The 72,089-nt window shown below is 37.0% G+C and overlaps 3 protein-coding genes across 4 annotated transcripts; 2 read left to right on the top strand and 1 right to left on the bottom strand.

The window, feature by feature from the left end:
* Window positions 1–24,489: 24,489 nt before the first annotated feature.
* Window positions 24,490–25,686, bottom strand: LOC137734313 (uncharacterized). Its single transcript, XM_068473602.1, has one exon. It carries the CDS (start codon window positions 25,684–25,686, stop codon window positions 24,490–24,492), a length of 1,197 nt encoding a protein of 398 aa, XP_068329703.1.
* Window positions 25,687–27,852: 2,166 nt separating this feature from the next.
* LOC137734312 (uncharacterized) lies at window positions 27,853–29,142 on the top strand. Its single transcript, XM_068473601.1, has 2 exons — window positions 27,853–28,422; window positions 28,534–29,142. Exons 1-2 carry the CDS (start codon window positions 27,853–27,855, stop codon window positions 29,140–29,142), a joined length of 1,179 nt encoding a protein of 392 aa, XP_068329702.1.
* Window positions 29,143–35,572: 6,430 nt separating this feature from the next.
* On the top strand, window positions 35,573–52,544 carry LOC137735708 (exocyst complex component SEC10a-like). 2 transcript variants are annotated; one of them, XM_068475153.1, is made up of 25 exons: window positions 35,573–35,709; window positions 36,345–36,440; window positions 36,554–36,811; window positions 36,902–36,976; window positions 37,475–37,576; window positions 37,696–37,746; window positions 45,413–45,518; window positions 46,110–46,229; window positions 46,487–46,578; window positions 46,748–46,916; window positions 46,994–47,070; window positions 47,645–47,743; window positions 47,863–47,953; window positions 48,491–48,576; window positions 48,666–48,839; window positions 49,431–49,484; window positions 49,600–49,725; window positions 49,836–49,928; window positions 50,021–50,167; window positions 50,437–50,534; window positions 50,881–50,965; window positions 51,402–51,460; window positions 51,551–51,649; window positions 51,735–51,818; window positions 52,111–52,544. In XM_068475153.1, exons 2-25 carry the CDS (start codon window positions 36,345–36,347, stop codon window positions 52,187–52,189), a joined length of 2,520 nt encoding a protein of 839 aa, XP_068331254.1. In that variant the 5' UTR covers window positions 35,573–35,709; the 3' UTR covers window positions 52,190–52,544. The 2 variants fall into 2 exon arrangements, with proteins under 2 accessions (XP_068331254.1, XP_068331252.1); XM_068475151.1 differs by having other exon boundaries at window positions 35,578–35,703.
* The last annotated feature ends 19,545 nt before the right edge of the window (window positions 52,545–72,089 follow it).

Raw genomic sequence — 72,089 nt, 5'->3', positions numbered from 1 at the left:
AATGACACACCAGTCCAACTCCTAAGAACCGGGGGCAGACTAAGGATTATTTTGGTTGTCTTAACAGTCCAGTTTTCCTCAGCTGCACTCACGACAATGATTTCCATGCTCTCTAATGCGTGAGGGTAAACCAATTCCCCGACACCCAAAAGGGTTTACTCTCCAACGCGAGAGGATAAACTAATTGTTTTCCAGTGCAAGAGGGTAAACCAATTCCCCGACACCCATATAGGTTTGCTCTCCAATGCGAGAAGATAAACTAATTGCTCTCCAGTGCGAGAAGGTAAACCAATTCTCCGACACCCAAAAGGGTCTGCTCTCCAGCGTGAGAGGATAAACTAATTGCTCACCAGTGCGAGAAGGTAAACCAATTCCTTGGCACCTATATAGGTTTGATCTCCAGTGCGAGAAGATAAACTAATTGTTCTCCAGTGCGAAAGGGTAAACCAATTCCTTGACACCCATATGGGTCTACTATCCAGTGTGAGAGGATACTAATTGCTCTTCAGTGCGAAAGGGTAAACTAATTTCTCTCTACTGCGAGAGGGTAAATTAAATCCCCGACACCCATTTGCGTAAGCTCTCCAGTGCGAGAAGGCCATATAGCTTAAAAGATCGAATGCTTGAAGATCAACTAGGCAACAAATGGTTAGGGGGCAGCAGCCACTTTTACACTTAAAAGTTCACTCATCCGACACTTCATCTTCAGTAACTCTGATCTTGGCATCTCCATCCTTGACTGCTCCATCTATGGCAGCTGAGAAATCAAACTCAAGCAGTTTCCTCATTTTTGGCAAGCAGCTTAGACGTGGCAGCCCAAACCGTTGCCCATGCCACGCCATTTCCTCGGCCCATGCCAAGCCAATCCTTGGCTTCAATCAAGCCGAGCAACAAAGGTAATGGTCCCTGCCAAGCGGACTCCTGGCCCCTGCCAGCTGCCCCGTGACAACACTATCTACGAAGAAGACAAGAAAAATGAAATTTTTCTTACATCAGTGCGGCACGCAAAAAGTAATGAAAGACGGTCCTTTGCACGGGTAAGATGTAGAAGATTGCTAGAGAATGAGGAACAAACATCCTCTAAGCTCTCTCTTGTAGGGTAGAATAAATTGCTCTTCAAAGTTGATTTAATAACCCACTTAAGGTGGACTTAAATAGGCTTTGAGAGAAATTTATTTCCCTTTCCTAGAAGGATCTAATTTCCTATTAAAGAGGGAATCTACATCAAAATAGGAAGTAGTCCAAAGTTTCCTAAAGCAAGAAAATCTCTACACCTATTGCCCTTTTCTACGAGCAGGCCAACGGGTGTGGGGTCATTTGTGAAGTAAAAAAAAATCACAAGGCGACATATGGATTTTTGGATAGAAGATGACAAAAATACCCTTAAGGCATACCAGGATTCCTACACGCGAGCAGCGGGCAATCATCCCTCAACTAAGTCAAAAGTGCCCAAAATGGGTAACAAATTCAAAACTATTTCATCCACCCTCATCCTATATTCTCCACTAGGTAATTATTCCATAACCCCCAAAACATTTCTTTTAAATTATGTTAATTAGTCAATTAATGGATTTATTACCTAATTAATCTATTAATGGCTAATTAATTACAAATTACACCAAAAAAATACCACAAATGGCCGGTCCCTATTTCCTAATAGAGCCAACCATATCCCTATAAATAGCTCTTCATTCTCTCAAAAAACTACTTCCAAGTCTCTTGCAAAACTCTACAAAATTCTCCAAACACTCTTCCCTCAAAATTCTAACTTTGGCATCAGAGGTTCTTCAGCCAAAACGCCCCCCCCCATTCATCATGGGTGCGTGAGGCTTTTTGGCCTTGACCAAAGGTGTGATTTGTTTTGTAGGTGCAATTTTGTCCAATAAGGAGAAGGCGGGAATTTGCATCCACACTTATAATAAGGAGTTGGACTCCTTACTATATTTATGGTTAATTTTATGATAGAACCTCAACTTCCTTCTTGGTATTATAATATGTTGACTTACGTTGAAGCTCAACAACCACACATTCTTCACCTTGCCCAATTTGTGTTGCTCACATGTTAGTCTTGGAAATTTGTCATATGTGAGGGGCGCGTGTAAGGATGTGAATAAAACTTTAACATCAAATGCTTATTAGAAGTTGGACTACTAGACTATTTCCTATAATGCCAAATAATTTTCTCATAAAATTTCAATTTCCTTCAATCACGTTGTTACATAACACAAGTATATATAAGAAAAAATTCACTGGCAGAAGATTTACCCATATTCTATAGGGACAATGCCACTATACACTTTGGATAAAATGTTTAATCGATTCGTGTGCCTATTGAGGTTTTTCATAAAATTTTAAATTGAGCGTACATTCTATTAGAGCAAGTCAACGGGAGATGATAGGCCAGCTCACAGAAGCCAAAATGGTCTGGCACCTTAGCCAATTTCCTCTAGCCCAGCCTAATAAGCTGGCACCTAGCCCAAGCCGTTCTATAGGCCAGCCCAGAATGTGTTGAGCCAAGGCCCAACCTATGTGACGTCATGTTGACACCAGCATGACGTCAAGTGGTCGTGCGTCTCCAACAAGAAAAAATGGGCAGGGCCCGCATGCGTAGCTGCACTCACGATTCTAATGGGTGGTCACGTGGCTCGTTCTGGACCGTTGGATTTCCAACGTCTAATTTTCTGAACCATTGGATTTCCAACGGTTAAAAAAGAGTTTTGAATTTGAAAACCAAAGGCTAGTGCGGTGGTGTGATCTGGGCCGTCCGATCCATAGATCAACGGTCCACGTTTTTCGCCAAAAAAAAAAAAGGCATAACGGCTGTTGGATTTGAATATTTTTCAAATCCAACGGTCCAGATTAATTTACTTAATAAAAATTGTTAAAAATACATAAAAATTTAAAAAATATTATTATTTTTTCCTATAAAACTAAATTTAAAATTTATTATTTTATAAAAAATTAATAATATTAAAAATGGGCTGGGTGCCAACGCATTTTGTAGGGGTGAAGATTATTTGTGCTAGCGCATTTTTATACTTTGTGTCAGCGCATTTTTTAGGGGTGGGGAAGCATTTGGCCAATTCATGGGATCTATCACTATTCACTGAGTGGATTAAGTACTGGTTTGGTATTGAGGTACTTTTATAAAAAGTGGGTATAAAAAAAAGCTGAGCTCAACAAGGTGTTTGGTAAACACTTAAACAGCTTGTTTTCACAGTTTTGAGTGAAAAAAGCTGAAAATATGAAGCAGCAATAATGAGCTTATTCTCACAGCATAGTAGAAGCAGTTTTTTTTTTTTCTCAAAGCACAACAATATCAAACCAATCCTAAATGGGCTAAGTGCCAGCACATTTTTTTAGGAGTGGATTTGCTCTTAGTATAGACATGTAAAGTATTAAAACTCATTGCACCATCAATAATAAGGACAATATTGGTTATAAATAAATTTGGTAGATCTATAAGAATACATATGTGTATTAAGTGACACCAACATGTGTAGTAAGTGATACAAGAATATATCTATCGTATGTTCTTGTATATATCATGATGGTAAATTTAAGCGATCGAATTCTAATTAACATAAAAGCAATCAGAAAATGAGTGGGGAACCCAAAATCTTATGTCACGTTATTATGTTTGGCGATCTCAACATATTGTACATATGTAAGTCTCGTAAAGTCTCTATTAAGCGTGGTCCTTACTCCAGAAATACACACACATAATGTACATCTTTAGCTTCATTCAATAATAAAAAATGTACATCTTTAGCTAGCCCCGGCAAGGCAAGGGGGAAAACTTCCCAGCATGCATGCAGCAGCAGGATGTTAACTGCAGCCCACGCCCGCATGGATCGATGGGCAACCATCCCTATCAGCTGCTGCTGCTCATCTATGTTATGAAAATCTCAGTTCTTTTTCTCTTTCCATTTTTCTTATGTACAGTACAATAATTCTTTTTACCATTTTCTTCTGACTACAGCTTCATATGTTGTGTACATTGTGCATGGTGCAGTGTCCTCTCCGAAAATAATGTTGTTTAATTTGATGCTCTCGTTCACATGATGCAGTGTCACGTACCATAACACGCAAAACATACGCATGGAGTAAAAAAAAACAAATAAAATTCAAGTGACAACCGCATGTGAATTTCTGTTATCAGCATGATTATAAATTTGACAATTAGACTTAAACAGACTCATTATTTAAGGATTGGTATCTTCTAGGGTTGATTTTTCCATTTTTTTTTAATTTTTTTACAAAAATGAAACGAATTGTAACATGATCTAAAACACATGAGTGCGAAATGTAATTCTCTAATTGACCCTGAAATTATATACAATAAAAAATTTGTCCATTTTATTACAAAATTTTGGCATAAAGATGCGCCATGCACTTGAAGTGAGATTTTTCAGTATGACCATCATACAGGATGGTATATTACGTATCGTTATATAAATGATATGATATATGTGTTAAAAAATTAATAACTTAAAAAATAAAATTTCTCATGACTTACATAAAAATACGTGATGTACACCCGTCACAACTAAAAATTTCTCACACTCAAAAGCATAGCGTATAGATTAATCCTTTGTTCAAATTTTTCGGTGGGGTGACGGTGCATGATAAATGTATCAGAGTCAGTCAAACTGTACGTACGTTCAGTCCAATTTCCAACAAGCTAAAAATACCGTTCAGACCAGAACAAAAGAGCAGAAAATTCTTATGAAAAATGAGACTCAGATTGAGATTGTGAGCGATATGTGCATGGCTTACGCATGCTATGACATACTTCATCATGCAAAAATTACGTGTATTATTATTTTTCCTTCTGTTTATTTAGTTAGGAGCTTATTTCACACTCGCTTCTTAACCTCTCACATCAGGGGCGAAACAGAGAAAGCTAAACCAAGGGAGCACATCTAGGGGGTGCCCGATCGAAAATTAAAACCACTTCAACAATATGAAGAATAGTAATAAGTCTAATCACAATCAACACAAGAATAGTACACATCAACACCAAGGAACTTTAATGCGGTTTAACCCTCTTCTCCTCCACCAAAATTATTCTCTAGGGTTTAGGAAACAAGTGGATATGGAACAAAAGAAACAACCAAAAACATTTTTGAACTGTCTGGGAGAGATTACCAGCTCATAATTAGGTTAAGGAAAATGTTAGGTGTTAGTTTTATTTAAGAGAACTGTTTGACACTTCAAAATTCTTATTTTTCACTTCTTACAGATATATTTTCTCAGAAAGTTTTATTTAGTTAAAGTTTAAATAAACAATTATCTATCCAAATGGGGAGATGGATTATATTTTATCTCTCTTAATATATTTTTAATTATTAGCAAATAATTAAACAATATGCTTGGTATAATGGACTTGGCTTAGCCTTCTAGCTAGCATCCATCTTAACCCTAACTAGACCACTATAAATAGAGGTCATAGGGAGAGCGTTATAGACACACCCCACAACAACGATAACCGAAATTCCTTGGTGGAATTTCTTCCTCACACACAAATCTCTCCAAAAGACTCAGTTCACCAAGGTGGGGGTTGAGAGACTTAACGGGAAACTCTTAGAAGCAATTCTAAGTAGCCAACTCACCACCCTAGGTCCCAAATACGTGCACGAAAGTTCCAACTCATGCGTGTTCATGGTCCCTTTCTCAAAGACGATTGTAAGAACAAGACAGTTGGTTCGACTCGAGTTTTTTCACTAGGTATGATTACTAAACTTGAGTATTTAATATATGTTGCACCCTTGTATATCTGTAACATTATGGAGATTATATTTTTAGGGGTGTGCTATCCACACACCCCTTTTTACTTCTCCCATACCCTTTATTAATTTTTGTCCTTTGATCTTCTTCAATTCATCCGATCCGACGATCGAAAATTAAAAAGGTGTGAGAAAAGTAAAAAGGGGTGTGTGGATATCACACCCCTATTTTTATATTACATTAGTGTACCATTTGACAAGCATGCCCCATCCCCTGACAATACTTCCCCAGCCTCCAAGGTCTCAGTAAAAATCTGAAACCCCGCATCCTCAGACAGAGCCACAAACTTGATCCAGGAGCCACAAACTTGATCCAGGAAAAGTTGGGAGGCAGACTCCTAAAGGACGGTTTGGCTCCTCTCCACCATCGTCGCATATACCGTTCGGTAAGTCTCAGCCAAATTGTTGGGGTACCTTTCTCTTACAGGTGTGGTAGTAATTAGATTCGAGAATTGGGTAAACTTACGCTCTCTATACTGCTACTTCACGTTTGGGATATCTAGTATGATCTATGATGCGCCTTTTTGGGCATCCTCTTACCAGAAGTAAAGTCATTATACCTGGATGCGTAATATACCTTAGCACCCTCTCTCTTTTCTACAAAGGATTCAAAGGGGACATTTGTGGACTAATTCAACCACCCTATGTACCATTTAGATACTTTATGGTATTGGTTGATGCTTCTACACGTTGGTCACACGTGTGATTATTGTACACAAATTGCATTCTCCACACTGGTGGCTCAGATTAATAAGCTCAGGGTTCACCACCCTAATTATCTGATCAAATCTATTTGATTGGATAAGTTAAAGAATTTACATCGAAAACTTTCGATGGATATTGCATATCGGTTGGGTTTTGAAGTTGAACATCCAATACCATATGTTCATACCCAGAACAACCCAACAAAAGCATTCATTAAACGTTTTCAAATGATTGTGCGATCGATTGGCCTTACGTAGGGCCATGCAATATTGGAAGCAACCATGTTGGTCCACCTGAAGCCCATCACGACCCAACCTTATAAAGTGCATGTTTGTTGGTTACCAAATACGAACCTGACATATCTCATCTGCGTGTCTTTGGTTGTGTGGTCTATGTGCCATTTTGCGCTGCCTTTACGTACAAAAGAACAAAGGGATCCTCAGGGAAGGATGGAAATCTATGTCGGTCATGATTCTCTTTCTAATATTCGTTACTTAAAACCTTTGACAGGCGATTTTTTTACCGCTCATTTTGCGGATTGTCACTTTTATGATGCAGTCTTCTAGCCATTAGGGGGAGATAAGAATGTCAACGTTCCTAAAGACCGACGCAAATTTTCATGCACGTTCCCATTATGTCTCATCTCGATCCTAATCTAGATTGTCAGAGTATAACTAGACACTTCCTCTGATCTAGTAAAAAGTGACGAGATCACATATACCAACTACAAATATGCTTACAAAGATGAATGTACCAAATATACGACAAACCTTCATCCCGAAAGCAGGAACGCACTACTGTGGCCTACCCTCGTACATTGGCAACTAGCCAATCAATCTGTCCTATGCCATAATTGTGGCAAATCACTCGGTTCGAGGATTCACTTCCCCAAAAGTGAAGGAACGTGGCACAAACAAATCCGCCCCTAGATCACTGTCTCAATCCTTTTCATCTCATGAGATTAAATCCAGATTACTCTCAAGACCTAAAGTTCTTAGTCCAATACACTAGTTTGGATGAGATATGGAATTGGAATGAGAATATCATAAATGATGTTTCATTATATGGTAACTGACATAAATGAAAAGCGACGATAACAAACTGCGTTCCATTGATTAATGTTAACGTAGAACTGATTGGTCAACTAGAAGAATCAATTGATGACGAATTAGATGAATGAAATAGTGCAATATGACGCCTTATGGTGCAAGGTTTCTTTTATACGCCATGTGATTGATTGCAACATTACAAACATGGTTGTAGTATCTCTGGGATCCTGATACGAAATCTACATAAAGTTTCCAAAGAACTTACATGTACTAATTCAAATAGTTCTAAACCACAAGAACACCCTCTTGGTTCTCAATAAGCTTTCACTTTGCAGATGCAAAATTATCTAGGCGAATGTGGTATACCCATTTAAGTGAATATTTGATTAGTTAGGGACATATATGCCTCTACGTGTACAAAATCTGAAATTGCTAGAGTTGAAAAAAACTGACTCACACCTAAAGTCGAACTTTAAGATGAATGATCTTGGGAAAACTCAACATTACTTCGACCTGAAGTTTCGAGCTAGTTCTAATGGTATTCTGGTCCACCAGTTGAACTAGACCCAAAAGGTGTTACGTCTGAGTATACCCTAATCGCCTGTACGCTAAATGCAAATGAGATCTTTACAAAGGGTATGAAGCATAAGGTTCCATATTGGAACGTTAGGCAACCATATCTAAGTACCATTGGCGTTTGTTGTACTTAGCATAATGCACTAGAATCAGACATCTTATGTGTTGATAATCTTTTGGCATAAAGAAGCACTACGCCTACACGACACCACCAAATTTGGTGTTAAAGACATTTTTTCCGTTACTATGGATTTGGGCTTATCTATCCTTATCCATCTCAGAATAGATCACCCCCTTGATCTTCGGAATGATGTCTACCTTGTGGGATTCGCTGAATTCGATTACCAATTTGACCGCACAAGGTACGTTCTCGAATGGTTATGTCTTTACCATTAAGGAACACCGCAATATCTTAAAGGTCAACCAAATAGACCTTTATTGCAAAACCTTTGAATCATTCCATATTGTTCCAAGACTCACTGTATCGCATCACGTGAAAGATATGGTCGAGAACTCTTGTTGAGCATATTCAAAATCCCTGCGTTTTTCATCCATCATTGAGTCCCAACAACGATCCATGAAGACAACGTTATATGTATCAACCAGATCATGATACATCCAACAAGTCAACACCAAGCATATTGTATCTACATTAACATGAGCATCAGAAGATTGAAGTCAAATAGTCCTATCCCAAACAATCTTGCCGACCTCTACACGATGTCATTGCCAAAGTCTACCTTCCAGAAGCTTGTTCGAGGAATTGGTATGCGTAACTTTCTCACTTACGATGCTTGTAGTTTCATTTGGAAGTTTTATCAAACTTAAGGGAAGTATCCAGAAGTATACTCACTTAACCTTAATGTACTATTTTTCCCTACGATTAGTAGCATTTTCCCCACTGGGCTTTTGCTACCAGACTAGATTTTGACAAGGCACCCATTCTGGGTTGGTCATACCCTTGCGTACGTTGTACTTGCGTCCCGAAGATGGATAGTTTTGATTTAATGCAATTTCTCACTTTTTTCTCCTTTGACTATGGGCTTTTGTTCCACCTTGGGTTTTGCCATAGCGAGATTTTGTGAGTTTTACCACCCACGCATTCTTCCGTTTGTTTTGAGACTTGCATTCGCTACTTATGTCAACTAGACAAGACGACTTCATCAATTGCTTCTACATTTGCCTGAAAGACCTGATGCACCATCTACTTGAGTATTTGCACACTCAAGGGGGAGTGTTGTGACATATGTTCTTATCAATATTGTGATTGTGTAAATCTTAAATAGAGATAGATTATGAATCCTTTGGGATCTAGAAGATCTTTCCTAATAGAGTTTGTCTTACTTGAAGAGAAAGTTCATCTCCTTATTACTATAAATAAAGACACAAGGACTGGGGAATTAACATACAATTCCTCAAGCCTATTCTCCACTCTCTTTCTCTCTATGCCTCACCCCTCAGTTAAATATAGGTCACAACAAGAGTAATATTGTTCTTCACAAAATTATAGTAAGAAAATAATGCACGCACATAATTATTAACATATTTAAAAAAATAACTACTAATATATTTTGAAACATAAAATAAATACATATAATTAGCATTGGTACATTTAGCACAATTGAAAATGGGTACAATAAATTTTAAAAATAGGGATACAAATACAAATAAAACTTTAAAAAAAAATATGGACAAAAAAATAAATTAATATATGGGTACAAATTAAAACTGAAAAGAAAATTGGTATAAATTAAAAAAGGGTTGCAAATTAAAAGTGCGTACAAACTAAAAATAAAAAGAGATGATAAAAAATTTAGCCATAAATATAAATATACCAAATGTAACATTTTATAATACTAAATGAATATATTTAGAAATAAAAAAAAATTTAATATTAAAATTATTAATGATGTTTATTAAAACCTAAGGACCTTGATCAAAAATTGAAAAGGATAGCAAAAATAGAGATAGGAACCTAATTTTAAATTAAACATTAACAAAAAAAAGAGAAGAGAGAGAGGGGGGGGGGGGGGGGTTGGTGGAGGAATGATGGCCACAATGAACTGTGGCTAGTGTCCTCAAAGCATGTTCAAGTATAGGTGCTTTTGGACAAGCAAAGTGAATCCATGCCCGTACCATCAAGTATGTGTTTAGTCTTATACTACCAATTGGAAGTGCTCTTTTAATCATGTATGCAAAGTGCGGGAATTTGGAAGACAACAGTCTGGTTTGTAGGAGGATGCCAACAAGGGATATAGTATGCAATTATATCAGCATTTTCACAAAGTGGGAGGGGCATCGAGGCTCTGCAAGCATAGAGATTATGAAGTTTATGATAACTATAAGTTATTCAGCAGGTTTATGCATTGACGTTTCATTATTCTTCTGGAATTCTTGTTTTACTCTTTTTCCTAAAAATTAATTTAAGGAAGAAAAACAATCTCCTTTTTAGGTTTGAAAGAATAGAATTAGACTAACAAAAAAATTCATTACAACTACAATTGATTCCTCTTGCGCCTCTTCACTTGTTTTGTCATATCAAAGTAATTTTTCATGAAACTGAAATTTTGTTGCTGTTAATTATTTTCTTATGGTTGCAAGCAGAATGCTAATGAAGTAGAATCCCATTTTTCATAAGCATTCTCAACAAGGAAAAAGAAGATGAAGTTGGTGATACTATTTTAATGTTTGATTTATTTTCCGATAAATTATAAAGATTTTTCTTATTGTTTAAGTATTAGTTATAAGGATAAAGTTGTCAATTTATTAGTAGATTTTTTACTGAATGGATTATGTGAAAGTAAATTAAAAGGAAAACTAATGAAAAATGCTTGAAAACTTTGAGTTTTAATAATAAGGATAAAATAAAAGATAAAGTGAATAGTACCAGGATTGACTTTTTAGTGTAAAAATTTTAGTGTAAAAATATGATTTTTCGTTAAAGTGAACAGCATCGTAGGCTTTTCGTTAAAACTCCCTAAATTAACACCTAAGGAGCTGTTAGTGTAATGTCTCAATGTTAAGGGGTTTTGTGAAAACTTGATATACTTCATAAGCTATTAGTGTAATTAACCCACTAGAAGAAGAAGGCATGTTATCATTTTATCACTTGGCTATCGAATTTAAAATAAAAATAAAAAGGTCAGTTCCATCGCTACCATTAATACCAAAGCCATCAAAATTTCCATAACATTAGATTTTTTTGTAAAGAAAGTTTATTATTATTAAGGTGAGGAGAGGGATCAAAATTATTACATAACTTAGGAGAAGTGAGTTTCAATCTTGGAATGCTTGAGTGAAAACTTAATACTTTATCTATTAGGATATTAGACTACATGCAAACAACAAAACGAATGCTATTGGAGATGAAATCATAGAATATCTTTTGAGAAAAATAAAAAGAATACACTGTGTTGCATTTTAACAATATATATAAAAAATCTCATTGTGATTCATAAGCAAACAAGTGATTACCATATAGTGACGCTTAGTTGGCATGCTTAATATTTTAAGAATGGGCATTCCATTGTTTGGTTATTCAAACAAGGGCGGAGCTAGAATTTTTTTTTAGGTGGGCTAGCTGAAATTAGTATTATAATATCATATGTTTATTTTTTTTGTTTATATAAAATTATATAATAATCAATATAAAAGAACAACAATAAAATATAAATTATTCCCAAAATCATAACCTAGCCGATAAATTCAAGGATCATATAAATAATTAACCTACTAATTAAATCAAGAATAAGTAATAAAGAGATTAAGAGTGTACCAAAGGTGACTTCACTGGAAAATCTTAACAGAAAAGAATTGCGGAAATAGGGATTAATAGTGGATATAAAAAAATTATTTTTCTTTTCTTGAGTAAGAAGCACAGAGACTAAATCGCATAGGGTAAATGGTCCTTTTCTTTTACAAATAGTATAAAGGGGGACGAGAGATAGAACTAATTTATAATTTTTAGCATAAAACTTATTATTTATTACCTATCCTCTACTAAATTGTATATTAAATAATAACCTGTATTGAAATGAAGTAGGCTATTAGCATGAGTTTACAAAAGAATAGTATTATTCACACACCCATTTTTACCTCCAACACACTCTTATTAATTTTTTGTCGTTGATTATCTTCAATTTATTCTATCCGACAACCGAAAATTAAGAATAGTGTGTGAGAAGTAAAAATGAGCGCATGAATAGTACTACCCTTATAGAAAACCTCCCTGGGCTACAGCCACCTTAGCTTTGTGGGTGGCTTCGCCGCTGTCAAACATAGAGCTAAATTTTAAGGGGACTTTCTCCAATGCACATCAAAATGTAGAATTAAGTTATATATATGTACAAAAGCAATTAGATTATTAGTCCGAACGACATCTACCGATTCTTGTTTAAATGTGTAACTTAAATATGTACATTTTTTATGTGCATTGGAGAAATTTCATTGTTTGTTTCGAGTTTAAGGTCATAAATATGGGGTTTCATATTCAAGGTCTTGAGTTGGGGTCTCAAGTCCCAAACTTTTAATCCTAGCCTATAAGGAAATATAATTTATATTTTATTACATTCAATAGTTAACAAGGCTAGTCACTTAGTACTACGATATAGCGAATGTCAAACAGTTTTCTCCGTCCATTAAATTAACTATAGTTCAAAATAAGATTTAGATGGCTGACCAATTAAACGTCGCCAAGGAAACCCTTTGAACTTCTATTGTGTCCTTGTTGTTGGCCCCATCACCAAAAGTAGCAAGATATGGGACCTCCTCTTTATCCAGAACTAAATCGAATACCCTGGATTGCAACACATAACCATGTTAGGAGCAGAAAAGGAAACATGTAACTGAGAGATTGAACAGTTTATCAAATTCCTATGAAAAATTTGCGAAACTTGATCAGCTTCTTTTTCTTGTTATAAAAATGAGCATTATTTAAAAGTATATTGAAAGAAGACAGCTAATAGTGTACCTACCTCATATTTCACTTGAAGTTGCTGTTGCAACTTGTATACTTACCTGCACCTTGGAATCTTGGATTGACAAAGCTGGAACAAGACTTGCATCGTAAAAACCATGTAAACAGAAATCAAGCTATTATAATCGAGTAGTGCTACACTTACCATTTATCTGTACCATCACTTGACTAACTGTCTAGTAGAGGTAGGGTCCGCAAACGCATGCAGGTCCCATCTCTATTACAAAGATGGTACAAATGATGTTATAAATAGATGGTAAGAATAGCATTTATGGTTATAATCTAGCACAAAATGAATCACTGAATTATCCAAAGTTTTGACATTTCTACCACCCCTGCAACCCTTCCCTCAGCAAAGAAAGTAACTTTCACGCCGCCAACTGCTCTTTGATGTACTCACACTCAAGTTTCAAACTTTCTTCTTATTCTAACCCTTCCGACTATGAATTACAGATTCCCTTGCAAAATTACAAATCGTGGAACCAAGCAATCTAAGTTTTTAGACAAATATTGAATGAAAACAAGCACTTACACTCACCACTGTAGATTGATTCAGTGATCTCAGAACTTTGATTCTACCACCTCTTCCATCAGCTCCTACAATAATCAAATTACCAGAACTTTGATTCAGACCCCACTTGCACCATTTACCTAAATACCTGTTTGTTCCATCAAACCCAAGCAAGTCCCCAGAAAATCAAACATCCCCTGTATTTTGAATTGGAATAACAAAAACAAAATTACATTCTCATCACATAAATCTTCAGGAAAATGTACTCATTCATGATATCTTGCACAGTAACTCAAAAAATTGCTTCAAAAGTTTACCTGGTCCGGGAAGCGGTTGTGGGATATGAGGCTCCTTTCTAATGTTAAACATGGGTAATCTTGTTCAACATCATCAAGAATAACAACATCAGCAATGTCAGTAGCAGGAGTCCTGGCAGTATCGTTACAAGTGGGAGTTTCTTTCCTAGTATCAGAAACTGCATCTGACCTCAATCAAGTGCACTTCTAGTTAACAACATCCTCATAGATTTATTCTTTCAATTAGGGATTTGAAAGTCCACGCTTAGCTGTGGAAAGTTTTGGAGCATCTTTATCTATTAAAGAGTAGGCATCTCTTACTTTATCATGAGCAATGGTGCTTGTACCATTTTAGTACAACTTAGATCATTTTCGCTTTCAGTCCTATCCAAGTTACGGATGGAAGCATAAGCATGTTTTCTTTGAACTTCTGGTGAACTGTTGACAGACACTGAATTAGTGTTACATAATCCACCATTCTGCATAATTCCTTCACCCCAAGTTGTCATTGAAGCTTTTAAAGCCCTCAAAACTTCATTATCTTTTACTTTGACAACTGTCTCCAGTTCTTGTACCCTTGTCTGATAATAGACAAAAAAAATCACTAAATTAGGTTTCACTCATCAATTGAGATTCAATTAAGCTCATTCCATCACAAACTTACCTTCAGTTTTTTAATCTTTTAGCCTCCTGCTCCAGTTTTTTGCTCTCACGAGCTTCTCGTGCAAGACCATTGTATTTGTTTATTAAGTCTTTGTAATTCCTATTAGAAGAATGAACATCAAAGAATGCAAATTAAAATATGAGACAGAAAAAAGCATACAAGGATGAAATGAAAGGTGACTGCTGTTTAATTTTACTTCAGATGGAAACACTCAAGGAAATCTCAACATTCTGCTCCATCCATAAGAATTAAGTAAATTACAGGATAATATTTATATGGCTAACCTCTTACTCATCTCCGAGGACTCTCGTATAATATCTATCGTGTCTTTGGTGTTGGCTCCATTACCAAGAGTCGAAAGCTTTGAAACCTCATCTTCATCCAGATCTAGATCCGATACCCTATAATTGCAACCCACGTAACCATTTTAGGCGTTGGCTCAAGTGGCGAAGCATGTGTAGGGTTGAGTAAGTCTTATGTACAAACATTCTGATTAACAAAATTACAATGAGCACTTGGAAACTACAGCAGTTTTCATCTTAAGCTGCAGCTACATGTATGCTTGTTGTTTCAATGCTTCATTTTAAAACACAACTTCTTTATGTGCCACCTCCGTACATTGACAAAGCTGACAGAAAACTTTCCTCATGAGAACCACATCAAGAAACAATCTGCTATAATCTTGCAGAAAATAAATACTGAAAATCCAGAGTTTTAATAGTAGCATCCCGACCTTTGAGCAAAGAAATTAAATATAAACTTCATAATCTTCTATTCCATTTAAAAAAATTGATGTCACAGCCCATATGAATGGTTTCTTTGTCTTTCAATAGTAGAGAATTGCCAAACTAAAATATAAAACTGTGGAAAATATGGAAGAGAATGTTTTTTCTCATTATATTTCTCTACAAGATTACAAGGATATATATACATGATACAAGTGTGTAGGTAGGACAAGGTAGCCGTCCTAGTGTGTAGGTAGGACAAGGTAGGACGGCTGCTGTAGGACGACTTGACGGCTGTAGGACGGCTAGTGTGTAGGTAGGACAAGGTAGGACGGCTGTAGGACGGCTTGACGGTTGTAGGACGGCTAGTATGTAGGTAGGACAAGGTAGGACGGCTTGACGGCTGTAGAACGGCTTATTCTTCCAATACTCCCCCTCAAGCTGGATCAAGGAGGTTAATTGATCCAAGCTTGGAGAGCAGACTTTGAAACTGAGGAGAAGCAAGAGACTTCGTGAAAATATCAGCAAGTTGATCTTGGCTTCGAGTGAATGTGGTTTGAATTACCTTGGACTGGACTTGTTCTCGAACGTAGTGACAGTCAACTTCAATGTGTTTGGTGCGTTCATGGAACACCGGATTGGAGGCAATATGCATAGCTGCTTGATTGTCACAGAAAAGAGACATAGGTGTGTTGATTGAGAACCCCAAGTCCAAGAGAAGGCCCTTGAGCCAAATGAGTTCACATGCAGTGGAAGTCATGGCTCTATACTCAGCTTCGGCACTTGAGCGAGCAATTACATTTTGTTTTTTTGCTCTTCCATGTCACGAGGTTTCCTCCAACCAACGTGCAGTAGCCAGTAGTGGATTTTCTATCAATAGCATTCCCTGCCCAATCAGCATCGGTGTAGGCAATGATTTGAGTATGACCATTGTTTTTCATGACGATTCCCCGACCAATAGAGCCTTTGAGGTATCTGAGAATTCTTTTAACAACATTTAAATGAGCTTCAGTGGGTGCATGCATGAATTGGCTTACAAGACTGACGGCGTAAGTTATATCCGGTCTGGTGATGGTGAGATATATAAGCTTACCCACCAATCGTTGGTAGTAACTGATATCACTGAGAGGTTCTCTTGTCAAGTCCAACTTCAATTTGCTATCAAGAGGAGTACGAGTTGGTTTGCAATCCATCATCTTCACTTCTTGAAGTAAGTCAATCACATATTTCCTTTGACTCAAAAAAAGTCCCTTGGGGGAAGTGGCCAGTTCAATCCCAAGGAAGTATTTTAAAACTCCTAAGTCTTTAATGGCAAATTGTTGACGAAGAGAATGTTTAAGAGTGTGAATCTCATCAATGTTATCACCTGTGATGATGATATCATCAACATAGATTAGTACAACTAATTTGCCAACTGATCCTATTCGAACAAACAGGGAGGAATCAGCATGACTTCTCTTGAACCCAAAATTTTCAAGTACCGAGCTCAGTTTGGCATACCAGGCACGAGGAGATTGTTTCAAGCCATAGATTGACTTATGAAGCTTGCAAGCCATACCTGAATTCTGTGCTTGTGGATGAGCCGAGGGTAGTTGCATGTAGACTTCCTCTTCGAGGTCTCCATGTAAAAAAGCATTTTTTACATCCATTTGGTACAATGGCCATTCATGGTTCACTGCAACAGATAACAAAACCCTTATTGTGCTCATCTTAGCCACGGGAGCAAATGTCTCCTTATAGTCCACTCCAAAAGTTTGAGTAAAACCGCGAGCCACCAATCTTGCCTTGTGTCGTTCAATTGAGCCATCAGAATTAAACTTGATTTTATAGACCCATCGACTGCCTACCACCTTCTTGCCTTTGGGAAGTTGAACTACACTCCAGGTTTTATTTTCATTCAAGGCTTTGAGTTCTTCTTCCATGGCTAGCCTCCACACAACTTGACGATTGGCTTCTTGAAAGTTCCTTGGTTCACTTTCATAGGATAGTTTACTGAGGAAGACTGCATGAGAGTGAGAGACTTTGGAGTAATTTACAAACTTGTGAATAGGGTACCTGGCATGGTAAGTTTCATAGTCTTGCAGCCTTGATGGTGGATGTCGATCTCGAGTCAGATTCCTGCGGGGTTGAGCTGGGATCGCAATAGGTTCAGCTCCACTCTCTTGTGTAGATGTTGTGTTATGGCCATGGGGAACTACTTGTGCTTCTGAGGCTTCAGTGTTGTCTCCAATAAGCAGGTTGTCATTAAGAGTTGCATGAGAATCCCGGTTGTGAGGTAGTGAATGGACACAGTCACTTGGTTCGACTGGATTTGGCAATGGGAAGAGATCTAGGAAATGCTCCCCCTGACGATTTTGATCTGATGATTTGTTGAAATATGGTTGGTTTTCATCAAACCGTACATCTCTTGAGACAAACATCTTCCTGGAGCACGGATTGTAGCATTTGTACCCTTTTTGGGTGGAGGAGTATCCCATGAAAACACACTTGACAGCTTTGGGATCAAGCTTGTCTCGGTGATGGGATTGAATATGAACATAACAGGTACATCTAAAGATTCTCAGATGGGAAAGCTTAATTTTTTTGTTTTGCATAACCTCAGATGGTGATTTTGTATCCAGAACACGACTAGGCAGTCTGTTGATAAGGTAGGTGGCTGCAAGAACTCCTTGAGACCAAAACCTCTTAGGCACATTCATTTGCAACATTAGCGCCCTGGTTTTTTCAAGTAGGTCCCGATTCTTCCTTTCGGCAATTCCATTTTGCTGAGGAGTACCTACACAACTTGTTTGATGTATAATTCCATGGGTGCTCAAATAGTTAGTCATATTTTTGGATGTATATTCAGTGCCATTATTAGACCTTAGTATGTGGATTTGGGACGAAAAATGGTTCATGACAAGATTATGAAAGTCCTTGAAAGCATCCATAACTTCACTTTTGAATTTTAGGAGGTACAACCAAGTGGCTCTTGAGAAATCATCAACAAAGATAACGTAGTACCTATAACCATCAAAAGACTCTAGAGGTGCAGGTCCCCAAACATCGGAGTGCACCATCTCAAACAACTTGCTAGTCCTAGACATGGAAGAATTGAATGGGAGTCTAGTAGATTTTGACAAATGACAAATTTCACATACAAGGGAGGATTTGCATAAACTAGGGAACAACGTAGACAACACAGATTCTGAGGGATGTGCTAGGCGTTGATGCCACAACCGGTGTTCTAGGTTTGAGCTGACTTGGAACCCCTTTGGAACATGGAGGTCCTCTGAAAAATAGTACAGCCCATTTAGGTAGTGACCTTCACCAATCAGCTTCTTGGTGGCTAGATCCTGAAAAATAACATTGTGGGGGGAAAAAATTGCACGACAGTTTAAAGAGTTTGTAATCCTTCCTACGGACAATAATTGAAAAGGAAAAGATGGAACATATAACGTTGTGGACTCAACAGTTTTTTAGATCAGTTTAACTTTCCTTCTACCTAGAACTGGCACACCTCTACCATTTGCTACAGAAACTAGTGATGGTTTAGTGTGGCTTTCAAAATCGTATAGCTTAGAATATTGATTTGTCATGTGATCTGTGGCACCTGAGTCTATAATCCAAAAATCATGAGAGTGACTAACATTTAGAGCAGTTGAAAGAGCACACATGATACCTGGAATGTCTCCTTGAGGTACATGACCAGATTCAGCTAAGAACCCTGCAAACTGTCCAAGAAGAGCAATTTGACTTTCCCCAGTCGACGTTTCACCTGTGCTTCCTTTTTTGGTTTGAAGGTAGGTTGAGAACTCATTCAACAAGTCAGCCGGATTGGCTGTAAAGTTCATCGACCCACCGATGGATGTAGCAGCAGCAACATGGTACTTGTTTGTATATGGTCTAGCGTGTGAGCCCTTATGATCTCTTAAAGGCTTGTTGTCAAACCTTGGCTTCAACTCAGGGTGCAATATCTAGCATCGATCTATTAGATGTCCAACATTATTACAATGTAGACACTTCAGATCTGGCCTTTTTCCCTTGTATACTTTATCTCCAAATGACTTGTGATTTGTCACAAAAGCTCTAGCCTCAGACACACTAGGTTTTACGTCAACATTCATGACTTTTCTGCGTACTTCTTCTCGCTGGATAGTAGTGCAAACACTTGCAAATGATGGAAGTTCGGGATTCATTAGAATATGGCTTCTAAGATCTTCATATTCAGAACCCAAACTTGCAAGCAAATGAAAAATTTTGTCTTCCTCGGACCTTTTTAACAGTACGGCAGCATCGATAGTGTGTGGTCGATACATTTCTAGTTCATTCCACATGTTTTTCATGCAACCGAGATGATGAACAAAGGATTTATCACCTTGTTGAAGACTTGCAAGATTCCTCTTAAGCTGGAACACTCGAGCAACATTGTTTTGATTTCCATACATGTCCTTGACTGCCTTCCAAAGAGCACTAGAGGATTCTGAAAAACTGAAAATTTCAGACAGCTTAGGATCCATGGAGTTGAGGAGCCACGACATGACCAGCTGGTCTTTGCACAGCCATGCTTCATACTCCGGCGATGCGACGTCAGGTGCTTCAATATTTCCATTGACGAATCCAAGTTTGGATCTTCCTCCAAGGGCAAGAGATATTGATCTGGACCATGGAAGATAGTTAAACTCATTTAACAACACAGAACACAAACGTTGGTTTGGGTTGACTTCAGCTTCTGGAAAACTAAGGCGAGGAGCTGTGAAGCTTTCAGCTTCTGAGTAAAAAAGATTATCTTCTGCCATTATCGAAACGAATGTGCAGAATAAGAGAAGGGGCAACAATGAAGTCAGGCCGGTTAAGGTTCCGGCTCTGATACCATGTGGAAAATATGGAAGAGAATGCTTTTTCTCATTTTATTTCTCTACAAGATTACAAGGATATATATACATGATACAAGTGCGTAGGTAGGACAAGGTAGCCGTCCTAGTGTGTAGGTAGGACAAGGTAGGACGGCTGCTGTAGGACGGCTTGACGGCTGTAGGACGGCTAGTGTGTAGGTAGGACAAGGTAAGACGGCTGTAGAACGGCTTATTCTTCCAATAAAAACCTTCTTCCTGGTCTAACTTTTCCGACATTATCGTCTTCCGACAAGGATGAAACAAACTATTCGGTATCACGGTTTCATTGTTTTAAATTCCTCCATTAATCAAATCAAAGAATAGTACCAAGTACCATCATCAAACAAATATACAAGTTCAACTCTCTAATTGATACTATAATCATTGTGCTTCAATCCAATACTCAAAAGTAAAAAACGAAAAACAAAACTAACCCTAAAATGCGTAACCAAGTATTATAACACCAATTAACCAAAGTCCTAATCTAAATTCCTTTCCTTTGTTCTCCCTCAATTTCTTACACACCCAACAAAGCATAAAGATAATCCTATACCTCCTCTTTAAGCTCCTTAAGCTAATAAAACCCTTGTTCTAACCTTGCACTTGTATGCTAGTATTTCTCTTGTATTACTTCAACAACATCTTTTACAAATCATACCCTGCATTTGCACAAGTGTTCAGTATTTATACCGAACTGCAAGCTAAGGCAGTTACAAGATATTTCCCAAATCTTATCTCTAACCACCCAATTATTATTGGAACTAACAATCAACAATTACTAACAGATAGGATACTTAGCACTAACATCCAACAATACTAACAGCATAACAGCATCATAACAGCATCCTATCATTACCCCACCCTAAAAATGAACCTTGTCCTTAAGGTTGGAATGCAGGAAACCTGTTTACAAATTCTGCATAGTTTTCCCATGTCGCTTCCTCCTTAGGATGATGCTTCCATTGCACCAAAACCTCTATCGTGGATGAACTGCCATGACCTGTTAACTTCCTCTGTAATATTGCCAATGGATAATCCTCCAAGAGTCCGTCCTCTGTAGCTACAGGTAATGGGATTGCAGGAATGATAGCAGAACCCAATTGTTTCTTCAAGCAAGAAACATGGAAAACTGGGTGAAGTTTTGATGTGGCAGGTAAGTCAATTTTATAAGCCACTTGACCAATCGTCTGCAGCACCTTAAAGGGACCATAAAACCGTGGCTGAAGCTTATGAAAGGGATGTTTAGCGAGAGATTGGTGTTGATATGGTACCAATCGTAGAAAAACCATATCGCCAACCTCGAAAGATCGTTCACTACGATGTTTATCAGCATGCTGTTTCATCCGTACCTGAGCCGAGACAAGATTAGTCTTGAGCTGAGATAAAATTCGTCCCCGTTCTTGCAAGCTTCTGTCAACCAAATCAACTTTAGTTGTTCCCGATTCATAAGTAGGCACAGCAGGAGGTGGTTGACCATATACAACCTCATAAGGTGTCAGCTTTGATGAAGTATGAAAAGTAGTATTGTAGTGCCATTCTGCCCAAGGAAGCCACTGAAGCCACTTTTTTGGTTGATGACTGCAAAAACATCTCAAGTATGTTTCCAAACCCCGATTGGTAACCTCTGTTTGACCGTCGGTTTGGGGATGGTAACCAGAACTGAGACACAATTTGGAACCTTGCAGTGCAAAAAATTCCTTCCAAAAATAGCTCAAGAAAACAGGGTCTCGGTCACTTACTATTGTGGACGGCATACCATGAAGTTTGAAGATATTATCAACATACATCTGTGCAACTGAATGTGTAGTAGATGGATGAGACAACGGCAGAAAATGAGCATATTTAGAAAGGCGATCGACGACCACAAAAATAATAGTTTTTCCCTTGCAAGGGGGAAGACCCACGATGAAGTCCATTGCTATATCCGTCCACACAGTAGAGGGAATGAGAAGTGGATTAAGTAAGCCAGGGGAAGCAAGAGTCTCAGTCTTGTTTTGCTGACAGACCTGACAAGCTGCCACCCACTGCATCACATCCAATTTCATACCTTGCCAATAGAAGGACCTGGAGATCCGCTTATAAGTCTTAAGGAAGCCAGAATGTCCGACCATTGGAGTGCAATGACGCTCATAGAAAATTTTTGCCCGCCAAGAACTCGATGGACTCAATACAAACCTGCCTTTATACTTCAGAAATCCATTATCAAAATGGTACTTAGTTGCGGAAGTGGAAGCACCATCAGAAGACAAGGATAAGTCTTTAATCTTGGCAAGAATCTAAGGGTCTTGTTCTCCATGCCGCCTTATATCATCCAACCAACCAATGTACGGATACGAAATGGCAGACAACTCAACATCAGAATTCATTCGAGAAAGGGCATCAGCAGCGATATTATCACATCCTCGTTTGTATTGTATCTCGTAATCGAACCCAAGAAGTTTAGAAATCCACTTTTGTTGAAAAGGGGTGTGAGCTCTATTTTGTAAAAAGAACTTCAAACTGTGATGATCAGTTTTAATAATAAAGTGTCTGCCTTGAATGTATGACATTGGAGTGCAATGATGCTCATGGAAAATTTTTGCCTGCCAAGAACTCGATGGACTCAATACAACCCTGCCTTTATACTTCAGAAATCCATTTTCAAAATGGTACTTAGTTGCGGAAGTGGAAGCACCATCAGAAGACAAGGATAAGTCTTTAATCTTGGCAATAATCCAAGGGTCTTGTTCTCCATGCCACGTTATATCATCCAACCAACCCATGTACGGATACGAAATGGCAGCAACTCAACATCAGAATTCATTCGAGAAAGGGCATCAGCAACAATATTATCACATCCTCGTTTGTATTGTATCTTGTAATCGAACCCACGAAGTTTAGAAATCCACTTTTGTTGAAAAGGGGTGTGAGCTCTATTTTGTAAAAAGAACTTCAAACTGTGATGATCAGTTTTAATAATAAAGTGTCTGCCTTGAATGTATGACTGCCACTTCTTGATTGCATGCACAATTGCCAACATTTCTCGTTCATAAGTGGACATTGCTTGAGCTCTGGGACCTAATGCTTTGCTTGTAAAAGCAATTGGAAGCATCAGTTTCTATTGTAAATTCTTTGGAGAAATCTGGTAAAGCAAGAACTTGGGGAGACACCATAATATTCTTGAGAGCTTTGAAAGCCATAGTAGCCTCATCAGTCCACTGGAAGGCATCCTTTATTGTAAGAACTGTCAGGGGTCCACAAATCTGCCTATAGTTCGGAATAAACTTGCGATAATATCCCGTAAGGCCAAGAAGTCCCCGTAAAGCCTTAACAGAGTGAGGAAGAGGCCAATCCTGTATAGATTTCAGTTTAGAGGGGTCTGCAGCCACCCCTTGCCTGGACACCACATGGCCTAAGTATTCAATTTGGGACTTACCAAAATCACACTTGGTTTTCTTTACAAATAACTGATGGTCTTGGAGGACATTGAAGACCAGAGACAAATGGTGAAGATGGGATTCCCAAGAGGCACTGTACACTAAAATATCGTCGAAGAAAACCAAAACAAACTTCCTCAAATAGGGTCTGAAAATCTCATTCATCAAACTTTGGAAAGTAGCTGGGGCATTTGTAAGCCCAAATGGCATTACTAAAAATTCATAATGACCATCATGGGTGCGAAATGCTGTCTTCTCAATGTCACTAGGATGTACTCTGATCTGATGATAACCAGCTCGCAAATCCAACTTCGAAAAAAATTGAGCACCAAATAACTCATCCAACAATTCATCAATTAATGGTATTGGATACTTGTCCTTGATTGTTAACAAATTAAGAGCTCTATAATCCATGCACATCCTCCAGCTATTATCTTTCTTTTTAACTAGCAAAACAGGTGAAGAAAATGGGCTATTGCTAGCTCGAATAAAACCCGAGTCTAATAATTCCTGGACACATTTCTCAATCTCAGATTTTTGTAAAAGACCATACCTATAAGGCCTTGCACTTGGAGCCTTGCTTCCTTCCAAAAGAGGGATTCTATGGTCATGAGAACGGGAAGGAGGCAGTGTGGTTGGTGCTTGGAATACAGAAGCAAACTGAGATAATAAACTATCCAACTCGGTTGTTTGAAGAATAGTGAGATCCCCAACAATAGCAACCTGAGTCTCGGGCTCAATGAAGAAAAGAACTACACCAAAAGGACCTTGAGACAGCAATTTCTCCACTTGACAGGTTGAAATGGGCAGTGGTGAAGGGGGAGGAGAACTACAAAGACAATAGTGCTTCCTACCCAATGTAAATTCCATTTTTAGTTTGTCAAAATCCCAAAGAATAGGACCCAAAGTTCACAACCATTGAGCTCCTAAAACCACATCACAACCACCCAATTGTAGTACATAGAAATCAGAAATATACTCATATTGTTGAATCTGCAACTTAATCTGAGAACAACAACCCCTACTGGAAATGGTTCCCCCATTTGCAATCATTACCTCAAAAGAATTATTAGAGTCAACCTTCCAACCCAATTGTTTGGCAGTAGACAAGCTAATGAAGTTATGTGAGCTACCCGAATCCAACAACACAACAACTGGACAATTTTTTATGAAACCAGAAACCTTCATAGTTTGAATATGTTGAGGAGCTGATGAACCAAAAACTGCACAAGCTGTAATTTCAATTTGTTGATCATTTTGACCCTCACCACTTATATCCTCAATCCTATCAGCAGAAAGATCTAATAGTAGTAATTGCTGAGTAGCACAAACATGACCCCGAACCCATTTCTCTGGACAAGAATAACACAACCCCTTTTTCCTACGATCTTGAAGTTCTTCAAATGACATTTTCCTCACATTACTAGCCCTAGATGTGCTAGAAGAAGAATTATTACCACAGAACAGAGGCACAGATTTTGAGGTTGTAACATTACTGAAAGAAGACGCAGAATTTCTGGAGAAATTTCGAACCTTGGTATCTGAGAGTTTGATGTCCAATTGGAAAGCCAGAGCAATTGCTTCATGTACATCAGATGGGCGAAGCAATTTGACATCGTGACGCAACTCCGGTATCAGCCCTCTAATGAAACAACTGCGTAACATTACTGGACCAATCTCCGTAGTCCGATTCGCTAACCGACGAAACTCAGAGACGTACTCCTTAAGAGAACCCAACTGCTTCAATTGAACTAGGGCTTCGGTAAAGTCCTCGAATTCAGAGGGCCCAAATTCTTTACAGAAGACATGAACAAAATCTTTCCAATTTGGATAATTCTTGATGCAGTTCCGCCATTGAAACCATTGTAAAGCTTCATTGTCCATATGGAAGGAAGCCATTCGTACCTTTTGTTTATCGTCGACAGTGAAGTAATCGAAATAGTGCTCTGCCCGGTAAACCCATGCCAAGGGATCATCGCCGTCCGAGAAGCGAGGAAACTCAAGCTTGATCAATAGCGGCCGTGGTTGAAATGACGAATCTTGACGGGAAAAACGCTGACCCATATGATCAATTGGATCCAATAAGGTTTCTTCAGAACTACCCATGGGATTTGAAGAATTGCCATGGTCCACAGAGGCACGAAGAGGACGATCAGTACCCGTCAAATGAAATTCCAAGGCTGCGAATCACGACTCCATGGATGCGATTACAGGAAGATTGGATTTCCTGAACCGAACCTTCAAGAGCTGCTACTCGTGTATCTATGGTTTTGGCACGCGTCGTTGCTCGCGTCATACAAGAAGGGAAACGTGGAGGATTGTTACTGGCTGATACCAATAATAAAACCCTTGTTCTAACCTTGCACCTGTATGCTAGTATTTCTCTTGTATTACTTCAACAACATCTTTTACAAATCATACCCTGCATTTGCACAAGTGTTCAGTATTTATACCGAACTGCAAGCTAAGGCAGTTACAAGATATTTCCCAAATCTTATCTCTAACCACCCAATTATTATTGGCACTAACAATCAACAATTACTAACAGATAGGATACTTAGCACTAACATCCAACAATACTAACAGCATAACAGCATCATAACAGCATCCTATCATAAGCTCCCTCGACTGAAGCCCGAAAGCCGAACGAATCCCCAGCTCTGCCACCTCCAACCTTTTCACCTCTAGACGCAGCACCTGGGGATCTTCTCATTTGCTAATCGGCCTCAGAGTCGCATCCGCCGCGTCGCCCACCGACTGAAAATAACGCCGGCCGGCATCCTTCTGCTTGCAGTTTTGCTTGCACACCGGGCAAGTGTACTTCTTCGCCCTTGCAGAGTACTCGAACCACTGTTGCAGACTAAGTTTCACATCCAAACGTCGCCGTATTAAGCATCAATTTCCAATCGTGAGCACAACGAAATTAAACAAATTGAATACACACACACACACACACACACACACACACACACACACACACACACACACACACACACACAGAGAAAAAAGAGTGGAGAGAGAGACCAGAGCTCGTGGAAGACATGGCCGCAGATGGAGATGGATTGGAGGTCCTCAGAAACGGGCTTGAGGTCTTCGTAACAAATTGAGCCGATTGTTTTGGTGAAGTTGGTGGAATCTGCATCGTGCATCTCTCTGGTCTCTATTCTAGGGTTTAGGATTTGGGATTTAGTCGTGTCATGAATTTTCTCGGGAATATGGAGCCAATTTTGAAAAATGAAGCCAACTGCGCGGGAAGAAAATGGAAAAGGAGGGAGGGGAAATGACCACACTTTTTTTATCGTGTGTTCACGATTTGGAGTTCAAATCTTCTCTCTTTTTTAAATTTAAAAGGTGTAGGAGGTATGCGGATTCAAACTAAATTATTATTACCATGTTTGATTTATTTTTTTATTTTTTGTGTAAGCTAAATTATTATAGGAAAATTGTAAAAAATGACTCATTTGTTGCAGTTCTATTAGATTAAGGATGTGATTGTATAAATTCTAATATATCTAAGAATATCTTGGAATATTCCCTAGGGTTAGATATTATCCTATTAGACCATCTCTAACCCTTAGGCTAAAAGCCAAAAAATTTAGCTTTTAGCGCAAAAACAGCTTTTCTGCTCTAACCCTTTTGGCCTAAAATTTTAGCCTCAAATTATTAAAGAATGAACTTAGGCTAATTTTTTTTTCTTCTTAAATTTACTTTAAAAAAAAAAATATGTAGACTATCGTAAATTACTTTTATGAACATTTTAATCCAAAAATATTTAAATTCCAATAAATATTGAAAAATCAGTAAATCGATACATGAAACTCATAAAACACTATGGAAGAATATGAAAATCATAATAGAGCTGTATAAACACAAAATACATAAAACACACAGAACACATGTGAAGCACATACAAAACACATGTGAAGGACATACAAAACACATGATAAAAATGAAGCACACACATAACAATTGTGAAACACATGACACACACGAAACACATACAAAACACATGATAGAGATGAAGCACACACAGAACACATGTAAAACACATGACACACACGAAACACATACAAAATACATACAAAACACATGAAACGCAAGAAACATAAACCTACACACATGAAACCCTAAACCTTCAATCATCCTCTATATAAACATAGGTTGAATATCAATTGATCACACAATCTTTTAACCTTCAATCATCCTCTATATTCACCAATCTTTCAACCTTCAAACTGTTTTTCTTTCCTAAAAATCCTCAATATCTCATCAATGGGTGATAGAAGAAGGCGTAGCAAGACAATGCAAATAGCACAATACCAAGCAAGCCTTGACATTGAGGATGCAGAAATGATCAGCGCAGAAGCTGAATTTGCAAACTCGCTTATGCAATATGAGCACCATGCAGAATCTAGCTATCGTGGTTCTGTCATGGGGCGTTCATTTGTGCAGCGTGATAGAGAAGAGTGTTGTGACCAAATGATGAAAGATTATTTCATCAAGTGTCCAAGATTTCCGACTCATGATTTTCGAAGGCGGTTTCAGATGAGGAGAGATCTTTTTGAAAGCATCTTAAACACAGTTGTAAATCATGACCACTACTTTGCAAGGAAGATAAATGTCGTAGGCCTACAAACTATATCACCTCATCAGAAGCTCACATCTGCATTTTGGATGCTAGCTAATGGGTGCTTTGCAAACTCAACTGATGAGTATTGCCGACTTGCAGAAACTACTGCTATTGAGAATGTGAAGCGCTTTTATAAGGCAATTGAAGCCATATATGGAACCACATATCTTCACAAGCCAAATCGTGAAGACTTGAAGAGGCTTATACGCAAGGCAGACAAAAAAGGCTTCCCTAGCATGATATGAAGTCTCGATTGTATGCATTAGGAGTAGAAGAATTGTCTTACTGCATGGGCTAGCCAATTTAAAAGCGGTCATAACAAGCCAACCATCGTGTTCGAGGCTGTGGCGTCTTACGACACATGGATTTGGCATGCATTCTTCGGCGCTCCTGGATTAAACAATGATATCAACGTTCTTTGGTCTTCTCCTCTGTTCGATGATGTTGTCAATGGATGGGCACCAGAATTTCGGTACAAGGTAAATGGTAATAGGTATAAGCTAAGTTACTACCTAACTGATGGTATTTATCCTAGTTGGTCTACCTTTGTCAAAAGTTTTTCTCATCCCGATAGTGCAAAGAAGAAATTATTTTCAGAGAGGCAAGAGTCTTATATGAATGATGTGGAAAGAGCGTTCGAGATCCTACAAGCTCGATGGGCAATTGTTAGAGGGCCGGCACAACTTTGGCATATTGAAGACCTCCATTCAATCATGATGACATGCATAATTTTGCACAACATGATTGTGGAAATTGAGTACATCGAAATTGAAGAAGATTCAGACAAAGATGTGGATGATGACCAACCAACACATGCGAGAGCTATGACAAAAGATGTTGAATATCTTGATGCAACCATATATGAGACCCGACAGGATAGAGTCACATTGAGTGAGTATATGAGATGTTTAAATAGAATTCAAGCTCCTTAAGATCATGACACACTCTGCAAGGATTTGGTTGAGCATATATGGCACCGAGAAGGTGAACGTTGATGATGTTGGTGCATTAATGTGTTGTTGTGTTAAATTTAAGTGTGCTATGTTGTTATTTTATGTAATAATTTTAAGTGTACTATGTTGGTATTTTCTAGTAATAAATTGAAGTGTCTTCTTGTGCAAAATCTTTTGTCTAGTACGTTATCAAAATTATTGAATGCCGTTTGAATTATTGAAGGCATCTATTGTACATCAAAGTGTGTAATAATAAGTACAATAATTATTGAAGGCATCTTGATTAATAGAAACAATAATTAATAAGCCATAAATTTAATACGCACGAAAATTAATAAAGTACATAAACTTAATACAAACGACAATTCATAAACCACATAAACTTAATACAATCGATAATTCATAAACTACATAAACTTAATAATAATATCTACCATCTTATCAATAACTTGTTATTACCTATTAAACTCTGAAACTAGTGATGTTCAAGATAAATCGGGTTACCATTATTGGTGGCTAATATTTAATAAAGGGTTTTACCCCCATTCCACTAGATGTACTAACTACCAAAGCTCTTGAAAGTGCTTTTGTTAACGAATCCGCCAAGTTATTACTTGATTTAACATAAATAATATTAATAACTCCATCATTTATTAATTGTTTAACATATTCATGTCTCAAGCTAATATGTTTAGACTTTCCATTGTATACCTTATTGTATACTCTAGACAAAGTAGCCTCAATGTGCCTGGAACACGGGGTGATATACCATGTGTCTCTCTATACAAGTGGTGAGATTCTTGTGTTAAAAAATTAATAACATAAAAAAAAAAAATTCCTACTACTTACATTATAACACGTGGTGTACCACTTGTGTTACAGGCACAAGAAAAATTTTCTCCAAGATGACACCCAAGCTCAAGAAATTTCTTACTAATTTGTAAATAACATCTATCAATACTCGTGACTTCTAGCTGAAATGGGATATGATAGACTAAAGGTGTTTAAGGGTAGATATGTCTTTTGCTGCGTTAAATAGTTTTTACGTTTGCACTTACGAGTAATACATGATAGTGCAATCGTAGATGTTGGTTTAGTTCTTTCATTGTCGCTGTCAAGAATTAAACTCATTTCACATGAAGATGTATTTGAGAAGTTTTTGAGGTTGGTAAAGATTTTGACACATTTCTTCACAGAGAAATGTCATCCGATTTTCAAATGAACATGAATAAGATTGTTCATTTCGTACGGTTCTGACCATTGGAAATTGATCGACACTCCGTCATGCTAGATCACCATTCAACCAAAACATCCAGAGAAACAACACAGTAGATTTCAAAATGATCAAAGTCATCGAAATATGTAAGACAAAGGTGAAGTGAGACAACATTTCGGTTGTCAAAAACTTTATTCACATTCAACATCTTCGATTTAACTAACTTTCCTCGGTCGACATGTGAGGAAAACGCTATAACTGAAGAATCACTAATAAATCCTCAATAGAAATCGAAGAAACCAAGGATATCTCGTATTTCACAACACTTTGTGAGGATTTCAACTTTTTTTTGCTACAACCTTTTGGAGAAAAGAAAAGAATATTGTCTATTGAGATCACGTCCCCCAAGAAAAGTACTTGATCTAAACAAGGTTAACATTTGAAGAACTTGGTACAAAGATTATTGCCATCGTTTAAAGAATTGATCTCGTGGTTGAAATAGGTAAGAAGGTCCTCGGTAGGACTACTACAAATTCGTCAGTTTATGGAAGAAAACTTGGACTCAAAAGGTTGGTCGGGTAGACCACCAATTCGAAGTATGAGTTAACGGTATTTAATCGTCACCCGATTGAGTTGCAAAAATCTAGGTACGATCCTAAGGTTCAGTCTTTCGCCTTCATGGTTAGGTTTGAGGTTCCCTAGATAAAGTGTTTGGTTCAGTAAGTTCCTAATCAATAAGCTTTTGTAACTAAGTTCTCTTAAGGATGTAGGAGTTGTTCAAAAGATACAATGAAAATTGGTGTATTATGAGAAAGTGGATCGATGGTGTATTTCACTTCACAAATTGGTGATATCCTAGGTAAAATTTTAAGAAATGACGCCAGAAATATACGTCCTTGAAACATACCATACTACTTCCTTTCTCTACAACACGTACTAAAAGGTCTTCACAACTTTCTCAATACTCAATTTGCTCTCATAGCGGGAAAGTAACTCATGCATCAATTCTAATGTTTGTCCGTGGATGTGACCACAAGAATGACTGGTCACGAATGTTTGGGTTGCCTAACTGGGTAATATGGTTAACACAACTATGAATTTACTATCCTAATACAAGGCTTGCTCCTAAGTTTTCATGATTTAATTTTTTTTTTGGGCTCAGGTAATCACTGTTAATCAGTCTAACAATCGCACCGCTAATTAACCCACATATGATATTTTGATATTGTTCGCTATCCTGAAACTATGAATCGGTATTTTGGCTTAAAGGTATCACTCCTAAATACTAGTACATGTGTTCGGTATCAGAAATCATATTGCCTGAATATTGGTTGACAGTTCCTGGATATCAGACAATATCGTCAATTAGTAGCGTCACCGTAGGCTGATTACAGGTTAGAGCCCGCTCAGGTATATGGTTTCATATTACTAGTAAGAAATTGGTCCTATGAATTGGTTTATTGTTTCTAGGGAAAAATGATTACTGTTAAGGTATAATAACTCATCTACTTATGCTTATACTCATTGAAATGTCGAGTAAATCATCAAAAGGAATTCTGGGAACTAGTGACAATTGAAATGTCCTAAGGTCAGAAAAAGGAATTTACTAGTAACCTACTTTAGAATGGACTTAAATGGAATTCGATTTTCTTCTTGAAGATCCAGGATTACAACTAGTGCGTTTGAGAAGATTAGTGTTATCGGGGACCAAAAATGATTGTCCCTCAGATGTTCCTCCATTGAGTGCTACCACTTTAGCACCACATTGTTGTTTGAGACATCCTCAGAGATTTCAACAAAAAGTGAAACTTTGCAAGAATTCTGATAGGTAGTATTCTAGCACCTATTGCCAAGGAATTGAAGCTATTTCTGGTTCTCAGAAGGGTTGGTAGAAATGACTAAATGGTGGTAGGATTGATTGGTAAATCTCTGGTGGCACACAACTATTAATACATTAGCCCTACTTCAGGGCCATCGACTTGTCTCAATTCGTGATTTTTCCTTGGCAAGGAGGTTCTTCGTTTAAGTCTAGAGGTGGCTATCAAATGTTCTTCTAGAAAGTTGATAAGTCGTCTAAGTCACTCAAAACTTAGAAAAAGTTAAACACATTTTTTCGTGCTCGACGAGGTGGCAAGATTCGACATTAGGTTCAAAAATCAAGAATGCTTACATTATGAGTATGATGAGTGCCATATTGCCCAAACTTATGCTCTGATACCAAACTGACACACCCCAACTCAGAATGTCCACCTAGACTTCAAATCGAACTGTGTTGGCCGACACTAGGAGGGTGACAAAGCCATAATGTATAATGATGTGAAAAATGTGAGTAAATTTAAACCTAAAAGTGCCTAAATGTAAAAGTGCGTTTGTGAGCGAGAATGAACCCATTTTATATGTGGTGTCAGGGCATAGGTAAAGTACAGTAAAGTAGGATGAGAATTATACCATCGAAGATAACCACCTATACCAAGATTTGCCTAGAATCCTTATCAACATGAAAGCTCAGCACTAAAACCTGGAAGGGCAAAAAATAAGGGTGAGTGGGCCTAAAAATAAAGTTTTGTAAAAACCTTTTAAAAAACATAGTAACCCTTCGCTGTAAAATAAGTATAGTTTCCAAAATATACATACTACGTGTAGTATAAAAAATACTTATCGTAGCCTGCAATATCCTAAGACTTCAATACAATTTGTAAATAAGTTTATAACTTCGAGTAATCCCAATATCTCGTAGAAATAAATATATCACATCGAGTGTTCATCGACACATGTTGACACACGAGTTCATGCAGAGGTATTCTGACATGAACATGACTGGGTGTAATAATGATTTATGCTCTAGTATTACAATCACGTGAAGACTGGCACTATGCACATCATATACGAGTCCTAGTAGCTTATAGCAATCTTGAACAAGACCGGCACCTACAATGGATCTAAAGTGAGCATACCGTGCAATATGAACATACACGTGAAAGGCTGGCCCTGGTTTGGGTGAATACTAACACTAGTGTAGCACACGATGAGTAGATAACGTAAATATGATCTTGTCACAGTAAATCGATAATTCGATAATTCTAATCAATACAATGTTATTCATGACTGTAAATTCAATTAAGGTATCAATAAGACTACACATACCTATGCATCCCGTAGAACGTAATATAATTTCAAAATTTCCGTTAATACGCTTGTTCTTATAAGCGTTAGTCTAATCTAGGTATACGTAGAAAATTCTTTATTAAGTATATGTGTGGAAACTAAATAAATATATAATATTTAAAAGTAAAGACCCACTCACAAATCATGTCGTCGAGTCGGACCCGCCTCGTGACATCGAGAGTTCTTACGATGCATTTCACCTAGAAACAAAACTATTTACGTAAATATGCAACGTACTAACGTATAAACGCGTTTCCGTACAAAGTACGACTAATAAAGGAACTCTTTTAAAACAGTCAAATTTCAGAAAACGGAGGGTGGATTCAGGTTCAACATGTCGAGAAACCTAGGGGGAGACCTCGGGTTCCCCCACACGCCGCCACAAGGTGGCTGCACAAGTAGCCACGCGCCATCACCAAGTGATTTCCAAATTTTTGTAGGTTTTTGGGCTAACTTTCAGAGCTAAAAATGAGCTCAAATCTCAACCAAATGCAATGATTCAAAAGCCAACTAGAAGCTAGGACTGTGGGGAAGAGGTTTATACCAGTTCAAGGCCCAATCATGGTCGGAGTTAACCAAGGGAACAACCTAAAAATGGCCTGATGGGGCACGGTCAAATTTATCCAGAAATCTGGGAATTTCTTCCTCGTGATGTATTTGCGTCAAATCACGTGTACAACTTACATTGAAGCTCAGAAATCAACCATTTTAACGAAATGGGAAGAAAGGAAGGGACCCTGAAACCTACCTTGGTTGTGAGCGGAGGAAACTCGCTGGAAACACATTGAATAGTGCAGCAACACTGTACAGTGTACGGTTTCGTGCTTTAATTTTGAGTTCGCAGCTCAAGATCCAAGTTTCTGGGATGAAATACTGTTGAACACCATTGAGGTGGTGAGTTTAAGTGGTGATAGTGATGCTTTTGTTGCACCGTCTCGATGCTTGAAGAGAGACGAGTGAAAGTTTGAATGAGAGAGTTTAAGAGTGTATGGAGTACGGTGAAGTGGTGTACTGGATTTTTGACACTCGTCGGAGTGGCCACTGTCGCAGGTGGCTAGTAGTGGTAGATCAGTGCATTGTGCACGCGAGAGGATTTTGAGATGAAGGTAAGAGATGAGAGATAAGAGGGAAATAAAGAAATAGTGAAAAATGAGAGAGACGCCGAGAGATTTGGAGGAAGAAGACATGGGGATGAGAGTGGTAAGTGGGTGTAGGACCCATAACACATAAATTTTTATAAGAAGATAATAAAATAACTAAAGGTCAAATATCTAGAATTATGAATTTACCAAAATGCCCTTCGACTTTGTAAGTCTGTAAAATCTCCTGAGTAAATCTAAAATTGATTTTGATTATGCCCACGCGTTCGTAGCGATGAGTACTACAAGTATATGATAAGATAATGGTTTGTACGTGTCACAAATTAATGGTGAATGAAAATCAACAACCTTGCCTCAAGGGGCATTTTCATCAATTCACTCCTTTACAATTTATAAAATTATAAAATTAGGGATGGGTTGTTACAATCTCAAATTGAGAAGGCTAAAGGTCCAAAAGTCAAAAAATGACCTGATGTGCCCAAAAATTCATCTCCAATAGATGACTGAGTTATAATTCTATGGAGCCCACAAAACCATTATTTCACAATCGGCATCAGGCTAAAGCCAAATGTAGCCCCCCTCTTAGTCTTTTTTTGGGAACTCAACTCTTCAATTGTAATAATTGATTCAAACTCAACGATTAGATTTGAAAACATTTAATGATGTTTAATTAAACTAACAATAAATTTAAAGTATAAACTTAAAACTAATAAATTATTGAGGGAATATGTTTAGCCATTTCGACTGAAGATGATATATAAGTATGTCATTTCGACTAGAGATGATCTAATAGAGTCAAGTTGAAGTGAAGTTGTGGGACACTTGTCACAACCACAGTGCTGGCAGAGAGTGGGCAGAGGATCTTCGGGACAGCGGATTCGAACTAATTTGCATCACAAGAAATGGGTAGAACCGTCATTTGAGTAAACGAATTTTCATTGTAGTCTTTTCGTTTATGAGCTCTCTCTCCTCTCTCTCAATCAGACCCGAACCAGACCCAGCGAAGCGGGAACTTGCAAAACTCTCTGCTACTCTCTCTCTCATTGAATTCGAATAGAGGTACAGGTTCCAGTTTTGGATTTTATTTAATTATATTTTATTTTTATTTATTTATTTTTTATTTACAAAGTGAAAATTAGGAATAGTAGTTGTCGATTTTTGCCTGAATGTGTGATGAAAAGGTAAGAGTTTTTTTTAGTAGTTTTTGCAATTTTATGGGTTCAAATTTTAGCAACCCTACTGTGACAATTGTAGCTTTGAATTTAGAGATGGTGGAGCTGTGACTCTGTGACTCTAATGGTAAATTTTGTTTTATTGTTCCATGTGTTTGGTTGGTGGAGTTATCAACTCCGGTACCTTCCAGCTGAAAAAGCCATCAAAACTAGAGAATATGTGACCTTTTTAATTAGAAGAAAATGATAATTTTAACATGCATAATTCAAGGCAACATTGATTCATTATCTTCAGCATGTTTTAAATTATTGGGTTTTGAATATGTTTCTGTAATGCATTCAATTTGTATATGATCATGGTTGAACTTTTGAGCTATTAGTTTGAAAAATTGTCAAAGTTGAATGTATTAATATGCTTTTTGTGATTTGAGCATCAAGACTTTGGTTCTCGAATCAAGCTAGTTGTTAATCTGTCTGTAATGATGGAACTTTTGGCTGCTGCTTCATTGCTGATTTATCCTGAACCAGATGAAAGAGGGTAGAGATGGAACCAAGAGCAATAGAATGTCAAAATCTTCATCCGTTAGCTCACTTCCACTCATCTTGGACATAGACGACTTTAAGGTGAAAAACGGAAAACATATCATATGTGTTTCTGTAACTTTTGTAGTGTACCTATTGTGAACTTGGCTGTGAATTAAAATAACGATTGATATTCTTTGACATTTGATTTGTAGGGTGAGTTTTCATTTGATGCATTGTTTGGGAACCTGGTAAATGAGCTGCTCCCATCTTTTCAAGAAGAAGAAACAGACTCATCTGAAGGTCATAGCAACGTCAGTGGGAACGATTCTTTACAAAATGGACATATGCGAGTACCATCAGATGCAGCAAAATTTGCACAAGGACTGTCAGACCCGTTATTTCCGGAAGTAGATAAGATCTTATCTCTGTTCAAGGATTCTTGTAAAGAGTTGGTTGATCTCCAGAAACAGGTATGTCTTGGGACAGTGTAGGTATTGGACTTACAAAGTCATTTTAATTTTTTTTCTGAAGTTGCTGATTCCACCCTGTCACCATTGAAGATTGATGGAAGACTCTACAATCTTAAGAAGGAGGTTTCTGTACAAGATTCTAAGCACCGCAAGACACTTGTTGAGGTTAGTTAGAGGAAAGCATGTATTTTACTGTTTATTCAGAAATTGTTTTGCACACTGCACTCCGAGAAGGAGTGGAAGTTCTTTCCAATTGAGAATGTTACTGTCAGAGCTAAAATATCATTGCTAGAATGCGATATGGATATTGGGTTGAACCTAATACAGTTCTCTAAGCTGGAAATAACAATTACCTGTTGGAAAATATGAAAATTATGGCAACTCATCTTTTGTAGATTTCACCTATCAATGTGCAATGAGTATCATATGTGAAGAACTCCATGGAATTTACATATTTTATTCTTGTTCTTGTTTTGGTAAAAATGAATGCTTACTATTTAAATTCTTTTCTAACATTGTCCGCCAATCTTAACTCTTAAGTGAGAACATGCAAGTTTTTCACATGTGAAGTGAGGATCTAAATTCCAAAAGTGCTTTAAAGCATTAGATGAAATCTGAAATGAACAGTGAACTGACCGTATTGCTATGCATATTTTTTCTCAGCTTGAAAAAGGAGTAGATGGCTTGTTTGGTAGCTTTGCCAGGTTGGATTCACGTATATCAAGTGTTGGCCAGACCGCTGCAAAAATAGGAGACCATCTGCAGGTGAAGTCTTTTCCTATGCCCGGTTACCAATGGCTAACTTCTGAAGTTGGTACTTGATATCTATTGTGCCATCGTTTCATTAAATATTTGTGTTTTATGATTATGTGTTTTCTTGTTAGAGTGCAGATGCTCAGAGGGAAACTGCTAGTCAAACAATAGAGCTCATAAAGGTAGTCACCGTCTGTTTGCTATATGCTACCCTTTTTTTTGAGAAGAAACTATAACAGTTTATTAAAAAAGAAAAGTGTAATACACAGAAGTGGATAAGAAATCCACCAAGAACAGAACAAGAAAATCTTTCCAGAGGATCAGATTACAAGTAGGACAACCTCAACCAAAATCATTTTACGACTGCTAACATATCCCACAGTATGTGAGAAAGAGAGTAATTCTTAAATTCATTTGAAACTGAAGCCCAGAGAGCTGCCCAATATCTTACTCTTCCCCACAGATCTGCTACCCCCACACCAGTATAATCGTCAAAAATTCTTTTGTTACGCTCCAACCAAATGTTCCAAAAAACTGCCGACACCAGACAACCCCACAAAGCTTTAGCTTTCCTCCCAATTCCTAGAGCCTCAAAATTAGTGCTTAGAAGCTCGAAACAACCCTTTGGGATGACCCAACTTACTCTAACCTCCTGAAACAATTTCCACCACAGTTGAATCGTGTAAGAACAATGAAGAAAAATGTGGTTAACACTTTCCTCCTTTGCTTTACACAAACTGCACCAATGGGGAGAGATGCAAATAAAAGGACTTCTCCTTTGAATTTGATCACAAGTGTTGAGCCTCCCAATAGCCACTAGCCACACAAGAACTTTGACCTTCGGAGGAACTTTTGATTTCCAAATCTGAGAAGAGGGTGGAAAATGTTGCACAATCCCATTGTTGCTCAAGAAAGAGCGATAGGATTTGCAGGTGAACAATCCTGATAAATCCAGTTTCCACCTTCTATCATCCGCTCTTGATTGAGACAAGCGAACATTTTCCACTTTCTGTAATAATCTAGCCGCCTCTTCTATCTCCACCTCGTTCAAATTTCTCCTGAAATCAAAATTCCAACTCAAAGAATTGATAGAAAGATCCACAAAACTTGCGATGTTCTGGTTGTGCCTTCTCGATAGCAAGAATAATCTAGGAAATTGTTCTTTCAATGTTCCCCCTTCCAGCCAACCATCCTCCCAACACCTCACCCTCTCCCCATTGCCCACCTTAAACTTGCAACATTGTAGAAAAGATTGGAGACCACACGAAATATCTTTCCAGGGGCTTCTACTTGAACCCCGCACTGGAGGATTTGCATTCCACCCATTATCCTGCAGCCCATACTTGCTTCTTATCACCTTGTGCCAGAGAGAATTTGGTTCCTTTGGGAATCTCCACAACCACTTAGCCAATAACGCTTCATTCTGATTCCTCAAATTCCCTACTCCTAAACCCCCTTCCTCCTTACTTTTAATAACTATCTCCCATTTCACCAGGTGGTTTTTCTTTCCTTCCTCCACCCCCTCCCAAAGAAATCCTTTCATTAGTTTTTCTAGGCGTCCAATCACCCCGCAAGGAATTTTGAACAAGGACATGTAGTAGATTGGCAAGCTTCCCAAAACAGATTGAATCAAAGTTAATCTGCCTCCTCTGGATAAGAAGGCCTTCTTCCAATTTTGAAGTCTTTTTTCCATTTTTTCTACCACTGGATCCCAAAACGTAAGTGCTCTTGGCCTGCCCCCAAGAGGGAGACCCAAATACTTTATTGGCCAACTACCCACCTCACAGCCCCAAGAATCTGCCAACCTTTTTAATTTCTCACAATCTGAGTTTATTCCAGCCAAAGAACACTTTGCTTTGTTGATTTTCAACCCTGAAACAGTACAAAATAAATTGAGCACCTCTAATAAGCTGTTCCAAACTTCCTCATCATCCGCCAAGAAGAAAATAGTATCATCAGCAAATTGAAGATGAGAGATCTCCACCCTTTCTTGCCCAATGCCTAAACCTTTGATCAACTGATTCTCTTGAGCCTTCTCCATTAATCTACTCAAGACATCCACTACTAAGGTAAAAAGAAAAGGTGACAGTGGATCGCCTTGTCTCAAACCTCTTGAAGCATGAAATTTTCCCCTAGGCCTCCCATTTATCAAAACGGAGAAATTTGCAGAATTTAGACATCCCTGCACCCATTTTCTCCATCTAATGGCAAAGCCTTTTCTTTGTAAAACTTCATCTAAAAATCTCCACTCGACGTGATCATAAGCCTTTTCAAAATCGATTTTAAACACCAATCCCTCCTCTTTCTTTTGCCTCACCTCTTCTACCACCTCATTTGCAATAAGGACCGCATCCAAAATTTGTCGGCCTTTAACAAAAGCTCCTTGATGTGGAGAGATTGTGCTGCCCATAACCTCCCTTAATCTTGAAGCTAGGGTTTTCGCCACAATTTTGTATAAACCAGTAACTAGGCTTATAGGCCTATAGTCCGTCACTTTCAAAGAATCTGACTTTTTCGGAATTAGACAAATAAATGTTTCATTTGTCACCGCATTTATTATTCCGGTCTCAAAGAACTCCTCCATGACCTTCAAAATATCCACTTTCAAGAATTCCCAACAGTGTTGAAACATTTGCAAGGAATAACCATCTGGTCCTGGCGATTTATCCCTTCCACAATCAAAGACTGCTCTTTGTACTTCCGATTCCTCAAAAGGCCTCTCAAGCCAAGCTGCCTCAGATTCACTTATTGAGGCCCAATTGATGCCTTCCAAGCCCCAACATACCTCTTCGTTACTACTAAACAGGGACTTGAAGAAGTTAACGATATGTTTTTCTATCTCTTCTGCATCCTCTACCACTCCCCTATCATCCACTTCCAACCTTTCTATATAGTTTCTGTTCCTTCTTCCACTTGCTATTCTATGGAAAAATTTAGTATTACCATCCCCTTCTTTAGCCCATTCCACTTTACCTCTCTGTCTCCACTTCACTTCTTCCTTATAAGCTAGATCTTCCACAAGGAAAAGTAACTCTTCCTTCTTTCTTTTAGCAGCAACATCTAGCCCTTCCAACCCTTCTCTCCTATCTAAATCCTCTATGCTAGCCTCAGCATCCTTAATTTGTTTCTCAACATCACCAAAACTTTCCTTACTCCATCTTTGCAACTTTCTTTTGATAGCTTTTAACTTGTACAAAAATTTATAACCTTCCCAACCCTCCACCTGCTCAGATTGCCACCATTGTTTGAACTTGTTCCTGAAATCTGGGTGCTGTAGCCACATGTTTTCAAATCTGAAAGGACTTGGCCCCCATTTCACCTTGTTAGTATCTAGTTGGATTGGACAATGGTCAGAAGTGACCCTTGCCAAAGCCATTTGTCTTACCTCTGGAAAAATCTCTTCACAACCTACTGAGATCAAAAATCTGTCTAACCTCCTACACACAGGTTCTTCTCTAAAGTTTGACCAAGTAAATTGAGCATTGAGCAACTCCAAATCCTTAAGCTCTGTATCTTGGATGAAATCATTAAAATTCCTCATGCTTGTAGTCATTCTTCCCCCATTTGATTTCTCATTTACAAATCTCACCACGTTAAAATCTCCTCCTACACACCATCTTGGTCCGCAAATACCGTAAAGGCCAGCCATTTCTTCCCAGAACTCCTTTCGCTCTCTATTTTTGCAGGGACCATAGACACCAGATAACCACCAGTCCAACCCATTGAGGGCTTTAATTTTTATGGAGACAGAGAAACCTCCAACCAAAGATTCAATAACCGAGATGTGTTTGGTGTTCCAAATCACAGCTATACCCCCAGATCTTCCTTGTGCAGGGGCGCAAATCCACTCTTTAAATCTGCTTCCCCAAACACTAGCCACAAGCGATCTGTCAATTGATTCTTTCTTTGTTTCTTGTAAGATAATAATATCGGGCTTTAGTCGCCTGAATTGCTGTTTCAAAATCAGCCTCTTCTTCCTACTTCCCAATCCTCTCACATTCCAGCTAATTATCTTCATTAAATCTGACAATGCCCCCTTGAATTTTCTTTTCTGCCTTATTTCCACCCACAAGCTTGCTAGCAATGACTTTCCCAGTATTCCTCTCAAGAAATAAAGACTTTTTCAGTGGCACCAAAGAAACTTTCATATTTGACATGAATTTGGTAGTTCGAGTTTGTGCTTCACGTTTGACTGATACCCTAGCCGACCTTTTCCTTCTGCTGTACTTTAACAGTTTCTTGTTTTTTCCAGTATCTTTGTATTCAACTTGTTCCACAGTGTCTAAATTTGCTATATGATGCGACTGAGAAGGTACCTCATCCAACGTCGTCCTTGTTTCCATTGTTGTATCAGTGAAGAGATTGTGAAACACATCGTTAAAGCGATCAAAAACATCGAAGGTTTCTTTTTCGTCTTGTGAAGAATCACCAAACTCCTCCTCTGAAACTGATGATTGTGACATGTATTCGTCTTCACCAAAATCTGATAATTGAGAATAATCCAGACCAAGATCCTCTGTCAACCTCATCCTTTGTTCCGATGATTCCTCTTCAAACAACCTGCCCGATGGCCTTATTGGAACATCATCGACATCACTTTCCTTTTCATCCATCTGTTCACAATCATTAATTAAGAAGGTGAGATTGGGAGATTGAATTTCCTTCAGTTTAGGCCTCTCAAAAGGAGTCAGATAAGATCCGAACTCGTCTGGAAGAACAAGCTTCAGTCTTTTTCCACAAATATCAGAATCGCCAAATCTCCCAAGGAAATTCAAATTGATACACATTGGAGTTTTACTTGAAACACCCTTGTGATGAGCTTTCATAGCCGAAGAGCATTGAGAATTGTTCACTGTTGAATACATTGAAGTGCTGCTTCCTCTTGTCAACCAACCACCGCCACCAACTGTCCCACATACCTCCAAGCCCTTGCCTACATCCGAAAAGACCACTTCTTTCTGACTTCCTTTCTCTATTGAACCATTAAAATAATCCCCTGCAACTGCCTTTTCTGCTCCTTCTGAGACAACCACCGCTTCTGTCATTTCCACCGCTCCTGTTAGTTTTCCTACTCTCTGTTGTTCACCTTGCTTTCTTACAGAAAAAGTAGAGTCATTGATTACAGACTTCTCAACCCGCACACTCTCTGTCACGTGCATGCTTTCTCCTTGCTTTCTTTCAGAACCAACATTGACAGGGCATTCAAAATCTCCAATCTGAAAACAGACACGTGTCCCTGAAATAGGGGCATTCTGTTGAAAATCTGCTTTCGCCGGAGGGATTATTCCGGTGATCCTTTGTAACTTCGATTCAGTCTTCAAAGAGCCATTTGATATTGTGGTTACTCCACCATCTGCAGCCGAAAGATTAGGTCTCTTTGCTGGCGAAAGTTGACGTATTTTTACCCTGAATACTGATTCTCCATCTACCACATTTACAAACTCTGGAATAAAGCCAATGTTGTTGGGTTTGATTTTTAACTTTGCTTCAATCAAAAAACCAAAGTTAGCTGTTCTACGATCAACTTGTACCAGACCACCGCATGCATCGCCAATCTTTTGGAAAAAAACATTGGTCCAAAGATGCGGTGGTAAACCTTCCAGAGCAACCCATCCACCATAACTAACCACCTTTCTGTCGTTTGATTTGATACTGTCCCACCATCCAGACAACACCACATCTGGTAACTTATTCATGGCTAGAACTCCAAGTTGTGCAATTTTTGTTGCTTCCTCTTCGTTCTGACAGACAAACAAAGCCTTGTTGCATTGGAACGGTGAAAGCCAAATTTTCTTTCCCAGCAGATTTTGAAGTGAGGCCTCCACAACTCTCCAAGGCTGATGCACCACAAGTCTCTCACAAACGATTACACTCCCCCAACTATAGGATTCCGTGGAAGTATCTCTCATATTCCAGTTTTTCTTAATCCAACTTTCCTCTCTGACGTTTCGAAGGGATGCCCCATTTGTCAACATCTTGCCTCCAATAACTGCGTCTCTATACGAAACCTGAGGGCCAAACCCCGAGTGGCTGCTCAAAGGCTCAATTCCATCCCTCTTCACATTCATCTGAGAAGCCCCGGCTCTCTTTCCCCCTCGGAGAATTTCAGACAGTAGGTCCTCCAGACTTCTCCAGCCGAAAAAGTTACTTCCTTTAGGAACGAAGATATTCCTGACAAAACCATCCTTTTCTGATTTGGACAGAACCAGAAAATCCCCGTTTTTGTTGTGGAATCTTTCAACCCAAAACTGATAATTATGACCTCTATATTTTCTGAAAAAGATCTGACCGTTTGTAACTACCGCCTCCTTTAACTGATCAATGAGCCAAGCAGCACATCCCAAATCGAAAGCAATCTGGTACCCTCTGTATCTAGTTCTTTCTGTTAACAGAATCCTTTCACCAGCAGACTTATCTTCCACCTCTAAGATGAAAACCTTTTGCTCTACTTTGTAATCCCTGGATAAATGTCGGTAGGTCATCTTATCCCAGTAAGATGCTGCTCCCCTTACCAGTTTCTGTTGTGAATCAGGGCAGTTTCTCCTTCTGACTCCATTGCCGCCTTCCCCTTTGCTCAGATGTGAACAATGGCTCAAAATACTTGTTCAAGCACAACAAGATCTATGCATGTCTAATGTCGCAGTAACTTTTTCCACTCCAAAATCCCAATAACTGGATTAAGCACCTTAAGATCAAAAGAATCGATCTTTATCACCAATTCTTCAAAACCAGGACACCCAATTGAAAATAATTGAAAATAATCCAAAACGATCCAATTCTCCAGCAGATCTCAGAACTTAGACAAATTGGAAAAAACCCAGATGAAAAGTTCATCCGAGTTGGTGGGTGGACTCGGTGAGAGAGCGATCAAGTGATCAATCCGAGTCGAAGACCGAGTTTACGGAAGATGGAGGAGAAGGAGAGCAGAATCGCGGCGACTCTGAAACCCAGCCAACTCATCCCGTATCCTACTCACTCACACTCCCAGGAAAACCAAATTTCCTAGCGATGCATTTCCAATCGACATGCAAAGAAGATCCGAGCAGTAACTTTTTTCCACTCCACTATCCCAAGATCTGGATTATGCACCTTAAGATCAAAAGAATCGATCTATATCGCTAATTCTTCGAATCCCGGACACCCAATTGAAAATAAACCCAAATCGATCCAATTCTCCAGCAGATCCATGTTGTTGTCGGAGATCGCGAAATTGAGAACCGGACGGCGGAGCCTAACCTGAGATCCACCGCCGCTGAGACGAGAGGGAATCAGAGACCGACGGACGAGAGGGAATCAGATCCGAGCTACCGACCTCCTTCGCTTTCAAAGTTTGTATTTGATTGGCATCAGTCTGAAATCCTTTTGTTGACAGACTTTGACATAGGGAAGAACCTGGGTATTTGAAACTTAAAATGGTAATCCACCATGAGTATAGAAGCGAACGTTAAATCAACAAACTACACCTAGCTTAAGAAACCATAATTAGTCATGACAATATAGCTTTCCAAGCTAGAATAGATCGGATAGTGATCTGCTCCTAAAAATAGGAGATACAGAAGCCCAAAGCACTGGCCAAAACCTGACCATAAGGCGGGCCCTGGAAAGTTTTAACATAAGCAGAAGGGATTCGCAAATCCTCCGGATTATCTCCCGCATGTCCTCCACTTCCAACCCCCTAACATCTTCAAAGATCCGCTGATTCCTTTATGACCAAGGGAAAACTGGAAGAGAACAAGACAGAGGACAGGGTTTCTTCTGGCCCAGAAGACCTAACTTGCAATCACTCAGAAATATATGCTACCCTTTATTCCTAAGAAGTTAACACCATGTTGCCTTTTATTCTTTCAGTACTTGATGGAGTTCAATAGTAGCCCTGGCGATCTGATGGAACTTTCACCCTTATTTTCTGATGATAGCCGTGTTGCAGAGGCTGCTAAAATTGCACAAAAATTGCGTACGATGGATTTATTAGTTTCAAAATCTGTAGTTATTTTGCTAAGGAACACTATTTATGAGCATCTCTCCCTCCACCTCTTACTCTCTTTCTGGGAATGGGGATTAAGGACATCAGAAAGTAGCAGTAGCTGTGATTTGTCTTCAGGATATGGTTATGATATATGTTTAGGTGGATGAAACCAGAATAATTTTGATCTAACTTATGTAGATATGTTAAGATATAATCGGCATCTGGAGCAGTTGGGTTCAATGGGCTGAAACTGTGAGAGATACCATATTAAATGTCCTTTTGCTACGTGGCCATCTAATGTGAAAAAGGTCTTTGTGCTTTATGAGTGTCAAATTATTACCATTCTTTCTAATGAGTATCTAGGAGCCCTATAGAATTGTAGAAGAAGCTGATGGTATCAATTAAAACTGAATTTTAATTATGGTAATATCATCCAATATTTTGAAAATGGAGGTAAAGTTGTGATCTTTACTAATGGTATTAAGGTTCTTCCAAGAATGGTTTAATTTTAGGAGTGATAGAATTTTTTTGCTCATCATTTCGAGATATAATAACCTTCCAGGCTTCTGTTAATATTAGGGGCATTTGCTGAGGAAGATATTGGAAGACAAGGGATATCTGTACCATCAGTTATGGGCAATGCAACAGCTAGCAGAGGGTTAGAAGTTGCAGTTCCTAATCTTCAGGACTACTGCAATGGTATGCTGACTTTTACATAGTCATAAAGTATTAAGCCTCATTGGAAAATTGTACTACGGTTATGCAATCTGTAGAAGAATACACTGTTTCCCTCATTGCTTTCGTTTTTTGTTCTTAATTCAAAATCATGGATGGCACACCTCCTTAATGATCTTGTTGAAAATCTTGAATCCTAGAAATTAGTTTCGGAGGGATAATTCCTACAAACTATGGTGCTTGATTCTAATTAAAGACTTTTGCTTCCAAATTTTGAATAGAATTGGAGAACAGATTGTTATCTCGTTTTGATGCTGCATCACAGAGAAGAGAACTGTCAACCATGGCAGAATGTGCTAAAATATTATCTCAGGTAATCATTGTTTCTGAACCTAGTGGATCATTGTACCTAGAGAATTTAACACTAGGACTCCTGACCTCTCTGTCTCATTAGCTCTAATTTCATAGTGAATCAAAGATCCCTTTAGTTTTTACACATGAATACCTTTGCCTTATTTTGTTGATTTAAAATTGCAATGCAGTTTAACAGGGGTACAAGTGCTATGCAACATTATGTGGGAACACGTCCAATGTTTATTGACGTGGAAGTCATGAATGCAGATACCAGGTTGGTTCTTGGTGATGAGGGTTCACAGGCTAGTCCTAGCAATGTTGCTCGTGGACTTTCGTCCTTGTATAAAGAAATCACAGGTTTAAAGATAGATATTAATCTAATACAAGTGGTTGAATTCTTCAGTATATTTGTTATATCTTAGTTCCACTTGCAGATAATGTACGTAAGGAAGCTGCAACAGTTATGGCTGTCTTCCCTTCTCCAAATGAAGTTATGTCAATCTTAGTTCAGGTACTGAGAAGGATTTAATTTTTTTTTATCTTTTTTGGGTGTGTATATATTTTCTCATCGCATTAGACCCAGGGTAGCCTCACCAATCCCGTTTTATGCATGCTATGTATCATATATATTACAAGGGTGGTGCTATCCACACACCTATTTTTACTTCTCACGCACTCCTCTCAATTTTGGGCCGTTGGATCGGATGAATTGAAGAAGATCAATGGACAAAAATTAACAAGGGTGTGTGGGAGGTAAAAAGGGGTGTGTGAATAGCACTACCCATACTACAAACCGTGCCTAACCCTTTGCAATCAAGACATCCATATGCTGTAATGATGAAGAGAATGTTAATTAGCATTGTGACAAATACACTTTCTGCTTTACCTCTGGATGCATTGATTTCAATGGTGAGCCCATGTTTAGTTTATACAACACATGGCAGCCTTAGAAGGGATTGATTCTGCTACAAGAGGGTTAATGGTGGTTATAATAAATCTTACTTTTGGGGTCCTTTTCGGTTTCCTGTTAATGTATTACTGGAGTTACTTCATATATGTAACTAGTTTTGTTATGTTGGGTGTAGCGAGTTTTGGAGCAGAGAGTTACTGCTCTACTGGACAAATTATTAGTGAAGCCATCTTTGGTGAATCTACCTCCTATGGAAGAAGGCGGACTTCTATTAGTGAGTAAATTACCATGCCTGTTTCCCTCTCCCCCTCCCCTATCTCTTGCTTCATCACCAAATGCTTATGAAGTAGCAATCAGCTTGTCACTTAACTTGTATTTGACCTGATGCTGCAGTATCTTAGAATGCTAGCAGTGGCATATGAGAAGACACAAGAACTTGCTAGGGACCTACGAGCTGTGGGATGTGGTGACTTGGATATTGAGGGTATGAATTAACTATATGGAATCTGTCTCCTTATTGTTTATTTTTTTTTCTCTCAATGCGAGTGTGGATATGATGGTGGGTGAAGGCAAGATAACCATTTGGACAATGTTATTTTAGCAAAAAATAAAACGAGCTTGTGGATTGTGTTTGGTTCCTGGACACTGAAAAGATTAATTGGGAAACAAAGATGCATCACACGAGATTCCTAACACAATATAAGGAACTTTTAGTTCTTATTTTAATGAGTTATTCTGCAGTGGAATCGTAACTAGATGGTTGCAGATTGGGGTACCTTGTTACCTCCAATATACGTGGTCTTTGCCCAGTTCCTTTGAAAGCAGAAAAAATGATGAGAAGAGCAGAATTTGCCATTTGAGTAACAAATCCTTGGCTCAAAGCTGACATATATTAACTTGTGCTGTCTTACTTGGTGGGAAGTTAGTGTTTTTAATGTCAGTCCGCATTTTGCGTGGTTGAAATTGATTATTGTATTTATCAACTGTGGGATCTTCATAGAAACTTCCTTTGATGGTCCAGGCCTCACAGAATCTCTGTTTTCTTCTCACAAGGATGGATATCCTGAACATGAGCAGGCCTCTCTTAAACAACTATATCTAGCTAAGGTTTGCATCAACTGCATTTTTTCTGACCAAGCTTTAGTCCTCATTCTTTCATGGTTGTAACAATGCATAAAAGTTATTATACTGTGCAGGTGGCAGAACTACGTGCTGAAAGCCAACAGATATCTGAATCAAGTGGAACAATTGGGCGCTCAAAAGGTGCTGCAGTTGCATCTTCCCACCAGCAAATATCCGTCACTGTTGTGACAGAGTTTGTCCGCTGGAATGAAGAAGCAATTGCCAGATGCACTTTGTTTTCATCTCAAGTAATGTTTGCTATTGAAGCTACTTATGATTGCTCATTTTAAACTTGTATCTAATTTACTTGGGATTCATGGAATTCTTTTTTAAGTAATCTTTTAAATTCTGGAAGAGCATATTTAAAATATAACTCTCACGTTTTTCTTTGAACTCCATTGTAGTCTAATTTTTCTTCTGTACTCCCCAATATAGGTTGGGGTTTACCTGTTCTTTTCTATTTTGGTAAGAATTGGTTAACATACACAAAGGTTCTTTGTGCAACATGGAAATTGGAATCTCAAAATGTATCTGCATAGAGACAGTTGTATGAAGGTCATACTTAAATTAGCTCTTTCCCTTGTGGATAAGAAATTCGTTGCATTGGTGCACAAGTCAGCTGTATGTTACTGCTGATCATTAGCCTGGAAGAAATCTTGACATGCAGTATAAAACTGAGAATTGGGTGATGGGAGAACTCAAACTGAGTGGTAAAATAGGAATTGAGAATAAAATGTTCTTTAGATGTTGAAATGGTTTTGAATTGTACTGGATTTTTATTATCTTTCAGATATAGTGCCAGTTTGTCAGATTATTATTTTTTACATGTTATTGGACAGCCTGCAACACTTGCAGCAAATGTAAAGGTGGTGTTCACTTCCCTGCTAGACCAAGTAAGTTGGTTGCTTCAATTGAGGGTTCAATCAAATGTTAGTTCATAGATATTCACTTGTTATTTTTTTAAATTAATATTAAGACAGAAATTCGTGTATGTTTTTCAATTTTCAGGTCAGTCAATATATAACGGAAGGTCTTGAGCGAGCAAGAGATGGCCTGACTGAAGCTGCAGCTTTGAGGGAAAGATTTGTACTTGGGACTAGCGTTAGAAGGGTGGCTGCTGCTGCTGCTTCTGCTGTACTAACCTGATCATAGACCTTTTATTGCATTCTAAATTATGAAGTTGTTAAGATAAAATGTATAGTCTACCCATAGGGAACTTAAGGATATCAATGGCTGATCCATAGGCAGAAGCTGCTGCCGCTGCTGGTGAAAGCAGTTTCAGATCTTTCATGGTTGCTGTACAACGTTGTGGTAGTAGTGTGGCTATAGTTCAGCAGGTATGTTGATTGGATTGCCATTTATCTAAATGCATTGAATGTTGCTTTTAGTGGAAGACATGATATGTTGAACTAATTGGGATTCTCTCCAGTATTTCTCAAATTCTATATCTCGGCTTCTACTCCCTGTCGATGGTGCACATGCTGCTTCTTGTGAAGAAATGGCAACAACTATGTCCAGTGCAGAGGGTGCTGCATATAAAGGGCTTCAACAGTGCATTGAAACTGTGATGGCAGAGGTCAGTTATTGAATTGTAGACCTGCTATTTAGAATCTTGTCTAAGGAAGGTGGTCAACAGGCTTACATATTTCATGATTTCAACCCCGTTAGTATCTGGACATAATAATGGCTTGTCTTTCTTGCTGGGTGCTGCTTTATATCTGTATGGACTTGTTCTTGTTGATTCTCATAGTTCCTGTATAGGCATTAGGCCGTATACGTATTTGAGCTCTATGACATTTCCTACTTGTTTCTTCTTTTTCCTTCTCTGAAATTCCTACTATCCAGGTGGAGCGGTTACTTTCTGCTGAACAGAAGACAACAGATTATAGATCACGTGAAGATGGATTTGCTCCTGATCATCGGCCAACAAATGCCTGTACAAGGTACGATGAACGAATAATTAAAGCCTACAACTTAAGGGCTTCCAAAAACTGATTTACATGAATTTGTTTTCTTGGAGGGAGAAGCCTAATATGAACCAAAAATTAGCTAATGCTACAATAAGTTCTGAGATCTAGAGATTTTGACACCTTCGTTTCTTTTCGCTATGTCTGATGCTTTTTAAATGATTTTCCTGGTCAAAATTATTAGTTTTTGTCTTTATGTAATATTTACTTTGCAAATTTTATCACTTAAATTCCCTACTAATTTGATACTAATTAATGATCTTGATCAATATAAACCATGTTGTTTCTGGATGTTTACTAACGTTTCTCTTCTCTTGTCTAGAGTTGTAGCATATCTTTCCCGTGTACTAGAATCAGCATTCACAGCACTTGAAGGTCTTAACAAACAAGCGTTTCTGACTGAATTAGTAAGTAGTTCATTTGTGATCTCGCCTGACTTATTTATGTGATTCATGCCTATGATGGCCCTTTTGCAACCATAGATTAGGATTAGATTGATACTGTAGAATAAGAGGCCTCCGCACTGAATTAAGTGAAGGGATCACACAGGGCTTCAACACAGCAAAGAATGCTTTTCCTATTATATGATACACTGAATGATGATTGTATCAAAATTGATATAACACAGTAAAGTGCACAATGACTTGCATTTTACAAGGCCATGCACATTATATCGTGTTATTGATATTTCTCATTGTTGTTGCTTTTTATTGTAATGTGTGGTATAAACTTGCTCTTTTTTGGTTTGGCTGCATAGGATTAGGGAAGTTGTAGTGATTATATAGTAATGATGAGTTGGAAACCTTCACATTTGAATTTATGTAATTGTGAAATTTTTACCAGGGTAACCGCTTGCATAAGGGGCTGCTAAATCATTGGCAAAAGTTCACTTTTAATCCGAGGTAGGTGGACTTTCTCATATTTTCTGTGGCTGGCTAATAGAGTTGAAAGTTGTACAAGTAGCATATCCTAATTCCTAATTTCTTTCTCAGTGGAGGACTGCGGCTGAAGCGTGACATAACTGAGTACGGAGAATATGTGCGTAGTTTCAATGCTCCTTCTGTTGATGAAAATTTTGAATTGCTGGGGATGTAAGTTTCGTAGAAATTGCTAAATTTTTAGCTTCTATTCATCTTGATTTTTAATATCAATTTAATGATGAGCTTTTGCCTTCAGAATGGCCAATGTCTTCATTGTTGCTCCTGAAAGTCTCTCAACTCTCTTTGAGGGTACACCCAGTATACGGAAAGATGCACAAAGGTATCACTTTGAACATGTTGAATTGTAGAATGTAAAGACACTCTTAGAACACACACGCGCACGCACGTGCACATCTCAGTTTATCTTCCAATTAAAGAAAAGGGATGCTTCCCAAATGATGAAAAGTTTCAAAATATCCTGTTATCATATTGGAAACATCCGGAAAGAAATACACCATTCAGCTTGAAATATTTTGTCAAGATCGACATTTCTTTCTTTCTCAATGTATCATATTTCTTTTTTGGTCAGAGGTTTTATGTTGTGATAAATTTCAATTCGGATGCCAAATTAGGTTTATTGAGCTTCGAGAGGACTACAAGAGCGCAAAGCTTGCTGCCAGACTTAGTTCCTTGTGGACAAGTTCTAGTTGATACAGAAACAGTACGTGATGATTAGATACGACCTCCCAAATTTTACTTGTCATCAAGGGTTCCAGAGCTTAGAAAAATGGCACGTCAAGTTGAAATTTGGAGGCACAGAAGCTCGGGAACTGGTTCAAACTAAGTTAACTGTCTGGTTAAGGAGCTCATCTTTGGACTGATCATTGTATATTGTTTAAAAGGTATAAATAGGAGGACCGGCAAAGATATGTAGTCGGGAGCTTGAATTCGTTGTACCAGTGTTTGCCTTTTGTAAGTGTACTTTTGAGAAGTAAATTAAGATAATCGAGGATAATTTGTTGAACAAAGTAGTTAATTTTTGAGGTGAATGTATTGCTGTTTCTTATGTTATTGTCAAACTTTGTATTGCTGTTTCTTATGTTCTTGTCAAACTTTGGATTAATACGTTTTTAACTACGGATTAGTTTCACTGGAATTTATGGTACTTATAGTGAGCTCTACTGTTGTCTCAAATCAGCAACAAAAGTCACTAAAGGGAAGGTTCAACATTGAAGTGATGTTTTTACTCCAAGTCCATCAATCACATGCAGGAATGAGCGGAAAAAGGGAAAAAGGTCCATGCCATTCGTGGTGGGCTGCCTCCTATGGAGATTTGGCTGTTTATAGGCATTTTTTTAAAAATTCTCGCCTAACACTTTCTAGGCTCAGCAGCTAACCACCGTCTTAATTAATTTCTAGATGTTTGACAATTAAGAAATGGTGTCTAGGTGTGCTTAGGCATTAGTCTCGCCCTCCTAGACCCACCTAGGTCATGATTCTCACTTAGACAGAAAATACATAACTTTTAGTTTGCATTTTATTTATTTTTTAAATAAATTGTAATAGACTTATTAAATACTTAGATGAATACATATTATATGCTTGTTCTCCATGTTTTTATTATGTTCTGATACTTTTAATCTATATACCATTCTATTTTGCAGTTTAGTATCCCAATCAAATTATGTATTTTTTTTAGTATAATTAGACACTTATTTATGCGATTTATAATGAATTTACTTAAATCGACCTAGTTCGCCTAGGCTCCTGCCTAAATCCCGCCTAACCGTTTAGGCACTAAGCCCCAACCCGCCGTCTGACAAGCACCTAGTGTCTTCTAGAACCCTTCCTATAGGCACCCACCTCTCTCTCTCTCTCTCTCTCTCTCTCTCTCGATCGATCGATCGATCGATCGAAAGTGTAGTGGGGGTGGCTAGTAATGGAGTACCTCATCTGATAGCAAAGGTCACTTAGATGTGCTTGTGCCAAACCCATTAATATAAACCATCTTCATCTCTTAGAATGGGCTTCAGAGACTTGCAGAAAAAGCCACCAAAGATCATCAAACAAGTGTAAGATAGTGTACGTCGCCCACACAATTCTCTAAGTTTGTGGTTATGCGGTTGCTTCTCATATTTTCCATCCCCCACCTTTCCACAAGTTTCTATATATTTGACACATACAAAACATTCAAATGAACGGTGCTTGGCTCTTGAACAATAAATTACAAACTAACACGTATACTGAACTGACTAACTAAAAATTCAACAAGAGAAGTTCAAGAACACATGCTAAATTGTGATGTGTTTGTGAAAAAGATTCTGCTTCATACATATGCATGTATCATTTTCCTGAATTTCAAAATGAATAGAAACCTATAAATAGAGTAAAGACCGTGTATGCTTTGACCTTTGACCACCCAAATGGATGGGGAGAGAGAGAGAGAGAGAGAGAGAGAGAGAGAGAGAGAGAGAGAGTGTGACGTGAGGTGTGTGTCATAAGTAACTTCTGTGTGGGGGTGGTCCAAACTCTATCCCTCCAATCTGAAGTATGGACCATCTAATTAACACAATTTTATTTTTTTAATAAACGATATTATCTATATTAAAGGGGAGGAAGTGAGTTTAGCCTAACAATAATGTGGTTTATATTCGTTTTTGGTGAGAATTGAATCTAGAACCTCACTTACAAATGAAAATGAATACTACTATATCATAGTATTAAATGGCTACACAATTTCAACTTATGCGATTGAGGATTATTTACGGGTGCTGTCGCTGAATACATTTTTGTTGATAAACGATTTTGTTGGGCGTGTTCCTGAAAAAGTACATAATAAAAAAAAAAATTCAGCAAAATAGGTTCTTTTATGACCTAAAACCGCTTTTTACTTTTTCTTCGAGATGTATGTTAATATTTATAGTATTTAGGCCTCTTCAAAGTAAGTCTAGGTTGAACTTGTTGACAATTATAATATTTGTGGCCTAACAATATGAAAACACTTGCAACCATTCTAAAGGCATGGCTAACAAATCTGTAGTCTAAAGATCAAGGTCGGTTATGAGATTTTAGAGGTCTTGTACGAGATTCAAACGGAGGCCTTTACATTGTATAAAATTTTGATTGCTACATTTCTTTTGTATCTAATAATTTTTCTTATTATGTATAAATTGATATAAAGCCAAAAAAATTTAAAAAAATAAAAGAATGAAGTACAGTGTGGTATTTATGCACCTCTCCGCAATCTCCTATGTTTTTTGTTCGAAACTCCCTTGTAAATATAAAAGCATGGTGTGATGGCTATATACTTGTCATGTCACCGTACAAATACTATAACCATTAATGCTCTTTATTATCATCTAGAATTTATGTTAAACGAATAACTGGTTATGATATTGATAGCATCTTATAGGTTGATTGTTGTTAGATTAGTTAAAATTTCGAGATTCATGTCTTAAACAATTAAACCATAATCTAACGGCGGGTATGAGCAAAGTTGTGTTATAATTTTCTTTTGATATATGGATGACTAAAGTCTTCGAATGATGAAAATTTTAATTAGATGACCTTTAAAGTGTGACCAAAAAAATAAACGATTCTTGTTATTACATATATTCTATTAAATGATGTCATATAAGCAAGGGAGCTTATTATTTTAAACATTTAAGAATTTTAATTTATTATGATATTCCTAATTATATATTTATAAGCAAAAGTTATGTTTTAATGAAAGATTTTTTTTTTTTTTAATAAACAGTGGAAGAAATTAAACTACAAATATTTAAAAAGAGAAAACAAATAGTGTAGCACAAAAAGGCCCAAAGTGGTTACCCGAGGAGTCGAACTCGTGCCCAGGTGAATGACAAATCCAGCGCTTGACAACTTCACTAAGAAAACACTGTGATTATGTCCACGCTTTGCACCCCCTCAGGTTCGGCCCTGTTAAAGATTGTGGATAAAAAGAAATTTCTCATTGCCTAAGGAATATAAATGAAACATCTCGTGTTATTATATAATTGAAAAAAAAATTATTTTTTAAGTTAATAATTTTTTAATACAAGTATCTCACTACTTATTACCACCCCTTCCTATACACTAAAAATTCTCTTGCGGATAACGTTTAACTTCTTCACAAACTATAATTATAATTCTTTTTGGTGCGAAAGCCTCCCTCCATAGGGGAAAAAGGGGAAACGATTTCATTGGTGTCCTCCAAATATCTGTGAATGATGCATGTGGATGTGGGTACATGCCTATATAACTAAATTTTTAGCTATAAGTATAGACCTGACCTCTATTAAATAAAATATATTTTATATAAAAAAAAAGTAAATGAAATATATATATGTGTAAATAGAAAGTGTTATTAGCACTCCAAAAATCTCAATCTACACTTCTTACAAGTGTATGTTTCTTTCCAAATATAGTAAGTTTGGAGTGTAGAATGAAATTTTTTAAGTGCTAATAACAATTCTCATTTATATATATGCGCATAGAATGAAAATATATATGTGTGTATAAGATAACCTATGTTATACCACCTCTCCTCTTTTTTTTTTTTTCTTTTTTTTTTTTTTTTTTTTTGTGAGAAACATGTTAGACCACTTTGGGTCTTCCCCAAAACTACTACATGATGACAAACTATGGAAAGGGATTCTCTCCAGATCCCTTCCTTCTAATCCACCAAGTCTGAAGATCCGTGCCATTGAAATTTGATCCAACGTCTACAAACAGAGGCTCACTTTAAAAGTTATAATAACTTTAGCCATTAAATCAAATTTTAGTAGTCCGGATCTCTGGACTTGGTAGATTATGAGGAAATGATCCAAAGAAGATCCATTTCCGACAAACTATACCAATTGTCAAGTCAAACAATCAAATTTGTTTTAATTAATGAATTAAAAAGGGAAATGATTTTGATATACTTTTTTCTCTCTTTGGATTCTGTAAATATATAATTTTTTTTAGATGAAACAATAACTATTTTATTGTAATACTAAGAAGGCAACTGTTATTAATATTTTAAAATTTTCATTTTACACTCCACACAAGTGTATTTTTCTTCTAATTATGGATGACACACCCTGTCCCGAAAAGTCCACTTAGACTCTGAATCGAGTTGTGCTGGCTGACACCAGGAGGGTGACAAAGCCATAAAGTGAAGTGATGTGGAAAATGTGAATAAATTTAAACCTAAAAGTGCCTAAATATAAGAGTGTGCATGTGAGCGGGAACGAACCCATTTCACACGTGATGTTAGAGCATAAGTAAAGTACAATGCGGTAGGATAAGAATTATACCATCAAAGATAGCTACCTATACCAAGATTTGCCAAGAATCATCGTCAACACGAAAGCTCAGCACTAAAACCTAGAGGGACGAAAAACAAGGGTGAGTGGGCCTAAAAACAAGCTTTGTAAAAACCTTTTCAAAAACATAATAACCCATCACCGTAAAACAAATATAGTTTCCAAAATATACATACTACGTATAATAAGAAAATACTTATTGTAGCATGCAATATCTCAAAAATTAAATACAACACAATATATCTAAGTAAACACATGACATCCGTAATCACATAATCTCGCATAAGCAAACATATCATATCGAATGGTCATCGACATATGCTGACACACGAGTTCATGCAAAGATATTATGACATGAACATGACCAAGTGTAACAATAATATACGCTCTAGTACTGCAATCACGTGAAGACTGGCGCTATGCACAACACATACTAGTCCTAATTGCCTATAGCAATCTAGGACAGGACTGGCACCTACAATGGATCCAAAGTGAGCATAAGGTGTGATGTGCACATACACATGAAAGACTGCCCCTGGTTCGAGCGAGTACTAACACTGGTGCAGCAATGATGAGCAAATAACTTAAATACGATCACGCAACAGTAAATCGATAATTCACATCGACATAATAGTAATAAATAAAATATGAATCATGGCCGTAATTAAAATCCCATAAAAGTACGCATACCTATGCATCCCATAGGATTTAGGATAATTTCGTAATGTTCGTTATTTCGCTAATTCTTACAAACATTAGTCTAATCTAGGCATACGCTAGAAATTCTTTTTCAAATGTATAAATGGAAACTAAATAAATATATAATATTTAAAAGTAAAGACCCACTCACAGATACTTGCGAGGACATAGCCATTTGAGCTAGGATAGCCGGAGTCTCCAATAGTAATCACACCTAAGCATAATATTGGGACCCATTAGTAAAACTCATCTTAAATGACTAAATTCGGAAAAACGAAGTGCGGATTCGGAATCAGAGCATCGAAATACGTTAAAAGGGGTCTCAGGTACATTTTATAAAATGTCAACGATCAACCCTAAAAGTTAATCGAGACGCCCCGGTGATCAACTACATTAAAACTTTGGAATTTCACTAAACAGATGTCAAAATGGACTCGGGACATTGAATTCGCCTAGGAGGGTTTTCGAGAAAATTTAAAAAAAGTCAACTAATGTTGAACAATTAACTTTAACGAAATATTCCTTTCTCAGATGGAATATTCTGTTAAAGTTAACTAGAAGGTTAACAGAATATTCCAAGGGAATATTTCCTCCAAATCAGAAATGGATTCGGGTTGGTCTGGCCCACAGATCTGGGGCGGGGTTGCTGAGTTGGGCCTGGCCTACTTGGGTTGATCGGCCAAGGGTTATTGGATTAGGCCCAACAACTAGGTTGGGCCGGTTTTGGGTTGTGGATCGGGTCGACCCAGTTTCATGCCATAGGTCGGTCAGATTCCACGAAGAAGAAAGCTAGAGCTTCCCAAGCTCCGATCATGACTAAATCTTAACCAAAACTAATCATTCTATATACCAAAATGAAGCCCATGGAACAAGGATTTGAAATATACCATTAGTTTCCTCAACTGTGGTCGGAGTTGGCCGAAAAATGGCTCGAAGCCACCAGATTCCTCGCCGGAAAACTAGGGAAATTACCCCGTGCCATTTCTGCATCAAAACTTCACCCATTCATGCATGTAGGCTCAACAATCACATCAGAACATCAAAAGGGAGAGAAAGAAGGTGTCTGCAAGGCTTACCTAGTCCTGGATCATAAAGAACTCACCAGAATAATTTTGGGAACAATGATGGTTCCACGGTGCAGGGAAAGAGAAGAAAGGATTAAAGATGGAGAGGTCTCGAGGGTGGTGAGGTCGCCGGAGAATGAACCACGGTGGTGGAGGTCACGGTGATGTGTGTTGCTCGGAGAAATGAAGTGCTCCCGAGGAAGAGACAAGGAGCGTGAGAGGGAGAAATAGAGAGAGATCTAGATAGAGAGAATTGGGAAGAACAACCCAGAAATGTGGGAGGTTGCCACGTGTCAGCTAAGGAGTGGTTCTAAGTGGAAAATATCTTTACTTGGAAAATTACCAAAATACCCTTACGTTTTGAATTTCGTAATATCCTCGTTTTTGCTCCAAATTCAAATTCGCTTGCGCCCACACATTCATAGCGATGAATGCTACAAGGATACGCCAAGGAAATGAATCTTACATGACACGACAAGATGGTCAAGAAAAGTCAACGTTTTTGCCTCGAAGGGCATTTTCGTCAGTTCATGCTTTTAAAATGAATAAAATAGTAAAATTAGGGACGGTTTGTCACATTGGAAACTTTGGAGTGCCATATGAGAATTTTGGAGTGCTAATAACAATTTCCTATTAAGAATTCATATAAATATTATAAAGTACATTCAACATAACATTTAAAAGGTCCTTAATCTAAAGGAAATTTAACTAAACATGAACGACTAATTTGACCAAGGCTACTGTATTGGTGGATTTGAAGGCGAGACAGACCTCAGAATAAGCAAAGGAATGCATCCAATTATTGAAATCATCCACACTCAAACTCAGGGGATTGAGATAATACTTCAAAACCGAAGGAACTCCATTCCTGATGAAAATGTCAAGCACTCAATGAATTGGAATATAAGAATCTCTACACGAAATCTTGAACACAACGGACAGAATGACACTATTTGACAATGAGCAAACCCAACTTCAAAGAGGAACAGATAGCAAACCAACTAGTTTTATACCAACCTGAATTTTATGCGCAACAATATGAACATAGATACAAATTTTAACAAAGTAGACCTAAGAGAAGCTGATTAACACACCAACACAAAATTAAAATATTCAACCAGAGAGATTCACAATAATCTCACCAAAGAGACACTATTGACGGAAATACTGAGACGAAAACTAGATAAGTAGCAATCCATGACAAGATGAAGGAGGAAGGCTAGAAAAATGGAAGAAGGTTTGCCACCAGCCCCACATCAAAATAAGGGAACGACGGCTATAGGATTTGTAGATTTAAGATTTGATAAGAGGAAAGAGAGAAATGAGATAACCCTTCTTGAATAAATTAAAAGAGAATTAAGAAACGAGAATAAACTGAATTATCTTCATTAAACAAAAAAATACAAATAGAATAGGATGATGGGCAAGCCAAAATTCAGTTCATCTACCTCAAAGTTGGGGGTTAACTATTTTCTATGCACATTATTTCATTTTCCTGCTTTGGTTGTTTCTCAACCAATTTAGTTATTCTTTATTTTTGCCCACTATATTTTATTTGTTTAAAAAATTGGGAAATTGACCCACACGCTTGCAAATAAATCAATGCCTTGTGCCACCCACTTCTATGGCACACCTTCACATGCATTTGCTCACCTCCCTCTTACTCTAAGAACATCTCCATCCATTCCCGATTGCCCTTGCCCCTGTAATTGTCTTTACCCTCCACAAACAGGTGGAGATGATCTTAGCACTCTTAACTCCATGTCACTGACTCCGAGTCACACACTAATAACTGCATTTTTTAGGGGCCTTTAGATATAGGCAGTGGCGAAGTCAAGAAGTGTTGGGGAGAAGAGAAACTTAAGAGGGTAAAAGGTTTCAAAAAAATGTAAACGACCAAATTCTTTTAGATAATAAATAATATTAATGTGGTTCATAATTTATCAAGACACACAAGTTATAATTATTGCTAGCGAGATTTTATGCCATAATTACTACTCGTTCGATAGCCTTAAGGGAAGGGGGCATTGCGGTGACGTCATCACTTTGATCATAATATATGGTCTCGTTTGGTCTAGAAGAATAAAATTTATATGTTTGTCCATTCAAATCCAATCTTAGAATCCAAACAAGGCCTATATTTTGTACAAGCAACTCTAGTGTGGTATGCCAAATGTGAAAGTAGTAAACATTATCATATCAATTTGAGTTTTTTTGCAAACATATCCACCTAATAAGTGCAACAACCCGTCCCTAATTTTACGATTTTATTAATTTTAAAAGAGTGAATTGATGAAAATGCCCTTAGTGGGAGATTGTTGATTTTCGTTGACTGTCATTTCATGATGTGTACGAGCTACTATTTTACCGTATTCTCAAAGTTCTTGACGATACGAACATGTAGGCGCAAGCAGAATCGAAATCAGAATTACTATAGAAGTTTTATGGAACTACGAATTTGAAAAATACTTTTGTAAAAACTACTATTTTATATTTTATATATTTCTCATAATTATTATATTATTATACTATTATTTTAATAATTTTTTGTGGAATATTTTATTATTTTAATAATTTATTTGGCCCGTGGGCCCACACATCACTTAACTCTCCTCTCCTCTCATGCACATGTTCCTCTTTCCCTCACTTCATCTCTCTTTCTCTCGGACTCCCACCTATTATCTCTAAGGAAATCCGGCAAAAACCCGATACAACCACCACCACATATCGTGGCTTCGGCAAACACGACCACACCACCACCTTCACTAATCCTTCTCCTAGAATCGAGGTCGGACCCATGAACTCACTCCGTTTTCGACGCCCTGATTCGAAACCTGCTCCGTTTTTTCGAATTTACTCGTTTTAGGTCCCAATATTATGCTTACATGTGATAATAATTAGAGATTCCGACTTTCCTAGTTCGAACGAATGTGACATCGCAAGTAACTGTGAGTGGGTCTTTGTTTTTATATATTTATTTAGTTTTCATATATATATATATATATATATATATTATAAAGAATTTTCTACGTATGCCTAGATTAGATTAACGTTTTTAAGAATGAGCGAAATGATGAAATTTACGAAATTATGTTAAATCCTACGGGATGCACAGGCATGCGTATTATTATGGGATTTTACTTATGGCTATGATTAATATTTTATTGAATAATATTATGTCGACTAGAATTATCGATTTATCGTTGTATGATCATATTTATGCTATTTGCTCTTCATCTGCTAGACTAGTGTTAGTACTCGTCCAAACGAGGGCCAGTCTTCACATGTATGTTTACATCGCACCGTACGCTGACTTTGGATCCATTGTAGGTGACAATCATGTCCTAGAGTGCTATAGGCAATTAGAACTTGTATGTGATGTACATAGCGCCAGTCTTTACGTGATTGTAGTATTAGAGCGTAAATCATTATTACACCCGATCATGTTCATGTCAGAATATTTCTGCATGAGCTCGTGTGTCAACATATGTCAATGAGCACTCGATATGATATGTTCTTTTATGCGAGATATTGTGATTGCCAGATATTATTTGTTTTATATGCAAAAAATGGTGGATCATTGCATTTTTGTGATATTATTGTTTACGGTAAGTATTTTCATACTATACATAGTATGCTATATTTGGAAACTATACTTGTTTTACGGCGAGGGGTTATACGTTTTTGAAAAAGTTTTTGCAAAGCTTGATTTTTAGACCCACTCACCCTTGTTTTTCGCCCCTCCAGGTTTTAGTGGCAAAGCTTCTGTGTCGACGAGGATTCTTGGCAAATCTTGGTATAGGTGATTACCTTCAATGGTGTAATTATTATCATACGCTTACTGTATTTTACTTGTGCTTTGACATCATGTGTTAATTGGGGTTTATCCCACTCACATGCGCACTCTTGCATTTAGGCACTTTTAGGTTTAAATTCACTTACATTTTTCTCATTACTACATTTTATGGCTTCATCACCTTCTTGGTGTCAGCCATCACAACTCAATTCAGAATCCAGATGGACATTCCGGATCACAGTGTGTCAATAAAAATGAATTTTTCTTTTCCAGATAAAAACTGCAATTTTAACCAATAGTTGATGCGTCAACCCCCTTTAAGCATCAAATTTTAACAAAAGATGCACTCTTTCTAAAATGGCAACTAAATTTGCCTAAAAATCTACGATTTTGAGGACCCATCTGACTCCCACAATGAAATAAGCAGCAAAAATGAAGGATTAGGCTGGTGAAAAGGTAGTCTAAATCAAAGATCAAATTGCAATAACAATCAGGTAAATAATGCATCAAGATTCAATTCTTTAAATTCCAATCAAGGACAAACATATCCACCTACTCATCAATTATCATATGATTCATATTAATAATCAATAACCAATACCTATATTACGCTACAATTCTTATTTCAATTAAGTAAAAATTTATATTAAATTACAAGTTAATATAAATTTACGCTATAATTATTATGTCAATTAAGCAATAATCAAGACCTATATCAACTCTGTTGGGATGGAAAATATTAGTGGAAGATGGCTGCTGAGAGTTGAATGCTGCACCTGCAGCCAATGGGAGAATAGAACAGAGAGAAGGCAGAAGGCAGTGGAGTGGGGTGGGAATTGGGGAAAGTGAATGTGTGAGGGTTACTAACTTAATGGGGGACGAGTGGTCCCCTTTTGTTGTTATTTTATTTTTTTAAATTTTTTTTAAATTTTTTAATTTTTTATAGTTAATCTCAGTTTATTATCTTAATTTTTTTTTTTTTCAACATTTCATACATCAAGTCTTTTTTCGTCACAGTCTAGTACTTCAAGTCATAATTTTGGACCATTTTCATACATCTGTTAAATTTTCTGTAGAACCTCCGTTAACTGATGATGTAATACCCACATGGACAGTAATTGAGCGCCACTTATCAATTTAGCACCACGTGAACATTTTAAAAATTAAAAATTAAAAACTAGGGTAAAACTCAGTTTACTGCCCTAAAATTTATTGGTTTTCAACATTTCATATATTAAGTTTTTTTCATCCAAGTCTGGTACCTGGATGTATGAAATGTTGAAAATCAAGAAACTTCAGAGTAGTAAACTAAGATAACCCATTTTTTTTTCAGAGAAAATTAGAATTAGATGCCTCATTTTAGACTTTGTAGACTAAACATTTATATTTTTTGAGTTTTTGATTAAGCTTTTGAAATATTTGATTAAGATACTCAGACTTGAACTACTTCAGATTAAATGAAATTAATTTACATTTAAATATCTGCTATATATTTTAAATAATTTCAACTATATTTAAATATAAAAATTTAAACTTTTCGAATCTAAATGTACACCCACGCCAAATGGAAACGTACCAAAATTAAATGAAAACGTACCAACATCAAACAAAAATGTACCAACCCCAAATTAAAACGTACCCAATTATAAACTATATTAAAATGAATATTCATCTTTTTGGAATGTTTAAAAATATGTCTGATTCATACACAATGCTCTAGATAGTCTTGTTTTTTGGTAGATAAGTCTCTGGAATAAATTTTAGTTGATCAGAGATAAATCCTTATTATTGTAAATAATGCTAAATAACAACAATAAATCATATAATTTTTAATTAACAAAAAAATTATTGCCCGTTAATTAATGACTCTTTCTATATAAAAAAATAATAATTTAAGTAATTTAAACTTTTACATTGTTAACGACTCTTTCTATAATTATTAATTAAAGTAATGCCTCATTATTAGGACAAAAAGTAATAAAACTTATGTTTTGAAAACAAACATACCAAAAATTCAAATGTACCAAGAAGCCAAATGGACCAAAAATTCAAATGTACCAAGTAACTAAATGTACTATTATAATCAAACGTACCGATATAACCAAACGTACCTAACAACAAGTTTTAGTACATTCTATTTAATTTACTAAAATAAATATTTTAATAAAAATTAAAAAAAAAATCTTAAATCATCCTAATAAGAGATGCATAAAAATAGGAGGAAAAAAGGGAATACGAATGTGAATAGACTTCTAATGAAATAAAATTAAAGTACCAAAATTGTAGGGAAAATGTTTAATCAAATTTGCAAAAGAAATAGATGTTTAGTCTATGATATTTAAAAACAAGGCATCTATACCAAAACGTCTCTTTTTTTTATAACTTTTTATGCCCAAACGACGTTGTCCACACTCCACCGTCTATTTTTCTTTCTTTCTTTCTTTCTTTTTTAAAAGACAAACGACGCCGTTCATTCTCTTTGTACTAGGATTTGGAATTTTTTTTTTTTTTAAATAACAAAACACAACAGTTACTAAATCTTTTTCAAAATACAACATTACACCAAATATCATTAATGTTAAATTTTTAATCAACCAATATTTTTTTTTTAACAAGCCAACAATTGATTGCCTAGAAGATATGTAACATCCCACATTGTCCAGAGGAGTGGATCATGTAAGCCTTATATGTATATTCTTATATCTACCTAGCACGAGACCTTTTGGGAGCTCACTGACTTCGGGTTCCATCGGAACTCCGAAGTTAAGCGAGTTTGGACGAGAGCATTCACATGATGGGTGACCCACTGGGAAGTTCTTGTGTGAGTTCTCAGAAACAAAACCGTGAGGGCATGGTCTAGGCCCAAAGCGGACAATATCGTGCTACGCTGGAGTCGAGCCCGGAATGTGACAATATAGGGGAATAATGAAATTAAAAAATTATTAATGTAATGGAGAAATTATAATAAAAAAAATAAAAGAAGTTTTTTATTTTTTATTTTTTATGTTTTGTTGAATATAAAACATCAGTATCTTCCTACATAGTAGCACCACTAAAAATGTCACAAATCAAAACCCAAGTGTACCATAGACAGTACCAACTTTTTGGTACATTTAAACTGAAATGTACCATAGACGTATCAAACTCAAACTAATAACATTGGGTCAAAAACTAAATTTACGAAATTGATTAAAAAAAAATGATGGACATACTGTGAACTCCTTTTGGACAAAAAATATTTCAGAGAAACACAGAAAATATTTTGTCCGAAATATATTATTGAAAAAGATATAATTGTGGTGATTAAATCAATCACCAAAAATCAATAACCATGAAATTAGGAAGAAAAACCTCTAACAACTAAATGAAAAAATTGACATATTAATATAGGACATTTTGATTTAAAAATGTCACGTCCTAGACCCGGGGTCAATAAAATGATTCAACCACGCACTTGGTGTGTGAGCAAAAAATGAATAGAAAAGAAAAATGAACTTCTCATTACAAATAATCGCATCATATAATTATAAAATATGGGTACTCACAATCTACTCTCCTTAAAAAATTTCGTCCTCAAAATGTCAATCAAAACCTACAAGACAAACTAAGATTACAAGTCCAAAGGTATCTAATCCCTCGCAACTCTGATACCATTTTGTCACGCCCCAGACACAGGGTCAGTGAAAAAATTCAACCCCACATGCGCTGCACGAACTAAAAATAAATATAAAAGAAAAACGAACTTCTTTTACACAAATAATCCAATAATATAATTATAAAATACGGGTTCTCACAAATAAGCACAATAATGACATGTAAAAATATAAAAGCTTATTTTTAGCTATGTCCCCTGGAATTCTATTTTGATCTCACTTTGCCCCTGTAATTCGAAAGTCATCACTTTACTCTGAAACTCAAAATTCATTTCACTTTGACTTGTGGTGTCTCTCATCTCCTTGAAACTAACATGTGTGACGCAACACTCAATAAGACTGTCACATGTGCAATAAATTTGATTATAAATCTCCGTTATGTGTTAACATTCAACACTTTGAAAATATTAAGTTTAATATAAATTTGTTTAAAATCGAGTTACATGAGGCAAAATGAAGCAAACTTTGAGTTGTAGAGAGTAAAATGGTGATTTTTTAGTTACAAAAAACAAAGTGAAATTAAAATAGAGTTCTATGAGCATAGCTAAAAATAAGCCAAATACAAAATTCAAAAGTGATGATGTGACTATTAGCCAAAACGTCTTAAGCAAAATTTGAATACGAACAAATGTTTAATAAAAAAAAAATGTAAAAGAAGAGGTGGAGATTCTAATTACTCATTTTTCTTATAAAATGATCTAATTGTTCTTCGCCGTTCGATTCAATGTTTCATACGAAAGTCTTACTTAAGAATTACTCAACCATAAGAGTATGGAAAGAAGAAAATATTTAGGCGATTCCAATTTTAGCAGAGCAGTTTTATCAGTTACTTGGCCAAGTTATTCCCACAAAAAATGTCTTTGTGTGTATTAAAAGTTGTATCTACGTGAGATTTGACGGTAACCAACTAGAGTGGTGTCTCATCTCTAGTGGCCTATTGTGGAAGTGTCTGGCCAATGAGTTTGTGTCACCCAAATCACTGTATGTTTTTATAATAAAAAAATCGGACAATTCTTCGTTGTTCGATACAGTATTGCATACGATTTCTCTACTTAACAATTACTTAAACATGAGAGTGAAACTTTTTATTTCTGGTAATACCATCTTATTTAATGTCAATGCGGCATTATGAATCCATCTAGTTTTATTTGGTTTTGGGTTGAAATAAAACATAATGTTGGGTTAATATTTATGATGAGAAATACTGAAGAGACTTTTTCAAAAGTGAGATTCTATGGACTTTCTCACATCTTATGTTTTTTACACAATTCTCGTGCCAACATTATAAAACATTGTAAAAAAAAAAAAAAAAGAGCAGAAAGTTCATGAATAGTCTTACTTTTGATAAAGTTTCCTTAGCATTTCTCATTTATGATTGGACATAAGAAGTGAGTATAATAGCACCTAATTTTTAATTTATTTTAACAAACGATATCATGTACTCTAAAGGAGAGGAGAAGTGAGTTAAGCTTTAGTCTGGACTAGCCATAATAGTGCAATTCAGATTCATCTTTGACAATAATCGAATTTAAAATCTTTTATCTACAAATAAAAAGAAATATTCTTAAATTATAGTACTAAATTGCAACAGCGGCTAATTTACATTTGGTAAAATAAAAATATCGTATGTCACACTCACTTAAATGCGAAATGAATTAACAAATCCATTTTAACAATATTATTTGCACATATCTTCAGATCAGTCAAAGAAAATAGTGGCACGTCACATGTCTGGCTTTATGCAGATAAAATAAAATTCTGGATATCGCGCGACTTGTTCTTTAATATGCGGAGTGGGGACCACAAAATCTGCTAGCTGTCACGACGCATCAGCTTTCCTACGCCGTCGATCCAACTGTTTCAGTGTGGCACTCTAGTGTGAATCTCCCTATGAGCCGTCAGATCGTCTTACAATCATCAGTCGTTCAGCTGTTAGATCACTGCTTTGGAATTTGACTCGTAGACATCATAGCGGTGGAAGGTTGACACGTGGATGGTTGATCACAGTAGACCACGTGGCGGGCACGAGGCGCCGCGTGCAGGATTTGAGTGCTCCTTTTGGGAGAAAAGTGGGAACAGGGGCAGTCTAGAAGAAGGCATCAAAACCCCAAAAGAGGGAACAGATGCTGCTCCCTCTACAGAAATGGAATTTTAATATTCCAACCACAATGCAACCCCTCTCCCCCGATGTATACATTTCCCAACCGAGAGAGAGCGGTGGAGTATTCTTTTTTATTACAATCGTATATTTTATATTAAGAAGAGGAAGAGTTCTACTAAGTTACACAATAAACAATTTAATTTGATATAAAATTTGTTATTTACAAGATTTGAATATAAAACATCTCACTTACAAGTGAAGAGAAATATCATCAGACCGTAGTATTGAGTAGTAGGTAGAACATTCTTAAGATGCTACTACGTGCATTGCAGAGACAGGAAACATAAGTGAATCTTGTGGAGCCAAAATAATCACAAGACGACACGTGAATTTTTGGAAAAAATGACAAAGTCATCCTTAAGAAATACCGGTTGTCCTACGCGCGAGCAGTGGACAATTAGCCGAGAGTGTCCAAAATAGGTAACAAATTCTAAATTATCTCATCCATCATCATCTTAGGTAATTTCTTCATAACCTACAAATTATTCCATATAAATGGAGATTAATTGGCTAATTAATGGATTAATTCCTAATTAATCCATTAATCACCAATTAAATCACCCATTTTCACACAAAAAACCTCTAAGGGCCGGCCACCTCCATTCCCTATATATATGACTCTATTTTCTCTAAAAAGCTAGTTCCAACACTTGCAAAACTCCCAAAAACTCTCCAAACACTTTTCTCTCTATATTCTAACTTTGGTATCGGAGGTTCTTTGGCCAAAGCCTCCCCCCCCCATTCATCATGGGCGCGTGAGGCTCTTGGCCTTGACCTAAGGTGTTATTTGTTTTGAAAGTGCAATTTTTTCCAAGAACAAGAAGGAAGAAATTTGCATCCACAAATCTCAACTCTTGCATTAGGAGGAAATTTTAGAGACACATACCAAATACTAGAGATACTACTTTATTGAGTTCAAGCCACAACGTGATTTTATGTTCGGAACATTTCAAATTTTTTAGATTCTTTTGAAGAAACAAAAAAAATCATCAAAGTTGGAATTGATCAATCATTTAATTATATTTATAGATTTTTTTTATATACAAATGAAGCAGTAGTGTAAATTACTACAATCTATAGGTTGGGTAATTCAAATTCGTGCGTAATAGGAAAGAGAATGGATACACTGCCCTAACCAAGCAGGCCAACTCACATAGAGTATATGACCACTTCATTTCTTTATTTCACTTGATCCTTAGCCAAAAGACCGACAAATGTATATGACTGCTTCATCTTCAATTTGATGAATTTTTCATATGAAATCTATGTTAAAATTTTCTATTGTGGGTTGAATCTAAATTACATATATGGTGCGCATTTGAATTCTTTTTTTCTTTTTTTCTTTTCCTGGTATGTTACTAGTATTTCTAAATTGTAACATATAAACACATATGTAAGTAGCTTTAATCCTTTGGTCACCAATGACCATGAAAATCAATTGTGGTTTGTAGAGTTTTGTACCAAATTTGTGCGTGAATCATTGAATTGATTCAAGGGTTGGTCACCCATAGATGGACAAATCTTGACATCATTTATGAGTTAATTTTGATATATACAATTGACCATAATATGACTTGTTACAATTACGATCAAATCCAATTTCAAGTAAAACTAATTGGGGATTGGATAATTGATTTGTTGTCAGAGAAGAAAATTATTCAACACTCAACGAAGTTGTCATCAAATCGAATCACCTGTTAATAGCCATGTGTATAAAAACAAGTCTGAAGGGAGTCGCTAGTGAGTCTATTTAGCATTTTTCAATTAAAATTGAATCACATTGAATTTAAGATTAAGTACTTAAAACTCTCCCAACTTTTTAGTGTCGTTTCAAATTGGTCTTAACCTTTTTAAGCATTCCAAACAAGTATCCAACTTATTGAAAATGTCATATCCGTTAAACCCTAGTTAAAAGTTTGTTAAATTGACACTTAGTACTACGGTCTAGTGGTATTCTTTTTCACTTGTAAGTGAGAGGTATTAGGTTCAATTCTCGCCAAAGGCGAAGTTGAACCACATTACTATGGTAAGCCCATTGTAAGGCTTAGCCCACTCCTCACCCCCTTAGTGTAGATGTTATCGTTTGTTAAAAAATAAAAAAAATAAAAAAAGACGTTACATTTTTTTTGTCAAAAAAAAAAAATCTATTAAATTAACTAGGGGTTACTTTGTCTCCAAAATCAATAGAAGATCATGGAAGGCATAACCTCCACCAATTAACGGTCACCACCACCTTCATCATGCGATCACCTCTAAACCCAACACAAAACCACCAACTCAACCCTACAACTCAAGCCACCAACATCGACAAGAAGGCCAAGGAGGTTGCTGAAATGATATGGACTATCATGATGTGATCACCACCATCTTCACCGTCCACAAAGAAGAGTTGGAGGTTTTACGAGCTAAAAAGCGTCATATGAGGAAATCACATGAGCAGAAACAAGCTGCTGGAAACCCTAACTACATTCTTAACCCTTTTCTTTGATAGGAGATTGCCCTCCTAACGTAATTTCAATTTGGGTCTCTTTTCGATTCAATCAATACTTATTTGATTAAGGGTTGAGACTAATTTAGAATGACCATGATATACCCAATTGGTGAATTTTGAATATAATTTAGGGAACTTTCATGAAAAGAGCTTGGGCAAAATTTATTTTAATTAAAAACCATGCTATAACTTTATTTAATTAAAAAGACTTAACATTTAATGAAAGACCCTTAAATTTTAATAAAAATGACAAAATAACTTAAATTTTAATGAAAAAGGCATAATTTTAATATTAAAAAAAAATCTGACACGTGCACAAACTGTTTATGAAACTTTCTACACTGTTTATGAAACTTACGACACTGTTTATGAAACTTACTACACTGTTTATGAAAACTTAGACATTGGTTATGAAAACTTAGACACTGTTTATGAAACTTACTACACTATTTATGAAAATACAGTCAGAGTTAGCAACCATCTAGAACTTGCGATACCATAGATTAATCAGAATTTGCAATTTTCTCAAACAATTCACTTTTTATTGAAAAATACAGTTAATGGACTTGATTTGATTTGATATTGTTCCCTTCTATTATTGGCAAACCTTCCCTTATGCAACCTTGTTCCATCAAGCTATGGCTTTCTAGAAAATGAGGCACGAAGGAAATTGGGTTTCATTTGAAGGTTAGGCAATTACGGTATAGGTTTGCTAGGCTTTGTCGTGGAAGGAGGCGCGGAGACAGAAAGGATGGTGTGTTTGTGGATGGAGCTAACGATGAAGTGTTGGGCAGATGAGTCGTAGGTGAAGCTTTCTGTAAAGGTTGGGGGATCGAAAATTGACGATGGCAAGGAGTAACGAGCGACGGGAGTGGAGGATGGAGGTGATCTTGCATCGTAATTAGTGGTATTAGTGAATGAGGGATAGACTATAGGTACTGTGGGAAAGGGGATTGGGATGGGGTTACGGAGGAGGGTGAGTTGGAGTTACAGAGTTTTGGGGAGTGGGGTTGGATTTTTTTAAGTTTTTTTATTTCTTTTTATTTTTTGTCCTTATCATTAAATAAAATTTAGTGTATGATTTTTTATTAAAATGTAAAGATTTGAAGCTCTTTTCATTAGTTTTTTTTTATAATTTATGCTTGAAAAATTAACTTGGACTTAATGGTTGTGAGATTTCAATAGGTTGGGTGCTTGTTTGGAATGTTTAAAAAAGTTGATATTAATTTAGAATGACACTAAAATATTGGAGAGTTTCAAGTACTTAATCCTTGAATATAAATACATTCAAATACAATGATTTCTTAAATTGCAGAACTAATTAAATGCCACCATCATCGAAATTGATCAAACTAATTAAATGCCACAATCATCGAAATTGATCAAACTAAATTGAAGGCTTAATTGAACTGATTAATCCAGAATGATCATAATTAGG

This window comes from Pyrus communis, chromosome 5 (assembly GCF_963583255.1).
Source record: "Pyrus communis chromosome 5, drPyrComm1.1, whole genome shotgun sequence".
NCBI lineage: Eukaryota > Viridiplantae > Streptophyta > Magnoliopsida > Rosales > Rosaceae > Pyrus > Pyrus communis.
Note: the sequence above shows the minus strand (reverse complement) of the source record. Positions and strands in the feature narration are given on the sequence as shown.

Bases quoted from the DNA above. Each gene is read 5' to 3' on its own strand.
- LOC137734312 (XM_068473601.1), top strand. From the start codon at position 27,853: ATGGGTGATAGAAGAAGGCGTAGCAAGACAATGCAAATAGCACAATAC. The intron at 28,423-28,533 runs GCAGACAAAAAA...GGTCATAACAAG, and splicing joins TGAAGAGGCTTATACGCAAG to CCAACCATCGTGTTCGAGGC.
- LOC137735708 (XM_068475153.1), top strand. From the start codon at position 36,345: ATGAAAGAGGGTAGAGATGGAACCAAGAGCAATAGAATGTCAAAATCT. The intron at 36,441-36,553 runs GTGAAAAACGGA...TTTGATTTGTAG, and splicing joins TGGACATAGACGACTTTAAG to GGTGAGTTTTCATTTGATGC. The intron at 37,577-37,695 runs GTGAAGTCTTTT...TTTTCTTGTTAG, and splicing joins AAATAGGAGACCATCTGCAG to AGTGCAGATGCTCAGAGGGA.
- LOC137734313 (XM_068473602.1), bottom strand. From the start codon at position 25,686: ATGGGTAGTTCTGAAGAAACCTTATTGGATCCAATTGATCATATGGGT.